Raw genomic sequence first — 70,265 nt, forward strand, 5'->3', positions numbered from 1 at the left:
GGCTGACTAAAATAAAAGATGTGAAAATATATGAAAAAATCTAAATTTCTACTTTTTCTTCTTCTTCTTCTTTTTCTTCTTCTACTTCAAGCCTTTATGCTTGCTCACACATTCACACAGTCTGTATAACAGAAAACATCCCTTTTTAAGACAAGCCTCATAAATCAAGAATTTCTACGTCTGTTTGTTTCCCTCATATGCGTTCCTCCCCTCCCCCTGAAACGTTATTCATCCAAGCGTGCAAACCTCTTGGTTGCATTAGATCTCCTTCCTTATGTATGATCATTTTTGCCATTTAGCAGGCACTTCTATGCAAAGCGACTTACAGTACAGTGAGTGCATACATTTGTTTATATATGCATATATAAGAGATTTTGGTCACAGTGGGACACCCTGTACTGTATAAATAAGGTTAATATTAAAAATAATAATATCTGACGCCAGCAGGAATTGAAGGCACAAGTGTTGTTAGGGCCATGCTTTACCAACTGAGCCACATAGGACCACTCTCCTCTGTTCTCTACCTCTCCCTACACCACTATCTATCTCTACCTTCTCTCTCTCTTTCTTTCTCTCTCTCTCTCTCTCTCTCTCTCTCTCTCTCTCTCTCACCCCTGTATGGATGAAAGTTTCCTGCCATTGTGTGAGGCTCACATCTGCATTGCAGTGCCGAGGGGAGAGCAGTGCCTGGAAGAGAGGAGACGTGCATAGCTCTGAGGGAGAGAGAGAGAGAGAGAGAGAGAGAGACAGAGAGGGAGAGGGAGAAAGTGAGAGAGAGGGAGAGAGAGAGACAGAGAGAGAGACAGACAGAGAGAGAGAGGGAGAGAGAGAGAGACAGAGAGGGAGAAAGTGAGAGAGAGGGAGAGGGAGAAAGTGAGAGAGAGAGAGAGAGAGAGAGACAGACAGACAGACAGACAGACAGACAGAGAGAGGGAGAGAGAGAGAGACAGAGAGAGAGACAGACAGAGAGAGAGAGGGAGAGAGAGAGAGACAGAGAGGGAGAAAGTGAGAGAGAGGGAGAGGGAGACAGAAAGTGAGAGAGAGGGAGACAGAAAGAGAGGGAGAGGGAGAGAGAGGGAGAGGGAGACAGAAAGAGAGGGAGAGGGAGACAGTAGAGAAACGCTAAGTGTGTTATTTAGTGAGACCATGGCGTTGTATGTGACAGCACAGGGTCAGCATCTTCCTCATGCTTCTACCTGGGTTGACACACATGTCGTACGGCCACCCATTTAAAAACACACAAACAAATTAGGGCACTTTTACCTGTCACACAAAAAACACTGATAGCCCCCCGCCCCTCCCCCATCTCCCCCAGAGCCTCACTGTTATTAATGTCATCATCATTTTTCCTGTGTTCACTCTATTTCCCTCCCTGATGACGGAGCCTTGCTTCGATGTGTTGTGCCATGTTTCTGTAATTGCTCCGACAGCCTGCCTTATGCTGAGCATGCATGTGTGTGTGTGCGTGTGGATGTGCGTGTGTGTGTGTGTGTGTGTGTGTGTGTATGTGTGTGTGCATGTGTGTGTGTGTATGTGCGCTTGTGCCTGTGTGCGTGCATGTGTGTGTATGCATGTGTGTGTGTGCTTGTGTGTCTGTGCTTGTGTGTGCGTGCGGATGCCTGTGCATGCCCGTATGTGCCTGTGTGTGTGTGTGTGTGTGTGTGTGTGGGTGTGTGTGTGTGTGTGTGTGTGTGTGTGTATGTGTGTGTGTGTGTGTGTGTCTGTGTCTGTGTCTCTGTGTGTGTGTGTGTGTGTGTGTGTGTGTGTGTCTGTGTCTGTGTGTGTGTGTGTGTGTGTGTATGTGTGTGTGTGTGTGTGTGTCTGTGTCTGTGTGTGTGTGTGTGTGTGTGTGTGTCTGTGTCTGTGTCTGTGTCTCTGTGTGTGTGTGTGTGTGTGTGTGTGTGTGTGTGTGTGTGTGTGTGTGTGTGTGTGTGTGTGTGTCTGCCCGAGAGCGCAGCCCTGTCCCCCCACTGAGGCAGGCTGGGAGTTTTGTGGGGCAGAACATCAGAGCCTCCGGCGAGCTCCTGCTCCGCCACACGGAGTGAAATGACAGCCTCCAGGCCAGCGCTGGTTGATGACCGTGAAACTCTCGTGGTTTAACGCAAAGACAACCACCGACTCAGGGCCGTGTGCACTTCTGCCAGCAGCGCGAGCCCCTCTCCAACTGCAACCCTGCAGTGCAGCAACACCAAAAAAAAACAGGGACTGCCTTGCACATCCACAACACCACTAGCTATGCCATCCAAGGTATGCATGGAGGAGCTAGACACAATAACAGCTACTATTTGTCACAGTCTTTAAGATTAAATGGTGTGGCTGTGGGTAAATGCGAGGATGCACAGGAGAGGGAGTGTCGGAGGAGACGGTGGAAGGCTACGTTGGCCAGAGAGCTGTGTCTGGGAGAGAGCCTGGCTGGCTGGCTGCTGTCAGGCAGGCGAGTGGAACCCAGATAAAGTGAGGAGTAAGTGTTTGGAGAGGCGTGGGAGCAGAGGCCAGCTGTGGAGGAGGAGTGAGAGGGTGAGTGACCAAGCAGGAGCTCCGCTGCCTCTGCCTCTGCCTCTATCGCTGCCTCTGCCTCTGTCTCTGCCTCTATCTCTGCCTCTGTCTCTATCTCTGCCTCTGTCTCTGTCTCTGCCTCTATCTCTGCCTCTGTCTCTATCTCTGCCTCTGCCTCTGTCTCTATCTCTGCCTCTGCCTCTGCCTCTGCCTCTATCTCTGCCTCTGCCTCTGTCTCTGCCTCTGCCTATCACTGAAACACCACACTGTCTAAAAGCTCCTCTCAAAATGAAGGTCAAAAATGTAACCTACTGGAGTTTTCTGGTATTATCACTCAGCGGGCTACTTTTCTTCTGTTCACATTTGACTTTAAAACAGAAAACCGACAAATGTATAGCTCCCTCACCGGCAGATATTTAAGGTCTAATTGAGGTGGTAAAAGCAGGTTGTGAAGTGTGGGTGATTACAGCCCTTTTATCGTCAGCTTTAAACTCTGAGCACTTAAAACACCCTCTGTTCCTTCTCACAGTGCTCCCATCTCTCCCTCTCTCCCCCTCTCTCCCCCCCTCTCTCCCCCCCTCTCTCCCCCCCTCTCTCTCCCCTTCTCTCTTTCTCCCTCAGTTTATTATGCAGTAACATCACCAGATCCCCTTAGGCAGCTGTGCATCTCCTTATGACTGATGAGGGTAATTTCTCCCAAACAGCAGAATGATCACTTTGGTGTGCCTCCCCTCCAAACCCCTCCTCCCCTCCTCCCCTCATCCCTCTCCCACCCTCCATCCCCTTCCCCCCCCATCTGAGGAGAAAGAGAACAGAGACATTTGTTGCTCTGTCTCCTGCAGTAGAAAGAATGGTTTGAGGAGATAAAATGCAGCTCCCCAGTTACGTGCCTTTGAACCAAACACACATAATAAACGTGTTAAAGTAAATACAAATGTGGAGAAGTGTGTGTGTGTGTGTGGGTGGGTGTGTGCGTGCATGCGTGAGTGCGTGCGTGTGTGTGTGTGTGTGCGCATGTGGTGTGTGTCACTTAACAATGTTGGCCTCATCTGGAGATGCCCAAAGAATTATTCATAGCAATAATAATAATAACATGATGATGGATGCCCAATCAGAGGGAGACGCCAATCCAGAAACACATTCTCATTGAAGACTTTTTGGAAAACAACACACTTGCTGTATTTTCTTTTATTACCTTAGGGACCCAAAATAATACACATGCCAGAGTGAATTACCTTCACAGTAAGGTCTAGTCAAAGATATGGTGGTTGGTTCTCATTTCCTGTGTTCTGGGTGCCCTTAGAGAGTGAGTGGAGAACTTCTTCAGAGTTCTCTGCCCCTCCTTCCTGGTCTCATAGGTTCTACCTCAGTGGGCTGTCTTTACCCATTTTCCCATCTGTCAGTCACCGACCAAAACAAATCCACCTGTCGGGCCAGGAGCCCGAGTCTGGGAGAGGCTGCTGCAGCTGTCTAGGCCCAGCACAGGCAGAGATGTGTGACAGCGCCCTCATCTGGTGATGGAGAGCCTATTACCTGCTTATTACCCCACCTATTACCACCTGTCACCCCCCTGCCATCTCACCTGCAGACATCCGCCACACACACACACACACACACACACGTATACACACACACACACACACACACACACACGTATACACACACATATACATACACACCACATGCGCGCATACACAGATACACACGCAGACACACGCACGCACACAGAGGCACACATGCGCACACACACACAAACACACACACACACACACACACACACACACACACACACCGACAAACTAATGAAGACAGCCATACCATTATAAGAAGACAGTACCTGGCCTCCTTGGAGTAATGGCTGTATGCTTTTGTGCTCTGTGTGTCCTTGATCATGAGCTGCTTCTCAACCTTGTAACAATGTAGAACAACTGAACCGTGTGAGACATGACGTTCTCACTGGGCCACTTGATTGCCCTCGACAATGACACCATTAACGCCACATTATGTAAAATGGTAATGGTCAAAAAAACATCTAATAGGATCAAGGCTTAAGTACAGTGTGATTTAATGGCCACTGACTTTCAGCAGGTCTTTGAAGGATGTTTTCAATTATAGCAGAGCTAATTTAATTCATTGTTTCGCAGCTGAAAATGCATTTTTAAAGCTTGACTGAGTCTCTATTTCAGAACTCAGGTTTAATCAGTCATGTACGTTGAACACATGCACTGGAATGTCCTCTAAAGAGATTGACAAAGTTGCCTGGGATCTGCGCTCGGGCTCTTAAAGGGATACGACCCCCCTCCCTGCAAAGGTACTGTTCCTATTGTGGAGGGAAAGTGTTCATCTGAGACATGAAAGGCCTGCGCCTTTAAGAGGGCTGTCTCCCCCTTCCCTCATGCTCCCCCTCAACCATGCAGACACTCCTCCTGCAAGCATTTGTGAGGCAGCTCCTGTCCCTTACGTCTCTTTGTAGGGGAACAGAGCAGACGACACAGAGAGGTCCAGGGAGGACACCCAGGGGCTCCCAACCAACCCACAGTCGCCTCTGTTCCTGTCCCAGCCAGAGAGGGAGAGAGAGGATGCCCCAAAGCACCTTGGCCAGGAGCTCCATGGAAAGAGTGGAGACACTTATCAACTGGACCGTCCCAGAGAGTGTGATGAGAGTTAAGTACTGTGTGATATGGATCAGGCTGATCAACGCAACGCTGAACCTCAATTCTGAAACGGATTCAGTCTATGATACTACAACCGTTTTCTTCTGAGAAGTTGGACAGAAAGATCAAAGAATTCACGTCGCAAGGATAAAGACAATTAGACATTCTCTCATTGAGAGAAAGCCGGAAAGGAGGAGACTTTTACGTTTTCATCTCCTACTCAACACTTTCAAGAATGTCGTTTGCCGGGGGAAATTGAGATGCTCTTTCAAAAAGAACGTCTTGAATTGTCCCATTTGTGTCCTTAGTTCACCACAAAGCGTTTATCTTATTTTTCCAGCACTGTCTGAAAGGCAGCATTAAAGACTCCACTGAAAGCACTCTGTAGGAGCGGGATAATATTTCTTGTCTGAAGCCTTGAAACTTTGCAGCCTTTGACAGGCAAAAAAACCAAACTGTTAGGTGAATTAGAAAATCATGCTACGCTGGTTCTCCCATGGGAAGAGCCTCTGACTGGACTTGCATGACTGGAGAGGATTGAAGCTAACATGTTCACAGCAGGCTGTGGGGTGGCCGGTATTGAGAGTCAGTACCAGGTCAGACCGCACACAGCACCTGAGGGGAACGGACTGGTCCACATGGAAATGGGTGTGACCTCCGATAGGTGCCCACCTTTTCAGGGTCTGGTTTACGGAGGGCAGCCCTCCATTGTAAACAGCGTGTCCGGCGGAACGCAGCCGACCCCCTTGTCTGAACCCCCCCCAGCTGCACTCAAACTGGGGCAGGGGGGGTTCAAGAAGGTGTGCCGAACAGAGGAAGACAGCCCCTGCCCCTTCCCGGGGCTGGCCTCGGGAGTGCTGGAGATGCGTGTCAAGGAGGGCAGCAAGATCCGTAACCTCATGGGGTTTGCCATGACGCGCATGCAGGGGGAGATAGGGGTCGTCAGTGGGGATGGTGGTGGTGGTGGTGGCGCTGGCGCTGGCACTGGGGCTGGCGCAGGCGTTGGTGGTGGTGGGCTGAGGCAGGTTGTGTTCTCCGGGTCAGGGCGCGCCGTCACAAAGACCATCACATGCGCGGAGATCATGAAGCGGAAAGTGGGGTGTCTGCACCAGCTCACCAAGCTGCGCTACAAGGGCGTCCAGGAGGTGTGGGAGAGTCACGAAGGGGGGGCTTCGGAGATGACCGTGCACAGGACCGTGCCCGCCATCAGCATCCTCCTGTCCAAAGACCCCCTGGACCCCCAGGAACCCGGCTATCAGCCCCCCGAGACCCTCAGCGCACTCTGGGAGGAGAGAGAGGGTGCGGACGCCCCGCCGACAGCGAGCAAGAGACCCCTGGGTCCGTCTCTTCACAGCAGTTTCCATGACTCTAAGAGAGTCTGCCTGGGGGTGGGGGTGGGGGTGGGGGTGGAGGTCTGTCCACCCCCCTCGCTGACTGACTGAACTGCTATCAAACAGTGAGGAGGAGTGGATCAGAGGGGTTCATTCTGCACTGCCCTCCACTAAAGCACAGTGCTGAGACAATCAGAACGTTCACTCAGACGGAACACTGCTTTCTGAGGGGAAGTGAGTAGCCGAGGCTCCAGAGGTCAGTCTGAATGGGACCTGAAAGCTTGTTTTCACAGCACAATGAAAAATTCTACGCTGTCGTGTCCAGGGAACATTAATGATAGCTTTTCACTCTTCAAGTGCTTGAACTGAATAGCCGCCGTTCCATTTCAAAAATAACAACAAAAACAAACGCTGAGATGTGCACTTACTAACGTCCTAGATGTGTGCTCTCAGTGCGCTGACGATATCTTCTATTTGCTGTTGTTGTTTTCATTTAGTTGTCCTCCTTTTGTCAAACTGTCAACTGTCATATATTCAAATGTACAAGCTAGGTCTGTATTGTAAACAGTCGTTTGTTCCAAACTGTTCTAAGCCATCCATCATCAAGACAAATGGAGCACACAACTGCAGTTTTGGTTTCGTTTTGCATAACAAATTAATCCAATTCAAATAAATCCTTCACAGAGAAAACATATTTTTATTTTTTTTATTGTATCTTTTTTTTTGCCCATATTTTTTCATAATACTGTACAACATTCTGATTGAAAAGGATATCACAGCATGCTGATTTTGATAAGAGAAACGGGAGTGAAATATGTCTACAGGAGCTGATTTAATGACATACCCACAGATAAGACACAGTTCCTTAACCATCCAGCCAGAGATGAAATGCCTGGGGCTGAACAGATAAAGATTATCATTAAGATTGTAACAGTACATCACAACATACTGCAGAAAAGGATTAAAAGTAGGGTTGATATAACTTCACAGAGTGTCCCTTCCAGAACAGGGAACCACAGCAGAAGACTAGAAAGCCGATTACTTTTCTCATCTCTATACCATGCCTAGTGCTATAGTGTTGTAAAGTGCTGTAAAATACGTTCATGTGTTATCCTCTGGGATTTGTACCTTTTAAGTTGTCGATTTGTTTTACCGAAAATAAAATCAATCAATCAATCAATATAGGGCCATTTATAAATATATTTTACACTTTACATCTGAGCCAAAAAGGGGCAGAGTGCTCTCACTCTGTTTTGATCCTCTCTTTAAAGTATTGAAATGAGTAAAGGAGGGTTACGATGGCCGTGTTATGGTCATACTGCCTATGAACACACACAGTGTCACAGTGTCAAGTGCTACTCCAGCTGAAGAGGAAACAACAGTAAACCTCATTCAATGATCCACCAGGGGCAGGTTAACATCTTAGCTGTAAAATCTAAACAATCACATGTTTGAAATCTAAATCTACTGAGCTCTCCGAGCCGGTACATTTTCCTTGATCAAAGACTATCAGAGCTTGTCCCAGGGAAAGTCCACAGTTCTTTGGGAGTATATAGACTGAATCAAGTCTGCTGGGTACGATAACCCTGTCAAATGGAACGAAGAGTCTTTTCCCTTGATCATAATGAAAATCTGCAAAGGCAAGACTTGGCCTCATACTATTAATTCATCAAAATGCCTTTAGGGCTTGGGGAAACAGATTTGTGAAATGGGAATATTGCCACATATGAAGAAGAGTCCCCTACCAAATATTTGGGTGAGATCACATCACCTAAGATAAAAAAAATAAAAAAAAGCAGTAAGTGCCACACAGTGCTTTTTTGAAGCGTTGGACAAACATTTGGTGGCTAGCCTGCACTTCTGTCTCCAGCAGACACAGCGATTAACCTTCTTCTCGAACCCATTAAATGAATCAGAGCAAAGCAAAGAACCCCAAGGTTGAATAAAATAAAATAAAAAATAGCTGTGACTGCAATAAACCCCATATGGAACAAACCGTGTGTCCTCAAGACTCCAGGAAGGTTATCGCTGCAGGTCGCTGTTATCACAGAGTTAACAGCTTTCACTGAGGAGCCTGTGAGACAGCCAGTCAGTGATGCAGGTCACATAGATAGCTGCCTCTATAAGTAAATCTCATATCGACCTGAGTCCGTTATCAAGCATTACGAATTCTGGGCCAAGTATAAAATGCAGAAGGGGTGATTAGGGATAACTCGATAGAGTAGCTGAGTGAGAGAACAGATAAAACACAGTGACAAAGGCATTAGCGTAGAGCCAAATTGTATGTGGCTTGTTGTGAGAAAAACAACGGCAGAGGAGCGAGAGAGTGTGAACAAGGTCATTCACATGCTGAGAGTCTATTTGGCCAGTGACATTTGTTTTCTCACAAGTAATCAAGGCTGATTTTGAGGAGAAATACCTTGCACAAATAGAAAACTCCTGACCCTGTAGAACAATAATAATGCTGATGACGTTGAAGATGACGATGACGACGATGATGATAATAATAACAATCATAATAATCATAATAATAATCGTAGTAGTTTACTTCTTAATGTTTTTATTATCAAGAAAAACCTCATGATGGCTGAAGCCTGCCACTAACAGGATGAGAATACAATCCATTTTGAACTTGATAAAAGTATGCACACTCCGTTCCTTCCCCTCTCCTCCTGCAGCAGATGAGAATGAGGTCTCTGGGTTGGCGTGGGAGTTCGCTATCTCCCTGCCTCCAGATGGTTCCGTCTTTTCTTATCTAGAAGAATGGGCGCTGCTTCCATTTATCAACACCTCTTATCTGGAAATCCTTTAAATTGAATATTTACCGGGCCTATGTTTTCTGCCCTGTGTTAGCCCACAGAACATACTATTCCTCTTGCTTGCTAAGACAGGCCAAAGGTTGTTTTTTCTCCCCTCACACACACACTCTCCGTCTGCCTTGTTGGGGACTAAGACAGTGATTGATTATGTGATTTCCAGTAAAGAGTAAAAGGTTAAGCTGGGAACAGCATAGAGATATAAATGAATGACCATCATGGGGAATATGTTCAACAATACAGTCAAGCATGTACTGAAAATGACAAGCGGCATACCTCCTCCATCTTGTGTCAAGAATAAGACAGACGGAATTAATCACTCTTCCTACGCGCTTTTGTTTCCCTTTTCCCACTCGACACTACGGGTTAAGAGTACACTCAAGCAGCTATTGAAAACATCTTATTGCAATGCAACTTGGCTGGGTTTATCTGCATAAACAAACCGTAGCCTGGCTCTTCCTTGGTGAGTGTCTGGAAATGTCTTTTCAAAACGTTTTTCTGAAATTCCTCCAAGTTGGATTAATCAGTGCAGCTGACGATGTAATTGCAGTGTTGGAGTCAAAGCTGTAAGAGCAGATAATGGAGACTCAATAAAGGACTGCCAGGATTCAGAGCAAAAAAAAATGATGAGAATTACAGAGACCAAATACGGCCTGGGTGTATGCTCCAGAATGGTTGGGGCTGGTACACAATGCAAAATGATGGATCATCATAAAAAAATAATATTGATGAAGTTGCAAGTGTGCACTCACAATATTGATGTAGAGCAAATAGCCTCAAGCTCCTTATTTGATGTGCAATGTGCAAAAAGAATGAATGATAAAAAAAAAGGGGGTTTAAATTTGACTTAATACAAAAAAGGGGTTTTAAATTTGACATTTCCAAAATAAGGAAATGCAGTTTAAAAAAAATGTTAAGATTAACTAAAACTATGTCGCCTATTCTTTAGGTTTTCTAATCCACCTAGTGTTTTACTCTGGTGTGTTAGTATTCATTCTAGTACAATTGTGAAGACTGCCTTACTGTAGTTTTAGGTAACTTGATCTGAACGTTGCTGCCATCTGGTGGACATGAGAGACTGTGCATGCCTGTACTTGAGAGGTCAGATGCTGCTGCAATGCTGCTTTCTTGATACAAACATGAGGGTTACAAGTAGAAGTTTGTTTTTTTCCGTACAGAATTGGTACATTTGATTGGTAAAGTCACCAGCTAGTCGATTAGGGCTCAAAATCAACTTGGTTCTCTGAAAACTCTGTGAATGATTACTATGAAATAGCTGGAGTAATTCTTCACCCTCATGTTCATGCATTTGAAGTACATATGTATTTCAAACGCACCATCAAGGGGCCACCATCAAGGGGCGGAGCCTGGGGGACCCGTCAAGTTTTGTCTTGTCTCCATAGGGCCACAAGCCAAGTGTGTTATCTTAAATTGTCAACCTTCTTGAACTATTTGACCTACATAAAGCTTGGTTGGGATGCAGGCTTTATGTAGGTTGATGGTTCAAGGTACCACTCTCTATCGTCTATGTGGCTATTACTGCATTTGGCCGTAGTCAGTGGTGAAAATTGAATAAATTCATTAGGGGGACCCTGGTGGGTTCCAGAGAGACAAATTTAATTCTGAAATTTAAAGTATTTTAACAACATCAAGTTCACTCCCGGAAGCCAGTTCCATGTCCACCACTGGCGGTAGCGGGTATCAGCACAGCCAGACATCACAGCCAGACATCCGCGCGGAACGGTTGCCAGGCACGTAGCTCCGCGCGTCAGTGTGTTTTTGCGCAGATGCAGTGACTTCCTCTTCAATGTCCCTCTCTGAATCGGTTCCTTAGCAGACGAGAGTGTTGTTAGCCACTGGTCCTCACCGATCGGCACAATGTTCAGCGCCGTTGTTCGACTGTCAACCTCTGGAGTACGGAGTTTAGCGCGGCAACGACCTTGTTACGTTGGTAAGATTAACATCGGGGTCTATTCTGATCTGTGTATTGAGAAAACAGTTTGGCTAACGTATTAGCTCGCTTGCTAACCGGCTGTCCTTAGCAAATAGGCACCAAGCTAACGGTAGCTAGCTAACCGAATGTAGCTATTTGTGCATCATCGTTTTTGCAACACTTGATCTATTGTCATGCACACAAAGCTAAGTTCTGTGACGATTCAGCATACCACCGGCATATTGATTAACAATATTGGGGTAATGTTAGTCAGCTTATCATAACGGTTTAGTTGGTCAGCTAAGTTAGCTAGCTGATAAGCTTAGTTTGTCTTGTCAGGATGACATTGATTTGCATATATGACTCTAAATTACATTTCGGGTGCTTCTGTACACTATTGATACCGTGTCCATGAATTGGTAACTCACCTCAGTGACTCACATCAAGGAGGCATCATGATCAGGCAGCATGTAAACTTTAGCAAATGTCCTTGTGATGACCCACGAGTCAGCTTGTTCGAGGACGTCAGTCCACAACAATGCGCAGCTCTTCAGACCTTGCTTGCGGTCATGTCAGTGTACTGTAACTGTAACTTGTTACTTGAAATTTGTTATACTGAGTGTACATTGTTTTCTAATGTGTGTTCATCTAAATTTACGCGCTGTTGAATTATACAGGGTCATGTTGGGTCATGTTGTTGTTGACCTGTCCTTGAGTGACCCCGTTAGAAAGCTGCACAGCTGTAAATAGACCACTGTGATGCAAAGGGGATAACGCAAATTATGTAGTGTCCAGGTATTTAACTAAGAAGGTCCCATATGTAGACCCACAAATCCTGGTCTGCCAATGTCAAGTGACAATTAAATGGTATGACACAGAAGTGTGTGTGTGTGTGTGTGTGTGTGTGTGTGTGTGTGTGTGTGTGTGTGTGTGTGTGTGTGTGTGTGTGTGTGTGTGTGCGTGTGTGTGCGTGTGTGTGCGTGTGTGTGAAGAATTCAAATTATTGCTTAATTATTTCATCACTTGCGTCCTCACTATCTCTGACTGGTTCGTTATCTACTTTGCAGCCCCCTTAGCCTCAAGATGCTACTCCCATGCCAAGGTGGAGACAGATGAGGAGTTTGATGCCCGTTGGGTCACTTATTTCAGCAAGCCAGATATTGACGCCTGGGAACTGAAGAAAGGTGACACGTGAAACTCTGCTGACGAATACCACTGCACCCATGTTACCTATCAAATAAGCTCTCATTAACATACTTTTTTTTTTATAGACCATGTTAGTCTGTATTCACATCAGTAGCTTTACTTCTACTAAGGCGCTAGCTGTCTCAGTGAATATCATTCTACAAATGCCTTGAATCATTTTATCTCATCTATGAAGGAGTTGTTATTAATATCAGAGGAATAATATTGCCATCATTGACTCTCCATGTCTTAGTCTAACTCATTAGGAGTCTAATGACTGACTTTCCAGCTCTTTGCATCTCCTCTTGAAGGCATGAACACACTGATTGGCTATGACCTGGTGCCTGAACCCAAGATCCTTGACTCAGCGCTCCGCGCCTGTCGGAGGTTGAATGACTTGGCCAGTGCCATCCGCATCCTAGAGGCAGTCAAGGTGAGTCATATGTCTGTCCCTCCAATTATCAGTGAATTCGTTAAAGTTTGTGTATTGGGTGTGTTGATTTGGGTTCAGACTTACATAGGTAGGTACACTGTAATTACATCTCACCTATTTATTTCACAACACTGGTTTTAGAACTCTTACTGTGACGCCGAACCTGTCGCTCCGTTCATTGACAGTTGTTTCAGATGGTAAAATGTGCCAATTGTAGGGATGACTTAGCCGAAGAGATTATTTAAATCACTTCCATTTCAAGTCAAATCCCCTAATAATGCAACACCAACTGTCTAGTAGCTTTGAAAGGGACCACACTTTTTTTAAGATGTATTCATCCTTTTTTTTTTTTTTTTTTTTGGATGGAAGCCAGTTTTAATCCTCACACACCTAAACGTCTTTAAAGAATAGCAGTTGAGCTCCTCTTAATTAGCAGGCATTCTAATCCTTTACTCTCAGTTTTTGAACATTTTCAGAATAGCCTGAAGGTTCGTAGCACACTAAATTTCCATAATTTGGTTTCTAATTTCCTTGCAGACCAAGCAGAGTTTCCGTACAGATATTTGTGGCATGCGTTGTAGAAATGTTTTCCCATATTAGACAAATATAACCCGGCCTTTGATTTTTTTTTTTAAATGTTTCATTCGTAGTCATGTTTTCTAAAGCTGTTTGTGTGTTTACCCTATATCATATTCCCAGCGGCAGACTTAATACAGCATCATCTTTCCTCTGTCAGGATAAATCAGGGCCACACAAAGACATCTACCCCTACCTGATTCAAGAACTCCAGCCCACTCTGGCAGAGCTGGGCATTTCCACCCCTGAGGAACTGGGCATGGACAAGTTATAGATTCATCCCTGCAGGGTGAATGTTTACCCATGTACAACACATTTATGCACTGGAAATCCATGCTGTTTTTGCCTAATTTCAAATCATTATGTTTGTGATCGAAATGTTATGAAGTTTTGTGGAAAATGTCAGTGGTCTGAACAATTTTACCAATGGGTACTTGTGTCGCGTAGCTCTCAACTAATTTGATCTTTCCTCCATTTCTCCTCAGGTTATCAAGGGATGAATCTTTGCTCCTCAAGTCTCTGCCCTGTCCCGATGTCTATGATGTTGTTTAAAGCCATGTTGTCCGGTTGTGTATAAAATTATGGACCTAATAAAGAAAGTAATGTCGTATGAATCTGTTTTTTCAGCGAACCTTTACACTGACTGCTCTCTCAAATTGCAAAATATGTACAACCCATTCTTGCAATGTTACTTATGTTACTTTTCAGGTATGACTGGTTCGCTGAATAGTTTGATCCAATCAATGCTGGCTTCTTTTTCCTCATGGTCTATTGACAAATGAACACACTTATAGGCATAACATACCTGTATGTTGACATGAACACTCATACTCATACTATGATTATGTACTTTGATGCATCGCACCACAAAACTGCATGAACCTCATGTTGTAAGACAGTGGCTCACCAGAGTTGTTAAGTAAGATGGACTTAAGGAACAAACCATAACATCACCCATCCATTATAACAGTCAGTGGCTTGCATGGCATTTGCATCCTTAATTCCTCCTATTAATAATTCACAGATCAGACACTGACAGAATTACATAGGTACACTGTCTTAGTTAAGTGTCCATGGTAGCCCATGGTCCTGTTTCGAAAACTTTAGAAACGCTTCCATCCTCCCTTTCTTGAAGTAATCACATCTAACAATAGTGGATTTGTCCGTGCAAGCTATTCATTGCATTATTTTCACCTATCGAGTCATGTCAGATCAGTGATTTCCTCAAAGATACGGATGTCTTTCTAAAGTGTTCTACCAGGGCCCTCCAGTCACCTGACTCCGTGTTGGGGGAGGAAGGACGGAGCGCGTGAAGTAATTAACCAAGGCAACTGTCAGACCGGAAACGGAAGTGGTGTTGTGGGCAGGGCCAGCGGCTGAGGATGGGGCTAGCAGCACACTAACACGACGTGTCTGGCTATGTGGATCGTTTTGAAAACAGAAAGTGTCAACATGCCTGTACTATGGTGTAAAGCGTGACAAATCACAACATGAACGACATTATAGAGGAACAAGAGAGGGGTTCTCTCCTCGCTGCACTGCCGGAGGAGTCCCACGTTTTGTCGGTTCGTAGCAAAGTTGGCTAGCTGGTTAACTTGCTAACTGCTAAGATGCTAGCCCCCAACAACAACAACCATAACAACATCACTAACAGTCAAATCTCCTTTGACAGCTGTTTTAAATCACAGCCAGGCTCTGTCTTGCTGTTATCCTATTTTGATTTGGTGGCTAGCTATCTATTAGCAAATGAAATAAATGTGCCATGAATTGTTGACTGTGTTAGCTGGCTAACAAAATAAAGCAATATTAAATATACAGGAGCTTGCTAGCTAGTACTGGTACATCGAATAGGAGGATTGCAAGGCCAACAAGGGACTGTTAAATGGTATCTTGTAGTGAGTGACACCGTTCAAGTGACCAGGCTAATCTGTGAGTGTGACAGACTGTGCCATTTCATTCCTGATTTTCACAACACTAGGGTCCTGGCAGCAGCACAAGGCCTACGGTTGCTGATGGGGGTATCAGACCTGTGGAGAAGAGAGGACCTTACATCATGTCTAAAGCTCCAGCCATTCACCTGAAACTGCGTAGGTGCATTTTTTTTAGACGGCACAGAATGGGCATGTTCCAGGTCGACTACATTGCGGTCTCCAGACAGATCTCACAACACCTGAATACACGTTTTATATATCAGCTAACCACATCATATGATATGGCAGCAATTTCATATCTGACCATTGGTTGCTGAGTCAAGGATCTTGCTAGTTGACTTGGAACGCGCCCCCATAAAGTGGTGTTACACAATGAATGCCTAGAGCACATGGCTAGAATCCATTGAGTAAGTAGCTAACTATGCAATTCAATATGCTTATATTGAATTGTTGCAAAATGTGTTGTTTACATTGAGTGTTGCTGTGCCACATGTGATGCAATTCATAGAAAAGCACAGGGAGATGGCCAGGAAAGCACTCAAGAAGAAAGGCTTTAATTCCGGGGGTCCAGTGATGCAACAGCCCAGACAAGGAACAAAGAGGTAAGAGGAGAGGGGAGGGGGGGAGGGGGAGGCATATCTGATGGAATGGCATATGATAACAAGTCGAGCAGTAACCAATCAAGTTTTTCTGGTTTCTCCTCCAGAAGCGTGAAGTTCAACAAGGGCTATGCTGCTCTGAGCCAGCACGCTGAAGACTCGACCCTGGTAGCATTGGAGTCAGACAGGTGAGGCAATACTGACTCTTATCTTGTTGACACGAAGATCCCTGGTGAGAGATGAGGCCAGAGCCCAGCTCAAGCCCGACATTAGATGATTTATTAGCGTGAGCCTGACAAAAAAAACTAAAACTAAAAAGACAAAGACAAAAAATTAAAAAGATATGAAAATAACAACAACAAAAACATGTACTTGAACAGTTGCTGCTGCTGTGCATCCCTCACTGACTAGCGCAGAGGGAAAGAGAGCTCTAGGCGCTCGAGTCAAGCCCTCCATTTGTCAAGGAAGAATTTGAGTAAATGACCCAGTTGTGTCTTGTCCCTGCAGTGATGATGAGCTAGATGTTGAACAGTACTCGTCAGGATACTCTTCAGCTGAGGTGAGTGAGCCCAGTGTAATATTGTGATTGGTGGAGGTAGAAAACGGAGGACAGGCTCATTGTAATGCATGGAATAAAATGAGGAATGGTATCGAACATGTGGAGGTGTTTGAGGTAATTTCTACCTAGACCAGCCTCCACTGATGGTGATATACTCAGATCATATTGCTACTAAGATTCATTCATCATACCACTATGAAGGACAGCAGTGCTCTGTGAAATGGCCAGTGTGCAGGATCCTAAAAGTAGCCTTTGGCTATTGTGGAATTATCATTTGTGTTAACCAACCCACTATTTCACCTACACCAGCTTCCCATTACTATTCAAGCTATTTGTGTTTACTACACAATACCTACCACGTATCCACACAGCTTTTGGATTCCCATCAATCCATCACTGACCTGTTCTCCTAACCTCTTTCTCCAGGTACACCCTGACTTAAGCAGACAGCTGTTACAAGATGGATACCGGCTGGATGAGATCCCAGATGACGAGGACCTGGACCTCATTCCCCCTAAAGCCATGGGCTCCTCCGTCTGCTGCTGCGCCGAAGCCCCGTCCTGCTCCATGCAGTGAGGGGAAGTTGGTGCCGTGACCTGTGACCTTTCACCCGACCCCTGACCCTGCAGCTCTGTGTTAACGACTGGACTTCTGTTACCCAGACCATAACTACTCTCTAAGCGAAGCTGCCTGTTACCCCAGACCCTACCACTGTCGTAAGCATGGACCCCTATCACTCTAAACCTTAGCCCCCCCCCCCACCGTTAATGCAGGGCTCTCTGCACTCTTTCACTCTAACCCAACACTTCAACGCATGGACATTCCAAGAGATTTCGAGGCTTAGTCACAGTCAAAGCAGGGCTCTCTCACCCCAAAGGTTGACCTTAGTCTTTTTTTGGGAACTAAATGCTGACCCTGAAACCTCCTTTGAATAGAGTGGCAGGGTGATTCATCTCTGGACATGCACTCATTCACCTGGGTCTGTATTCATGAAGCGTCTGACCTAGGATCAGTTTTGCCTTTTTTTGATTACAATGAATACGATTATATGGACAGGAGGGACCTGATCAGCGCTCACACCCTGAGGCGCTTTATGAATACGAACCCTGATGGAGTTGGTTTCTGTCATGTACCCTTTGGCCTACATACTCTGAGGTTGATTTAGACATTGAAAATGGATATGTAATGTGATATACATACATACATACATACAGACATACATACAGACAGACATACAGAATTACAAACAGAAATGTTTCCTAGCGTTGGAGTGCTGAAGCTCTGTGATGTGCTCGCCTTGCTGTTTACCTCCCTCTTTCACTTTGAAAACAGACCAGAACATTGAACATTCCCGAAAGCTAAACGGCTTTGCATTTTTATGAACATTCCAACACAATTCGTATTTCTGTTCCTAAGTCCCTGGTATCATTCAGGGATCTAACGTCAGACTTTGGCCCTGCCCAGAAACAACCCTCCTCCCTCGGCACGTGAGTGGATCTTAAGGTTATGACTCGTAAAAGCAAAAACTCCACCTAGCCTATCAGAGGGTAAGAGCTACGACCATCTTGTTAATTTCTGTCTCATCCTTTCAGACCTACATAAATGTCTCGAGGGCAGTGATACTGATTCCTGGTCCTTGAGAGACGCAGTGGGTTCAGGCCTTTGTCTCAGCCTGGTGCCATCACACCTGATTAGTTCAATCAACTGATCTTCAAAACCATGATTAGTGAACTCGGGTGTGTCAATACTGAGCTGGGACAAAAAGCTATGGTACTGTAGTTCTCCAGGACCAGGATTGAGGATCACTGGATACAGGGTTGCTTATGGATAGGGACTGGCTGTGATTATAGAACATTTACTTGTATGTGTGTGAATGCTTTAAATAATATGTATGGATTCTAGCACTTATGCCGGGCTATCTTTGAATGGGTTAGGCTAACCCTAACCCTATGTTCAAAAAAACGCTGATGTTCTTGATGTTAGTCACTCAATGGGAAGTGTTTATTGTGTTTCAGCAATGAAACTGTCGTCAGTTGTGTCCTGTCAGAGCAGATGTCACTGAGGTTAACCACTACATCACAATGACTCACGTGATCCTCCGACATCTACGCAGACACTGAAAGAGGGAAACATGTAGGGTTTCCTCTAATCAGAAGGGGATCTTAGCAGAGAAGCCACCACATCCCTGTTTCTACATTTTGATGTATTTTCTCCCCCTTCCACCTCCTTGTAATTCTGCAACTCTTACATTCCTCCCACGTCACAGTGCTTTTGTAGATTCTGGTTTTAAAGCGGTGCTTTATAAGTACACTAAACATTTTTGAATATATATTTTTTTTTTTATTTGACATCGGAGCGAGTGATTATCGTCACTTGTTCCAGGGCCTTTTTTCCTTTGTGGCTAAAGATGAAGAGTGTTTGGTAGTGCAGACCGTATGTGAAAGGTAGGTGTGTGTGTGTGTGTGTCAGTGTGTGTGTGTGTGTGTGTGTGTGTGTGTGTCTGTGTGTCTGTGTCTGTGTCTGTGTGTGTGTGTGTGTGTGTGTGTGTCAGTGTGTGTGACTAGATGTATATGGATATTGCACTCAACACCAGGTGTAAGCAGTACACTGCACTTGTCTGGACTATGCAACTAATGGGACAATCTGCTTCTTAACCTTCCATGATACTTAAGTGTTACTGAGTGCTCAATGCAATAACTTGAAATGTTATTATGTTATAGGAAACACTATATCTTTGTATTTGATTATAGGTATTGTTTTGCTATATTAAATCAAATTAAATAATATACACTTTATCCTGTGTCTGTTATGTGATTTACATGTGTCAGAATATGAGTTATTTTACGAGTTATCTTATCTTATGAAGAACAACTTTGATGTACAGTGTTAAAGAATTTAAATGGGGAGGAAGGATATGATACAAAGAAAATAATATATTGTTACCACCTGCTTCCTACACCCAATTGAGTGAACCATAGAATCATAGGCAACATGAACAACACTTTATATCCACACGGGGGCAGAATTGAGCTATATCAGATCGTGTTCTTATTTATAGTGTGTGAGAGGCATATTGTAACTTTAATGAGTATTTACTGCAGATAATTGTATACCTTACACATTTCAATTTTCATTAAATGACATTTTTGTACAATACAGCTGAATGTTGACTCCTCTATGAGCTTATAAAAGCCATTCCCACTAAAAGGAAAATTCTATACATTTCGTTTTCCTATACATTTTGCAATGTAATCATTCGTATCATAGATACGTCAGATACGTATCATCTCAGTTGCCCACATCTTATTTAATGCAATTCTATTATGGAAACTAATGTGAAAGACCGTCAGTGTAGTTGCCAGTATTGAGGTAGGTTGACTGCCACCGCACACGAGTCTTTCAAGTGTTGTTTAATAGGCCCTATTTTGCATTGATAAGAGATTAGGACTGTGACAGTCACAGTGGTGTATATCTGATTTGCATACGTGCTGTAACTACTCAGCAACGTAACGCTGGAACTCTAGAACTTGTTGCTGTCACTGGGCGGACCCTAATGATGTTGTGCGCCTAGGCGGGGGTGTAATTCAAGGGGAGGAAAATCGAGTCAAGGGAGTTACCTCAACGCTAAGCTTTTCGAGATATGAGATCGGGCCATTTTTCGTGTCCGTCCTCTAAATTAAAAAATAAGTAGATACAAAATACGTTTGAGTGGAAGAGTATACATTCGCCTATCTCCTGGTGGATCAATTAAACCCCCGTGCATGCACTATTTCCCTGTGTGTTTACAAGTGATTGAAAGCGTGCCAACGAAGAGGGAAAAGGATAACCTAGGACGGAGGGATGGTCGACAATTCCGGTAGCAGCAAGGCACAAATGGTGAGTTGTTCCCGTGTTTGGCGCTGTGCCCTGCCTGCCTGTCGCGGTTGTGTCATAGCTCAGAGGTCGGGGGAGCGAACATTATTTTTGCGGAGCGATTATAAAAACAGGAGACTGTCAAATACACTCAATCAAATGCAACATTTGATACATACACGTTTTTTTACTATTTTGTTGTTTTACTGAGTTAACACGTCATTACTATTTTATTTTTGGCTTCCCTATATTGTTTTTCTTTTTTTTTTTCTTTTTTTTGAAGATAAAACCAGAGATTATTTTATAAAACTACTTAAAGCAATACTACACCGTTCTTATTGACAATATTTGGCCAAAATGCAACGAAAATAATGCATGCATATGTACTGTTAACTGATTTGCCTGAGGGTTTGATCTCTCCCCCCCACCCCCCATGTGCTTACAAACTAGCTTTACTACTAACGTTTCTACTCTGCGTTTTTCTGGAGCCCTGCCATACGCTTACGGAAAGCACATTTTTTACTGACTGATCTACATAGTCTAAATAAAGAAAACGAAGGACAAAAGTGGTTTGATAGGTCGAAGTGCGAATATTGTGTTATCAGCTGGTTTTCAGTCTTCTCATGTGCGTATATGATACATTGTAACTAAGTGATGAAAAACATTGTTACTGTAGGCCTACTCGTTGGATTCACTCATGATTGTTTCAGAGTTGCATTCTGTCAGAATTGAACGCGCTTGAACGTAATGTGGCTAGGCAATGTTTATGCGTTTTGGAGAAGCTATCCTACAAATTAATTAATTTTGGAGTCAAGTATTAGTAGGATAAAAGCAAAAACTATCTCTTTTAACTCTGTTAAGGTGGACTTAACAATACATTATTTATTTCGACTTGGTGACAGAATATATTGTTCTATCCTGTGCTATCTATACTGTAAACTCTACTTCCTTTTAGAAAACAAAACAAGAGCATTCTACTTTTTACAACAAAGATCATGCAATTTTACCTTTGAATCAAATATTAGTTAGGCTCAATATCATACAGCCTCTTCTACTCATTGCTTTTTATTAGATGTTAGGTGATTGAGATTCTCTGTTTTCAACCTTTCCCTCATCTATTGTAAAGGTGTTGGATCATATGTGCCTACATGCTATCCACATCAGGGGAAGCTGGTGGATGTAGAAATCGGAGGATTGGTTCATTGTAATGAATGGAATAAGGAACATATTTGATACCATTCCACCATTTCTACTTCCACCAGTCTCCCCTGATCTACATGAGGTAGATGTTTTCTTTACCTTGTTTGGCTATAACTTCACTCAAATCATTCGACTGTTTTAGTCATGTATGCGTTTTAAACTGTCTAGTTTATGTTATGCCTGTCCTTATTTGAAGTTGTGAAAGCCAGACATTGGTAATTTGAGTTGTTGGTTTATGGTTGGCTATTGACGTCTTTCTCACTTCCTCTCACAGCCCAGCATGTCTCAGGATGGTGGTCTGGGGGGAGGCTACCCTCAGGGAGGTGCAGCAGGGGGGATGAAGCTGGAGGCCGTTATGGAGCAGCTGCAACGGCAGCAGCAGGCCAGGATCGAGATGGAGCGTAAGGAGAGGAGGCTCCGCGAGGCCCACATCATGTACACCCAGCAGGTAGCAGCACAGCAGGCCATCCTGGCTGCAGCCCGGGCCTCCGGAGCTGGCTTCATGGGCAAGGCCCTGGGCGCAGGGCTTCCCGGGGCCGGAGGTGGGCTTCTGTCCAGGGTCTCCAACCAGAGCAGCGTGGACTCGGAGAGAGAGGACGAGGAGGACAGAGGCCGGGACTCGGGGGAAGACGACGACGAGGAGGAGGAGATGATGGAGGGGGATGAGGGGAGCGAGGAGGATGAAGGCGCTAGTGGTCTCGAGTACCTCCGTAAGCAGACCCTGGCGCTACAGCAAAACGCTGCCCGTCTCCCAGCTCCTCGCCCATTTAGCAGTTACGCTACCTCTGTCCCCCAGCGGGCCCCATCGCCACCCGTCAGAGTGAAGCAGGAGCCCGAAGAGAGCCTCTCTCCAGTGGGACCCCACTCAGCTACCTCCCCCAACGGACAGGGCGACTGGGGCTTTGACGATCACCTCAAACAGGTTAGCCGGCCATCTTGGCGCACCGCCAACCCACCTTCTCCTCATTATGTCACGTCTTGTTTTAGTCTGTTTATATTTCCTACACCCTCCTAAGCCTTCCCCCAGATGTGTTTTCAATGTTTGGCCATATAGCATCTCATGAAAGAGTTGATTTGCCTTTATGTAAGACGTATTGGCACATGTCTATGAAAAGATTCCCATCAGTGGCTAATCCTGCCTCAAAGTGTTGCTATCTTTTCCTTAAACACAGCGAGTCGACAGAAAGCTGTCTTATCAAAACACAGATGTCCCTCGGTAAGTAAGCATCACGGATGGGGGGGAAAGCCTTTCACTATTTTCCACTCTCCTGTTGTGTGTTTTGTCTGATTGTTCAGCCTGCCCCTGCTGTGAGCGTTAGGGGCTTAATCTTGGCTGCAGCACACAAACCTCTAAGGCAGTATCCTTGTGTCACTTAGAATGTCTGGGGAGGGCTGAGCCGCCGATTGGCTTTTGTGGCCAAAAATCCTCGAAGTGTTCCCTGGCAAAGGGCCAGGCCCCAAACGCCGCATGCTCACACACACACACACACTCACACACACACTCACTCTGCGCTCTCACACTCTCAGCGCTTCGCTGTTGCGCTCTCCTGGCAGGACACGGAGCTGACTTGGCCCTGATCCAGCTAGCGGAGATACTGCAGAGTATTTGGCTTTGAGGTTGCGGGCGGGCGGGCGGGTTGGCTACGGAGTGGGGAGGGTAAAGAGGTACAGTAACAGCACAGTAGCGGTACTTTACCCCTCTGAAAGCTTTCGGCTCAGTGCCAAGTGTACTTTTTCATTGAAAGTAAATATTTCCTCAACGTTGTGTTACCGTGCGTTGGAATGCTGCCGACTGGATGCCAGGCTATCCTCCCTGCGTGGTAGAGCTGGCTAAGCTACATGTTAAAGGGCCCACAAGGGGTAGATTATAAAAAGCTTCACGTTGCATACGAGTTGACAGTGTTAGGAGCAGATCTGTGAACATTGCTTCGGGTGTGCAGTTGCACTATCATTTTCCAGGATTTTATTAAGGTCTATTTAAAGGGGAAATGGCCTGGGACTGTCACTCTCTGTGCATTTCCAAATTTAGATCAGACTCACCACAGGGGTGATGGTGTTGTACAAGGGGAGGTTTAAAAATGACACCGGAACAAGCCCTAGATTAGAGAGCTGGTCGCTGTAGCGCTGTAGAATAGCAGGCAGTAGTAGTAGTAGTAGTAGTAGTAGTAGTAGCACTGTGGTTAGAACCCAGCCTTGGAATCGCAGGGGACAGACTGACAGACAGACTGAGAGAGGGTGGAGTACTACTAGGCTACAGTCACACCACTGGATCACAGTGTGCAAAGTGAATGAAATGGAGTTTGACCACATTGTTTTGTCACTTTGAGCCGTGTCAGACAGGGTGGGACCAGGGTAGTATTGTCTGCTAATCGTCAGAGGTGACGGGGCTACGCGCGGGCCGGTGTCGGGCCGTGATCAGAGCAGGGACGGTGAAGCCGAGCCTGGCCCTATCTGTGGCCTGCTTCTTTTATTAGCCGAGGGGGCTGAGCCCGGGGGATGGGGGAGGCATTGTGAAACCAGAATTGGTCTGGCCTTTTTTTTTTGTTTCCTCTCTTTTATCTTTCCTGTCATTATGTCAGCTCTGCAGTATTTAATGACGGCTCATCTCTTGTGGCAGTTTCAGGTTGCACTGCCACACAGGGGGGGAGGGGTACAGTGAGTGGAGGCAGGGGGACTTTTTGATGGCATTGTCTTCCAAGGGGCTGGAGAGGAGCCTCGGCAGATGCCACAAATACCATTCTCAAATTATTGCCGGGGTGGGGGGTGTATTTATGATATTTTAAAAGCAATGACACGGTCTGTCAGAATATGTAATCGTAGCTACATATAGATTGCACCATGGCCAATTTAAAAGCAAACATCTATGACCATAGAACTAGATAGAATAACCCACTGCCAAATTGAATTCATCTGATTTATTCAATTTGCCTTTCAGGAATGTCCTCTACCGCACAGCAGTCTGTATGTCTGTGTATGTATGTGTGTCAAAGGAGCATGCTGGTAAAATGAGGGTGGGGGGGGGGGGGGGGTAGTGGTGGAGAGTGGCTGTGTATGTTTTGTCAGTGATGTATGTCTTGTGACCTCGCCCCTGCCCTAAACGACAGAGTAAATAATTATCAAACAAGGGGATACACAAAGGCGTCGCGTGGAGCGAGAGCCGGGGAGGGTCAGTGGCCCTGGGTAGGCCTCTCTCCAGCCTGCCTCGCAGTCCGTCAGCCTGGCCAGCTGACCCCTCTAATCTTCCCCTCCTCCCTTAGGAGCCACACACACACACACACACACACACACACACAAGCAGACACCCCTCCTCTTCGCCATGCTAATCCTCCCAGTGATGAATAGAATTTTAATTGTGTGTGTACACGTGTGAGCCCCCCTATGCTGGAAGTTATTCACTGTAGCAGTTGAGCCCTGTGCTGGAATACAGGTGGTGGTGGTACAGGTGGCTTTGGTTTCGCTGGTGTACCCGTTTCCTCATGTTTTCATGTGTTCCGTGTTCCTCAGTAATGGCGACAGCGTTTGTCAATTGAGAGCAACAAAATGGAGACCCGGGGCTTAATTTGCATGGTTGTGATCAGGGAGCAAGAGCCGGCCGGCTAGCAGGAAGGACGAGGCTTCCATCGCGTCGTTAAACCTAAGCGCTGCTGCTGCTGCTGCTGCTGCTGTCCAGACATCAAGACCTGTTCGTTGAATGAATGCTGTTGCATAATTTAGCTGTCGCCCCAGCAACGCATCAGTCAGGAAGTGGCGAGTGGCACAGCTGCAGCTGCGATCGATGGGGATTGTGTAAGCTTTTAGAGGGGGGAATGTTTGGCCTCATTTATGGCTCATGTATGATGAATGAGGAGGACATTGTATTTAGCGGACGTACTCAAGTATGCATTCGGACAATGGAATGTGGAACGAATGTTGCCTGATGCATCTGCGCACCAGAGTGCTAAGGAAGGCGTTTTGGAAATGTGTGAGGCATCTATTCCACCCTTGACATGTCTCCACCATTGTTGTGGTTGGTTGGTTTCATAGGGCCTCCCTGCCTTGACATGTCTCCACCATGGTTGTGATTGGTTGGCTATCCCTGCCTTGTGTGACACAGGTGTACTACTGCCTGGCCTGGTTTTGAAGCTTCAAAATGGCTGCTGGTAATTTATTTTCCCAAAGCCACCACAACCTGTTTTTTTATTCAAGATTGCTCTTCACCTTTTTAATATGGTTTTTATTTTCCTTTGTTCCTTTTTGTGTCGCTTGGCAATGGTGTTCAAACTGTAGACATTACAAGTATACGTAGATCTTGAATTCTTATCCTGTTGGTTGAACTCATTCGGTGGTATTTTTGTCTTCTTACCTGCCACAGAGGAGTTAGCACAGTGTCCTTTCCTCTCAGTCAACCCTATGTAATGGTCTAGAATCTAGATAATTCTTTGCGTCTATTTCTAGAACGTTTTGAGCAACCGTACATGTTGAATTGTTCAACACAAAAAAGGCTGTGACAAAACAGTAGTCATAGGTTACGCAGCTTTTGTTACGGTTACGCAAAAAAAAAAAAAAAAAAAAAAGGACAAAGAGGATGACATTCCTATTCATTCGTGAATTTAGAACCTGCACAAATGTTTTTGTCCAATCAAATGGATCTGCGATCTGATTGACTGACAACCACAAACACCGAGTCCTGAGAGTAAAAGAACATGCCCTGTGGTCTTGCTTGATTCTAATGTGATTGATTGGTTGATTGATAGGCTGAACACTAAGGGGGTTAAATCTGTTGCCAAGTTTAGCTTGTTAATTTCAGCGCTTGTCTCAATAAAGATTAGACGTACTCAAGCCATCTAATTCCAGCTTTATTTTTAGGTTGTGGTGGAAGAAGTCTACTCGGTAACATGCTGAACTTTTGATGACGTTTATTTGGTGTCGAAGTTGGGTGGCCTATTTTTAAATAAACACAACCAAAGTTTATTTTGCTGTTGGTTAACGGCAGATTTAACTTTAACAGTGGGTTTGAACCGTTTTTTTGGTGTTTTTTTATGTACATTTCCATGGCGATGGCAGAATGATGTATGTTTATATTTATCTAGTATGTATTTTGATCCAGAGTTGATCTGTGAGAAATCTTTATTTTCGTGACCTGGGTTTTGGTGGTGTAGCATTTATAAGTCTTTAAACAGACCCCTGCCCTGTGTTTATACGTTGGCTTCACATGGTGTGTTGCGCCTGTAGTGGGATTTTCTGTCTGTGTTTGTGGCTCAATGCTTTGTGTGCCTTCGTTTTGCCTCATTAACGGCAGTTCCTGGCTGGGTGGTTTGGGTGGAGGCAACTCTGCCATTAGCACTAGTCCTGACTTACTAATGGCATTCTTTCGCATAGAAACTAGTCTGTGGAGCAGTGTGGGACATGCTTAGTTTGTGTTGGTATGGAAACAAATACAGAGCCTATATTTACAGTGTTTTTGAGCCCCAGATACTCAAGAGATTTACAAAGGAGACTTCTGTTGGAGTAATCTGGAGAGATGATCTAACCATGTGGGCATAGGATCCTTTGTGGGAGTTTGCTTGTGCTATCCTGCCCCTAACAGTCAAGTGTGGAAGATTCCTCTAACCCAGAAATAGAGGTATTGAATTTAGTAGAGAGATGAAGGGGGAGGGGGAGGAGGAGATGTTGCAGGAAGGAGGAGCGGGGGTGTTGGTTGGTTGGTCTCAACCCTGTACTCACTGCCCCACCCAAAGGAAACATTCCAGACAGAATTAAAGAGTTAACTCTTCAAACAGTTAGCATTCCCAACGGGGCTCCTACAAGAGACTGGGGGGGCGGGGGGGTGGGGGGGAGCTTGTCCATGCTGTAGCCAGGGCCCTGATTGGTGATCTTTTTAATTCATTTCAGTCAGTGTCACAGGGGCTGTAAAAGGAAAAAAGCAAAAGGGTCTGAATGGGAGGAGCTGTAGGGGCGGGACGCTGGGGAAGGGAGAAACACTTCTTTTATTTGTCTGAGTCCCAAAGGGCACATCTGCTGCTGCTGGGACAGGGCCCTCCTGGTGGGTCTAGGGTCCCCATGCGGCCCGTCTCATAGACAATACTGGGCCCAAGATGTCTACCACCTGACCAGAGCCTTCCTGGCCATCTCTGTGAAAGGCCCACCAACGAGCCGGTGATTTGTCTGGAAGCTAGGCTTTCTGCTATTAAGCCATGCCCCATCTAATTACATATGAAATGGCATAGGTCACAAACCCTGCAGTTCAATATAACTCTTGGGATGGGTTGTAGTGATTGAATCTCAGTATCACTGTTGTTTCTTGCTAACAAAAACCATTTGAGAATGGAGTAACCCAAGTAGAGACCATTGGGACTTGTAGTTTCTGTGAGGTGTGAGGTTGCCACTCGGTCTGGCTTTATGAATGATATCTGGTGTTTTAAAAGTAAGGCAAGTAACTTCAACAGTGTATCAATTTAATCTGAATAGATTGTTGTGTTCCTGTGAAAAACAAGTTCAGCCATTCAGAGAGAAAGGGCTGCAATGCGGCTGAAATAATGGCTCCTAAAGCAGTTAATGCAAATTACTGTTTGGGTCAGCCCCCAACATGCGCATCGCCACTGAGTGACACTGCTCCTCTCAATCGAGTTGAATTGTAAGGCAAAAGTTGTCACATTTAAATGCAAATGGCACATGTCCATTAGGCTTGTCACACTTCTTCTTTTTTTTTTTTTCCTTTCTTTTTTTTTCAAATCGACCCTGGGGGATTGACTTCCACCTCCTAATGGAAACGGAGCTACTGATAGCCACCGTAATCTGATCAGTCAGCAGCAACCGCCCCCCCCCACCCCCCGCCTCAAATCATTGGTTTCATTCATCCTCCACGACCACTCCCCGTCGACATATCTCAACACCTGCTCTTTAATGAAGGCACACAGAGGAGAGGAAACGGCCAAGTGAAACAAAGACATCCGCCAGTGCTTCGGCCAGCTGCGGCGAGCGGAGCCGGCCTCTTATAGCAGCTGAGCTTCGTCTCCTCCTCTGAGTCAACGTAGAGTGAATTCTCAGTAAGATCACTGAAGATCACGACACAAGTCTGTAGGTTTTCAGGGAGTTGAGGGTGGTCGGACTTGGTGGTCTGCATTCAATCGTAACGGGTAGTGACCCCAGCGGTGCTCCCCGTTGAAAGCTCTGGGCCGCAGCGGTGTGGAGGTGAGGAGTGAAAGGTGTTTGGCTATTGTTAGTGGCTGTCTGGGCTGTCTCCTGCCGGTAGCTTGGCTCAGGTCCAGGCCAGTGGCAGGCCCTGAGGTGATAACTGACCAGCTGTGTCAGAGGCCCTGGGTAAACACAGCAGCTGACTGGAGCCTGGCACCCAGCCATACAAAGGAGAGGAACAGCCAAGAGGTGTGGGAGGCTTTCCTTTCACCGCTGCCTGCCTTCCTCGCTACCCCCGGGCCACAGCCTCTGTACACTAACAGCCTGCCAACCTCCTGTGTTGTGTACACCAGCGTGTGGCCAGGTTGTTCGTCTGCCAAGTGCTCACATGCAGGCCCTGTGTAATTTGTGCACTTGTCAGCAGCAGCTGCCTACAGAGGAGTGAGAAGTCGGTTGGCTGCTGATTCGCTCCTTGTGAGAAACGTCATCCCCGTACACCAATGCCTTTCCCGGTGTGGCGGCTGAAGCTTTCAGTCATATTGAAATGTGAGATCATTTTGATGACTACGCATCAACATGTCCTAACCCTGTTTCTGAAACGAAATGTTAAATGGATTACAAAAGGGTCTAAGTGCTGCCGTCAGTGGTGTTGTACAGCTGCCAGAAGTATATTTTTCTAGATATTTCACTTGCAAATCAGCACCAGGTAGATCGACCTTGCTGTGGGTAGGGTACTCCTTTAGGCTTGTCTATTGCTAGCTTATCTTACCCAACACTCAACCACGTTTGACTGATACCCATATCAGTCAATATGTATTTTTCTTCTAGAGATTCAGAGCTTAAATTAAATAAGAGACAAATGGTTGTACAAATGGGTGATAAAAGATTAGAATATCTCACTTGGGTAATAAAACTTGTGATTCTGTTCTGCTGATCTAGTTAATGGACAATCACACTCTCAATAGAACTATGAACTATGTCAACTGGAGCATGATAATTTCAAATGCTATGTTGGTAAATGATTTAAAGGGTGGCACACAAAATTGGAATTATTAACAGCAGTCCATTTGAGGAGTAAGGCTGGGGTAAGACTGCAATGTATGACACAGCTTATTCGTCTTTATTGACAAAATGGTCCAATACAATTAGGCAAGTCTTAATCCATCCCCCCCATCAGAATTAGCCTTGATTGGTCAGCCATCTGGTCAAACAAAAGTCCGATCTGCCAGCCGCAAATAAATGTTATACTAAAGCCTGAAAGAACCATTAAACCCCTTCAAATCCTTGCCCTTTAATTAAGAAAGAAGGGGTATGCTTAAAGTGCTCTTAGTAGTCTGAAGAGCTACAGAATCCAGAGAATTGATTCATAACCTTAAAATATAGTTAAAGTAGTAATTCATGTCAGACAAATTGGCAATTATGAGATTGCCTCCAGTAAAGTTAGATGTTTATATGCTTTGAAGATCTGTGACTGTCATAAACAGCTGATCTATTTGTAGATTGGAATGGTTGCATCAGACATTTGCTGACTCTCCATGTTACTAAAGTAGTTATGCAAATGAGTACTCACAGTCCTATCTCAACATAAGGACATAGATATTTAGTTATTTCATTGATCATGTTACTCAATATGTTACTCATGTTACTCATTTATTTGTATCTTAACCTTTGGAAACAAGTGTGATATGATGTAGAAAGATAGACTTGGGCAAAACATTCAACAAATTGATCATTGATCATGTTCAGGAAATGTTGTATCTTTGTTGGGAGGGTTTTATAGATTAAAGTAAGGCCCAAGTCAACATTTAGTTTGGGGATTCTCCAAGCTTTGTCTAAGACAAAGATTAATACAGACCAAGTCATGGTGTTTTTCACATAAGACATGAGTAATATTTGCATTTTAATGCCAATTTATTTTCATCAAATGATTGTTTTTTAATCAATTGATTTAGATTCATGTTAACAATTCCTCATTCAAACAATATTTCTTTGGTTAGTTGCAGGTTATATTTGTTTATTGTATTTTCTCATTGTATTTCGATACAAACAATATACATTTAACTTGTTAGTATGTTGTGCATTTGACTTGCATGATAAAGCTATTTATATTTAGTAACTCAGTTGTATGTATTTCAATTCTTAATATAGGAATTTGTAAAGATATTTAGGTAACGCATTTCAAGTTGAAAAAGTTTGTTACAATATCACATGGAATGGACTTTCAGTACAAACAATGGATAACACTTTACATTAAGGTAGCATTTTGGTGGTTTGTAAAGCGTTTAACTAGTTAATAAACAGTTTACTATACATTTATTGATAGTCTTCAGTCAGTTATAAACCATTTATTAAAAGTGTGTTCATTATTTTGGTACTGGGGGTGCCAAAAGGTGTCTTGCTCTTATCCTGTGTGTACTGAAATTGATGTATTGTATTATTGGTGCATGGAGGATTAGAGCAAGCCCCCTTTTAGTACCTCAAAGTACTAGTAGTAATAACAGCATTTCTTTTTTGTGATTAATGTTTTTTCTAATCTATTTCTCTTGGCTTTAAAGCATCGACACAGTAAATGTCAATGGCTTGTTTATATTTAATGCTTTCCTTGCTTTACAGTGTGTTGTTATTTCCTTATTTAGCAGAAACTCTATTCTTAAATCATGCAATGTTTCAGATTGGGCTTAAATAAATGTTCAGCGGTACGTTTTCACATGCCACATAATGACCCCTGTTTCTTAATGTGTTGTAATATTAAGACACAAGGATAACATGATGTTTCCGATGATGTATGGGGTCTGTTATTAAGGACTATTAGGAGAAGCTGTGGCTTGATAAAATACTTTGTCTTGGGACAGTGTACCGTGCCATATGAACTTTGTGGGAACTGCCAATGAAGCTGTAGCGGTCGGCGAGCTGTTCTCTGTTACTCTGTTCCTCTGTTCCTCTGCCTCGTCCCTGGAGATGGTCTCCAGATGCGTGGCGGGATGGGGTGGACCATCCAGGAGCAAGGGGTTGCAGCTCAACACCCTCAGTGGGAACCCAGCCCTTGTCCTCAGGGGAGGCGGCCCCGTCAGAGCTGGAATGCCCCCACACACTTAACGCTAGCTGAGAGGAAACAGATACTCCTGCCACTGAATAGGGGAATCGGTCTGTATCGATCAGTCCCACAAAAAGCTGTGAATTGCGAATATGAGTTGAACATTTGATACTTTCAGGTTTGGAAACATGCTTATGACTCTGTGACATAGTATTAGGGAGAACAGCCTTGCATAAGGCACTCTTGTTTTATTTCCACATACTAGACAAAGAGGTATTTTTCTCATTGAACTACAGGGTTTGTACCTAGGCCATTTCATACGTAATTAAATATGATGTGGCCTAATAGCAGAGAGGGCTTGTTTATTTCTCAATGTATTGAATTTCTTCGGCTTGCCTTCTAACGAAAATGTGTATAAAAGCTTATCGGGGCTGCGGAATGTCTACAGCTGCCATTAGCACAGGGGTGAAGTGGACGCTTGCTCTTTGAAAGACGTGAGATATGTAAGGTATTTTTAGCCAAAGCTTTTAATCCAAGAGAAAAGGCTAATAGTTCCTTTGACCTTAAAACGAACGAAATAGCATTTGCTTGAAGCAATCTAGATGCTCACGGGATCAAATAAAACATCTAAAACAATAATTTGCTTTGACTTTTGTCTGAAAGCCACACTCATTTCCTTCACTAGATTTGGAATTTGCCTTTGTTGTCTCTGTCTTTAGTAATTATTCCTCTGCTTTTCAGAGGGTCCTTCATTGTGTACACTTCAGAGAGCAATACTGATCGCTCCAGATGAAATTAAGAGGGGGCACTGGGCCCCATATATATTTTCACAGAGTTTGGTTGGAAAATCCAAACATTTGCTCTTGGGTTCTCATGGTTTCCCAAAGGTTGACTTTTGAGCCGCAGTCTTATGGTTCATATTGAACCACAGATGTGATTTGCTAAACTGTTTGCTCTGTCTCTGAAAGGGTCTTTGAACCAATGAGTGTGAACTTCTGGCCACACCAGCCCGTAAACGTTGCATTTGCGTGAGGCGGGGAAAGGGGCCAGCGAGCAGAGCTTGTGGGGGAGGGGGCCCTCAGACTGAGGAATGTGGTGTCTTGGTGAAAGGGCTCGAGAGCTGAACAAATGCTGCTAGTTTATTTGGAAAACCAGATTTGCCGGCAGACCAGTTTACCCAGGAGGTTTTATGACGATGATCCACACCTTTGTCTACCGCTGACTCAAACTTGATTCCCGTGACTCCTCACTGAGTCTGCGAGCGGGAAAAGGTGAACAAGTTAGTTGGTCAAGTCAGTGTGCGGTTTGTCCTCTTTCTCTCCCTCTGTGTATCTCTTTCTCTCTCCCTCTCTTCTTGCTCTGCTCTGTAATTGGAGTGATTAATGGAGGGGAGTGGTGGTCTGGCCTGGGGCCTGTCTTTTTCAGGCCTCTTTAGACTGCTCAGGACGGGCAGGTATCTACACGCCCTCCCCCTGGACGCTTGGCCCCACATCCCCGCCATTCTGTCTGCTCCCCATAGCAAGACATCTTCAACATGACTGGACATCCAAAGCCGGCCTGTCAATCTGGACCATGTTATTCTGTTTCCGTGTGATATATGAGCTTTTTTTTTTTTTTTTTTTTTTTTTTTTTTATAATGCATTGTTACTCTGTGTGTAGAGACAATCGGGGCGTGTGCGGAGTGGAGGAATTCCACCATATGTTCCCAGTAGCAGTGAGATTGACTTCCCCGGTGCGTATGGAATCCCGATTAGTAAGAGCCTTTGTGCGAGGATAGCGTATGGCCTCCTCACCATGAGATCCTTTACAGCAGTTGCAGGATAAAGACCCCTATCCGCTCAGCCCCCCCCCCCACACAGCGAGGGGCTCTATAAATGATACGATGCGTCCCGCAGCGGAATACAGCCCAATTATTTGGATTAAAGATTGTGGCCCCCTGCCATGTTTGTTTTCATAGGCGTGCTGAGAGGGCAGTTTCACGGTCAGAGAGAGAGAGAGAGGGAAGAGAGGGAAAGGGGCTCTGCCACTGTAGGAACACAAAAGGGAACCATAGCCACTGTTCAGTATCAGACCAGGAGCTTACTGTTAATGTAATCTTGTTTTAATCCAAGGTTACAGGTCCCCCTCACTAATTGGAAGTGATTGAAGTGTTTTTTTTTTTTAAGATCACATTATATATTAGTGTACAGGAGTTACACTTACAGTCTACCCAGAGGGGCAGACTTTGTTTGAATAGCTGTAATGTAATCCTTTTCAAGTGGTCAGGCTTTTTCCTTTTTTTTCTCTATTTTCTTTTATCCTAGTGTTTTTGAGCCAAAAAAGAAAGAACCAGAGATGTTTGCATAATTCTATAATGACGATGTGTCAAATGACTTAAGTACATTTGCAGAATTTGTCATTTATCACAACCGTTGGCTGGGATCCAGAACTTCCTTGGAAGTCCTGTGGCATGCTTAGCCCTGAGACAACCTTGAATATGATTAAATTACCACTCCCATGTCTGTTTTACAAATTTACCTCGGTCTACTGTTTTGACAGCCAGTAATTTGACTAAAAAAGATAAGTGAGGGCAGTGCGATCTAGGGAGTGGGAGTGTCTAGGTCCTGTCTGTGGGTGTCTGTGTGTGTCTGTGTCTCTGTGTGGGTGTGTGTGCGTGTGTAGATGTACAGTCCACATTCCACTAAGTATTTTAGTAAAGTCAACCAGTCCTGCCATTGTGGAGCAGGTCATGCTGGGAGTACAATGGCATTTCACCACACATGATTTACAGCCTGCGGTCCCCATAGTTATATTGTGTCTGTGTGTGTGTGTGTGTGTGTGTGTGTCTGTGTGTGTGTTTAGTGGAGGATGGGTGCGGTCTTTTGCTCAAGCTAGCCTGTAAACTCAATGTTTACGTATGTGATCGTGTTGTTTCTTCTGAATGCAAATCAGGGTCAGGAATGTCCAATGACGATCCACGCTAGAGGCCCAAAGTTGGGGGTTCCTGCTCAAGGTGAGAGGGGGGTGAGGTCACGCTCACAACTGCCATTATTGTCCCCTCTCAGTTTCCCTAGCTGTAGCAGTAGATGCCGGAGGATGATGAGTATTGACGTGAGCTGTGAGATTGCGTCCGGAGGGGGTTGGGGAGTTCCCCATGTTTGCACATCCCGAGCTATTGATCGGGCCTCTGTTCGATAGCTGCCCAGCCCCCCAGGGACAGAGCCTATAGCTTGAGGCTGTAGGAAGGACTGTGGGAGCGCTGGCAGTAGCCCTGGCAGTAGCCCTGGCAGTAGCCCTGGCAGTAGCCCTGGCAGTAGCCCTGGCAGTAGCGCTGGCAGTAGCGCTGGCAGTAGCAGCTAGTGGAGTGGTGGTGTTGGGGGCTGCAGCTCCAGCTCCAGCCCTGGCTGTCGCTCTGGAACACAGCTTCGACATGTCAGGGACACGTGCCAACGTTGATTAACCCGGGGGGTCAGGAGATCATACTGTAACTCTGCAAACAACTGTTACCTGCCGCGCTGCTAGCCTCCTGACAGTAGTCTGCTGACCCCTTTTTCAAAACCGGCCAATCAGCGATGGGATTGTCTCTCCGTCCCACCAACATGTTTAGTGGTATCAGTTCTGAACTTGCGTGACAATGACCTAGTTCTGTAGGAAGTAGCCTATGTGCTAGGCTAGCCGCAGGTTGGCCTTTAAGCGTGCCTGTGTGGTTTTACCCTGGAGCCTTATTTCCCCAAAATTTCTCATTCATTGTCTGAAGTAATTACCTCCTTGCCAGTCTCGCCCTCAGAAACCTCTTGGCCACACAACACAAACTGCTCTTGTCTTGGAGCCCCCCCCCCCCCCCCCCCCCCCCTGGAAGAATGAGGGAAAGTCACATGATGCTTTTATTACGAACAAGCTTCTTCATCTAATCATGGCTGCTTATCAAATTGGAGGACTGCTGTCAACATCCTGAGCAATCAATTCCACCTCCCCCCCACCCCTTCTCGAGCTGCCGCCATTAACCCTTCCTGTTCCAGCTTGCCTGAATCCACTAAAATGGCGGAGTGAGTATTCAGAGCATTTGTTTTAATGGCAATGTTGAATTAGCCCCTCAGGTCTGTTGACATGTTGAGGCTTCAGGAATATGGTTTGTATGTATGCTTGATGGAAGCATATGCAAAGAATGTAAACAAAACACACTTGCCGTACACAGCTATTATTTCACAAAGATTGATCAATCCTGAGCCAATTCTGTTTTGTCAAGCTTCTTACTGTACTCACAATGTCTTGAGTACTATTTAAATGCATCAGCAACTGATTGCCTCTCAAGCATGTTAAGTGGGGTCCTCTGAGCTGCTTTCCCAGGGCTCTTACAAAGGCTTGCATAATATTCTCCAGGCTTAAAGAGATGCTACAGGATTTGTGTATATTTTCTGCCACTAGTTGTAAAATGAGCGCTCACATGCCAAAAATGGGTCCCCGGAATAGAAAAAAAAAAAAAAATGGTCAAGAATTTACCTCAACACTTTTAATGGAAAGGATTAGCAACAAAAATCCGGTTGCATCTCTCTAATCCTGATGGGGAGTGCTCTTTTGTCTTTAGGCCAGGTTTACATTTCTAGGAGTAAGAAACCAGTTTGTTTCCTCCTAGTGACTCACCAACACATGGATGATTACCCCCCCCTCATCCCTCATCCCTCATTTGGCAATGCGCCAGTCAGTCACGTATGTTCATAATGTGATTAGCCCCCCCACCGCCTAGCCAGTAAACCTGCTAACAGCATTAGAGAGAGAGGGATTCAAAAGCCCGTCTCTAAAGGACATTGTTTTCAGAGACTAGCCCTCCATACGTCCCTGCTCCCTGAGGGAGGAGGACAGGAGAGCCAGCTGTGGAAAGACTGGACAGACACACACACACACACACACACCCTCACAAGCCCCCCTCAGTAGCACCCTGTCATATGGCCTTAGGGTGTGGGTGCACCAGGGTTTATTTTGGACTTGGGGTGGAGTGTGCACTCTGATGGAGGAGAGGTGGGCGATCAAGAAAAAGCCTATGATTCACACTACAACCCAGCCATATAGTTTTTAACATTCCTCAGCTGATCGAGGTTCTCTTACAAGAGCCAACATGTCTGCCCAAGAGTAGGAGTTGTCTCTATATGGTCATGGTTGATGACTTTGGTCAAAGCCTAGTACGTCAGGCCAGGATGAAGTTTCGCACTGTGATTCAGTCTTATAATTATTTTTTGCCCAATCTGCGCAGGTAACTATGGGCAATTTTGCAAGTTGCTCCTACAGTACATTTTTATCAGCATTTTGGATGTTTAAACTTGATGGGTGATGTGGTTGGGATGACATAAGTGTTTTCAGACCGGAGTGGATGTGTTTCTTCAAGCAATGACAATGTACGTGTTCGAAGCAGCTAGCTTGGATTTGTCTGTGATTTTAACACCTCTTGAGTTTATCTGGGTTAGTTATGAGTTCCGGCCTCACTTTTCTATGAACCTTGAGCGATCGGCAGTAAGCGTAATGAGAGGGGTTTGTCTGGCTCCCAGCCTCCCGGCAAACAGGCAGCATACAGGGGTGTGGTTTAGTGGGCAGGTGGGCTGACCTCAGCCCTGGAGTCTGTCATCTTGCAGTGACATTCTGTCACACAGACCTTTGTTCGCTGTGATGTCAGGCACACCTTGACCCCCCGCTCTCACAGTGCAGCACATAGTGTCCCTCAGGGAGGTGTGTGGGGTGGCGGGGGGGGGGGGGGGGGGAGGGGAGGAGAGAGATGTGTGTACAAATAGAGGCCAATAACCCAAAAGTCACTGCCCATTGTCAATATCCATCATGTCCACCTTCAACAGGAGAGAGGGGCGGAGAGCTGGTTAGACAAGTGTTAATAGCCACACACACACACACTTCTTAAGGCTTGGGGTTTGGCACCTGTACATACAAGCTTGATAGTTATTAATGTCTTAAGTGGGGGTAAAAGTGTCGAGAGTAGTTTCCTGCTGTGTTAGGAGATTCTCAAGGCAAAGTCTTTTGGGTTGATTACTAGTCAAATGATGGATTGTGGCTGATATAGGTTTATGGCTTTTTATTTGGTTGCTGTCAGCTAGATTACTTCATACCGACCCTTGGGCCACGAAAAAGAGAACAGCAGTGTTGTTTATGAGGTAGAGATTGCAACGTTTTGAATGCAGAAAAAGGTAAAGCATGGGAGTGAATTTGAATTATCTTCTGTAATAATCATTTGTAATGGTTAAACTTTAACAAAAGCAACCAAATAGTGTGCAAGGGTCAATTAGAGTTCGAAATATGCTATATTGCATATGTCTTGATGAGTCTGTTGTAATATGTAACTCTAGATAGTGTAAAATACATACCTAGATGTGTTTTTGATAAGGAGAAAAGAGATATTGAATTAAAGAGACTTTATTTCATCATTTATGGAAATGGAAAGTTCTAGAATGGAAACATTCTCGTGATAGGTGGATCAAAACTACATTGAACTAGACGCGTCTGGAGTTGGGTGTCTATTGCTAACCAGTAATACATTTGTACCTCCACAAGCAATGACTGCACTCCCAGGCCTTTGCAACCTTTGCCCCTTCTAGCTCTCATTTTCAGGGTCTTTGTTCCTACTGACCAATGGGCTCCCTGCTGAAACCAGACCCTGTGCTGTAGCTATTAACAACCCCTCTCTCTCCCCAAACGGATCTTGTTTTGATTCCTGATGCTTTATAGGTTTTGTCTTTAGGACAGAAATTCCTGTTCCGCACATACCAAGTACCTCTGCCCCTATTTTCCCTTCCTTTCCATCCTGTGGGGCCATTGACCACCCCACCCCCACCCCCAACCCCCTTCCCTTCCTCCTATGATCGGCCCCTGTGCTGTTTCTGTGGGGGGCTACGGACCAGGCCCCTGTCTATCTGTCAGTCTGCTACACCCCATGAACTTGGCCGCTTGCTGCAGCTGCGTTTGGGTTGAAGGATGGGGGGCCCAGGTATCCAGCTGGGTTGGAGGGTGGGGGTGGGGGCAGGGGGCTGAGCCCAGATGCAGATGGTTTAGGTCAAATGGAGATGTTTGTTAGTGGGGGGGGGGAAGGGCACAGGAGCTGAGCGACACAATAACTACCATAGAGGCCCTCACTCCCAGAGTCCCCCCAAAAAAGCTTTCTTTTAAGTGTGTATGTTTGTGTATGTGTATGTAGTTGTGTGTGAGTGTGTGGGTGCTGAATCTATCTATCTGTCTTGTCTCTAGAATGGAAATGCAGCCTGGGCAGATGAGGCTGATGGTAGCCGTGGAGGAAGAGGGGAGGCCTCCAGAGACTTTGCCAAGGTGAGTGTCTGGAGCACATTATGGCTGAACCAGGCTTCTAGCACTGACAAGAAAGGCCATCAAACACCCTGCAGGAAAGATAGAGTAGATCTGGTATTCTTCTTTTTTCAGATGGGCAGATTAATACAATACACAAGCTCTGCTAGGAGGTTTCAGACTGGTCCATAACTGGTTTCTTGCTAACGCTGCTGTCACTGCTTTCACTAAAGTTACTGAATGTTGGAATTTTTTTCATCCTTATTTTGTCACTCTACAAATGTACCAACCATCTTCAAAGAGTTGTGTTTTTTTTTAATTTATTTTTTTGTTTTTTTTATGAAAAGTAATCCAGTAGAATCTTGACTGAAACCCCATGTCTCTCTTGTCCTCAGCTGTATGAGCTAAGCAGTGACCCCAACAGAAAGGAGTTCCTAGATGACCTGTTTACCTTCATGCAGAAGAGAGGTAAGACAGGAATGCAGAACACTACTCTTCCCTACTACTCCCCATGTAGTCTGTCATTTTCTTGTCTGGCTGATACAATAACTGTCACTTGGCGAGATTCTGATCCTAAATCCTGCAAAGACCATTTGTTTTCCCCATACAGACCCTAATCATAGTACTTAGTGATTTCAGAGTGGACTATCCCTTTAACAACAGAGTTTCTCTTCTGCTTAGCAATTTCTGATTCTCACAGACATAAACACACCCCTCCTCTAGGGACGTGGCTAAACTTAAACACTCTTGAAGGCGGTTAAGGCCTGTTTCTCCATTGTTGAGGTCTACAACGTGTGGCAGGTGAGATCCATCTTTTCACATCCCCCATGACCTCACCTCTCCACAGTATCAGACCTGAGAGGACCCGTTTAGGCCGTGACTAATTCACCAAGCAAACAATCTGGAAGGCCCAGTCAGTAATCAGTCCCCTCGCATGGAATGCACCACTGGCTCCATGGCCCACTGATGCACACACACCTGGCTGTTTGACCTGTCTATTGTAGGCTAAGCTCCTGTAAGTTCATACTTCAGGTGATTCACTGTAGCATGTGATGAATCGTTGTGTTGCAATGAGAGAGCTACAGGTATACTCTTGCATGTCAGCCGTGATTTCACCATTCATTTGATACGCTTATTAAGACATTACAGACATGTTTCGTCAACGGGTGAGGCTGTCATGGGTTGCCATGATAACGTACATATTAGTAATAACATATTTAGATGTGTTTCTGATGGAACTTTGGTGGTCTCTGTTTGATATAAAGACAAGAGAAATCTGTTGACTTGTTCAGGTTATCGCAGACGTGTGTTTGTGAGTCTGTGTGTCTGTGTGTCTGCGTTTGCCAAGCATTCTCTGCTGAGACCCAGACCCCCCTTGAAGTGGTGTGTGTGTGTCCTCACCAGCCCCAGTGAAAGCAGTAGCTGCTGAGCAGAGCACCCTCCCTGGCCTGGGATGTGTGTTTAGAAGTCTTGTTGGGGGGGATGATGTATTAGCTGGGTAGACAGAGGATCTGTCAACCCCCCTGTTAACCCCTCACTCCCCAGGCAGACCTCAGGCGTGGTAGTAGGCTGACCCTTTCTCATGCTGGTCAGATGGGAATATTCATCAAGAAGACTTCAACAATGGCCGCCAAGTTGACCAAGTCCTGTTCTTTTCTGTGACGTTCTTTGTTTGCCCTCTCAAATCGTGTTGTGTTGAGCAAGCCAGGTTGAGTGTGGTTTCATTCATGCAGGTGACTCGGGTGCCATGACATTCAAGCTTTAATCTGAGAGATGGAAGGGTCTGTAGAATTACAGCCGTAGCTGTTCTGTGTTTATAAATAGGGATGTGGCCTGGACTCCTTCCGCGCTTCTTTATCGACAATATTGCAGGTTCATTCCAGAAGGTCAATGCTTTTAGCTGGAGGGATGCACCCGTTACCATGGTGCAGCGGAGGATTTCATCCTACCTGCCGGCCGGCCGTGGCCCTGTTAATATCTCTGAGAAAAGACCCTCCACACACGCGCGCACACACACACACACACTTGGCTGACCTCCGCTGTCTCCTAAATTGGGGCCTTAATCATGGAGAACAAATTGCTTGGCTGGCTTCCCACTCTGCTCTTACCGCTGAGCGCATTCCCCAGGACTTCAGAGAGAGACAGCGCTACGCTAGCAGCAGCTCACAACGCTCTTTGTTTTGCCTTTGTTTTGTTTACATGCTTATTCCTTTGGGGTCGCTCAAGTAATGTGTTTTTCTGTAAAAAAATAAAGCTTTTTTGGGGGGTGGGGGGGTATGGGCTTATTTGTCAAGTTTAATGGCTTGAGTTGTATTTGAATTTTGTGAAAAATGTTCCCTTCACGTGTTGTTTTGAAGTATAACACTCAACCCTGTTCCCTGATATTGTAAGATGTCGTTGAGATTGGGACAGCTGTTAGTGTTAGGCAGCTCCTGTTGCCGTCTTGGTTAGAGACTGAGGTTGTGGAGAAGGAGCTATCTGAGGGCAGAGGGAGACTAATGAAGAAGCCATCTCCTACTACTGGGCCTCTAGTCCTTGGGAAGCAGGAAACAGCGAAAGGAAGCTTACCAGGGAATCCTATTTCCGCTCTGTGTGCTTAAAAACCAGGCGTGTGTGTTTGTGTGAGTGTGTGTGTTCACCACTGAGGAATTTCACCAGCTGTCCTAAACACAGTCGGTCTGTGTGGAGGCACATTGGTGGGCCCCATGTTTGAGAAGCAGTAATGGTCGCCTGCCTTACAGTGTAGGGGGAGGATTTAACCGATGTGTTTTGTTATTGCATCATTGTTTATGATATCCATTTCCGTTACTTGCTTGTTCACCCCCATTGGGAATAGGGGAGCAATGCTTTCACACTGTTGTGTTGCTATTAACCGCCTCAAAGGTTTTGATTAAGCAGATGGGTGATTGTTTGTTTTGGTTTGACACCCCTCCCTCACCTCCTGCTCTGGCACTGTGGGGGGGGTGGGGGGGGTGGCAGGCAGAGGGGGAGGTAGGGTAAGGGCAGAGGGGGCAGTAAGTGAGACTGCAGTAGCTACGGGTGCTTTATAAAAAAAAAAAAAAGTTTAAAAAAACCTGCAAAGCGGCAAAATGCCTGTCAGCGCTGTCCACTTGAGATGATTAATGGCTGCCTCTCTGATGGACAGAGCGAGTGTGAGACTTCTGTTTAGGGAATCATGGGCCGAGAGAGAGGGGGGTTAAGACAAGTGTTTAATGCCCCCCGCCCCTCCCCCCCCCCCCCCTCCCCCAAAAAAAAAAAAGCGGAAGGAAAAACCACACAAGAAGTAGTAGTCAGCGGTGTGATCCATCCCAGTTCTCTAGCCTGAGAGCGAAGCTCTGTAGGTGTGGTGCCAAAGTAGAACTGGTGGGGGTGTTATTACCACCTCTTGAATAAGCACTGTGTTATTTTAAGGAAATCCTCCGTACTAGATTGAGGTCTGCTCTGTTCTAATGCTGTAAGCCGGCCTTGTCTGTGCCGTTTAATCAGAGCAGTCTGGGACGGAACTGGAAAGAGGGAGCGGGAGAGCGGGGATAGAAAGAGAGAGGGGGGGGGGATAGAGAGAGAGAGAGCCCATGGTTGTAATGACAGTCTTTGAACTGCAAGCTCCGCCGGGCCTGGCGCCGTTTCACGAGGCCCCTCGCTCTCCTCTGCTCGGCGCTCCGTCCTAAACACCTCAGCATTCCCAGGCTGTCAGCGGCGTTCGCTAAGGGACGTCTGGAGAGAGGAAGAGGGCAGACATTGGGCTTGACCAAGGTGGCTTGGCGGCGTGGGAACAGTGGCCCCCCCAGCAGGACACCATGAGGAAGTCCCCCTAACTGTAACCTTAACACTAGGAGCTCTGTCCACACCAATTACACTATGAATGGACTCCAGAGAATCCATGTATGCATTATATTACCCCCACCCACACACACACACACACACACACACACTGTAGAGCACTCACTCTCTCATACAGGGCAGGCTCTCTGTGCGCACAGCCGGTCACAATGGGAACATTCTACACACCGCCGTCGATGGGGGCTTTTTTTTCATTCAACACTCACACAATTTCTGGAAATGGCCACGCTCAAGTGTTTAAAAAGCACGTATGGCGTATATGAACACGTGTGTGTGTGTGTGTGTGTGCCCATAGTGCTGCTGTTTGAATGCTAGGCTATGGCCTCATGCTAAATGGTGTCCGGCAGGGTTGTAACCTGTTGACGCTAAGCTAAACCTCCCCCCACTGGGCTGAAGGTGTTAAACCCCCCCCCAGGCTATTCATTTGCTTCCCTCTCGTCCTCCATCTTGGGTTACTTTTATTTGCAATCCGTCTCTCCCAGCACACCACCCAACATCCTAAGAAGCACACTTTATTTTTGACAAGTAGCTCAACAGATTAAATTCCTTGTAAGAGCATGTTTCCCTAAAGATTATGAACTGAAATGAGATGTAGAGGGGGGGGAAATGTAATCGCTCCTCTCTGTCCTCTGGTCTCTGGTCTTTAGTCTCTGTCCTCCTCCTCCTCCTCCTCCCCCGTTCTCTCTCTACCTCCACCCCCCCTGGTTCCCTCCCCTCTGTTTATTGTGCTACAGTTACAGCCACTGAAACTTGATAACACCGTGGGGGATAGGGGCAGAGGGTAGGTGGGGGGAGGGGTTGGATTAAGGGGGCCTCCTGTCCTACCAAGGATGATTAATGAGCCCCCTAAAAGTGGAGGCTGGCCTTTGATAGGGGGGAACGCTGACGGACAGCAGACAAGAGAGAGAGACCGCCGCGTGTCTGGAGCGGGGAGAGGGAGGGCACGGAGGGAGGGCACGGGGGGAGGGGGGTGAAGAGACCAGATAGGAGAGAGAGAGAGAGAGAGAGGGTGGCATGGTGGAGTGAAGGGCGGCATCAGGCCTGCATGTGTGGAAAGTTTGGAACAAACAGTCGTCGGTTTCCCTCTGGAAGCAGGCGATCCATCACTGGAGCAGAGGTTGGGCCAGACAGACAGGCAGGCAGACAGCCAGGGCGGCCAGGGGCTGGGAGACAGGGCCCCAGGGCCGAGGAAAGGGTGGGGAACCCCTTACTAGTTCAAACCTAGAACAGATAGGACCAGCACTTTTTAATCAATGCCCTCCAGACAGACGCCAAAAGAGGAAACTATTGCGAGGCTAGAATTTATTTTTTTCCTTTTTTTTTATGATCAAAGATGCGGTCACAGTGTTGATATGTTTCTAGGTCTGAGATTATCTTGGGCATTTTGTAAACCCCACCCGCCACTTGTGAAATTACAACCCGGCGTTTTAGGAGCCCGGCTCATCGACGAAGGAATTCTCTCTTCCTCCCAAAGCAAAAGGACATAGCGGTTTTCCTGACACATGGGATGTTAGATTGGAATCTACTCGAGGTTATTTGTATAGTAGGTTGGTTACCATCGAGGTCCAGCTCTTTTGTCTTTGTGTCTTCCATCCCCCCCCTCTCTCTTTCTCTCTCCCCACCCCCTCCCTGTCATTTCCTCAATCAGTCTACCAGAAGTTTCCTTGGTCGTGGATTGCCAGTGTGCCTTCCCCCTTTAATTATGGCCATGCTGTACAGGGATTTGAATCTCTAAGCCGCAGAGCTGCTGGGAGAATCTTAATCACTGGCCTCATAAGTGTGTAATGAGCAGAGGATGAGGGAGGCTTGATCAGACTGTTTTCTATCCTCCTCTCCCTCCTTCTGTCATTTTTCGTGTGTGTGTGTGTGTGTGTGTGTGTGTGTGTGTGTGTACGCTTGAGCTGGGATTCCTGGGCCTCCCTCCACACACCGGTGATGAATGGAATTAAATACGTTATGGCCCCCGAAGGAGAGCTTTCCCAGCACAATAGCCCAGTGCTGACATGCAGTACCGTCTAAAGGTAGCATGACGTAACCAACAGTACTTGGGGAGCTTTTAGTGAGAACCATGAAATGACCGTTGGGGAAGAAGACTCAAACACAGTCCTAGTGCGTGTCTTACTCATTGTGCTACTCAATGGTATCAGTTCTTCTCACTCTTCCAGTGTCAAGTGTCAAAACGACACACTATACATAATAGACATTGGCCTACTCTCTGTTCCGCTTCTCAAGGCCCAAAACCTTGCACGAGAACCAGGTTAGCATTTGGGGTGTAATGTATTGAGTTGTGAGGGGTACCTACCCTCCTAGCAGTCCCTCTCCCCAACCCCAGCCCACAGCAGCTGACCCCTGGGTTATTGATTAGCACTGCTGGGCTCCAAATGGAGCTCGTCAGCTGATGGCTTTATCCGTGGCTCAATCGGAGCGTCCATTGATTGGAGCAGTTAGCTGTGTTATAAAGATAGAGGGGGGTGTGTAGATGGGTGTGGGGGGGTGGTCCACTGAGACCCCCGTCAACAGTGCACCTGCCAGAAGAGAGGTCCTTGTCCAGTGTCCCCTGGTTGCCCTCTAAAGCCCCTCTTTTTGACCACCTCTCTGGTCACCGCTGCCCTTATCATTGTTATTGGAGGAGCAGGTCCAGTGTCAGCGCCCCCACCCTCCCTCTGTTCCGCCGTAAGGAATCGCTGTGTTTACCTCTGTCACAAATCATCATGGCACATTCTATCTCTTTTTTTTTGTGGAAGATAATAGCATAACCTGTTAAAGCACAGTGAAGTAGATATTACATGTCCAAATAAACACGTCTCTCGTGTTTGGACACGGTAAAGCAGCTGTCAAATGAACCTTCTGGCACACGATACGAGGATAAATGAGACCTGGGTAAATAGTGAAATGCAGAAGCAAAACCACCAAGCTTCTGAATGGGCTAACAAGTTCCTCTTAGCAGATGAGGGGTGTAGATGGCAGGTCTTGGGGTGTAGATGGCAGGTCTTGGGGTGTAGATGGCAGGTCTTGGGGTGTAGATGGCAGGTCTTGGGGTGTAGATGGCAGGTCTTGGGGTGTAGATAGCCGGTCTTGGGGTGTAGATGGCAGGTCTTGGGGTGTAGATGGCAGGTCTTGGGGTGTAGATGGCAGGTCTTGGGGTGTAGATAGCAGGTCTTGGGGGTAAGGGGTGGGCCTAGGTCTACCTGCGGGGCCGGTGGGTCTGTACCTCTCCTCTCTCTCTCTCTCTCTCTCTCTGAGTGTTGTTTCGTGTCCAGTCAGTCCCAGTCGGTTCAAGCCTCTAGGGACTGCGGGGACTTGGGTTGCAGTTGAAGTGGCCGTCTCACTTTTCACGCCATCCACCCTTTTCAATCCCTCGCCCCCTCCCCCGCTCTATTTCACCAGGTGACCCATCTTCATGACCCGAGAGGAGGGAGTCATGTTTCTCTCTCTCCCTCTCGATCTCTCTTCCTCTCCTTTGCTCTCTCTTTCTCTCTACGGGTTTAATTTGGTTATTACAATCTGGTAAACATCAAGAACAATTTGTTGAGTTTAATGCTGTGCCAGGGGCGTCTTCTTAAGATGTGATTGAGTCGTGTTGATTTTATTGTAAGGTTGGTGCCCATAAAGTTTTTTTTAAAATTTTAATTATCTCTTTCTCTACCTTACTTTCTCTGTCTCGCTCTCTCTCCTTTTCTCCCTCTCCCTCTGTGTGTGTGTGTGTGTGTGTGTGTGTGTGAGAGAGAGAGAAAGAGCATGTGCTCCTATATATTTCTTACCACTTGATATGAATTGCTCAGTCATGTGATGTGAGCAGAGCTAAATATAGCATATTCCATACCATCATTGAGCTTTACCTTTTAAGTCCCTGCACCGCCGGCATTAAAAATAAAACAAACCTGCTCCAGCCTGGCAGCCCACCTGACAATGCCTGTTCTAACGTACAACGAACATGTAAACCAAATGGCCGGGGTAGAGTAAACACAGGGGCCTAGTGTGAACAGAGCAGTCAGGCTGGTTGGAGGTGTGTGTGTGTGTGTGTGTGTGTGTGTGTGTGTGTGTGTGTGTAGACTGCCGTCTGGGGTTAGGGTTGAGGCTGACGGGCAGAACAGTGCAGAAGAGCAGGCCCTTGTTTGGGCTAATCTGGGGTTGGGGTGGGGTGGGGAAGGGGGGGAATGGTGCTACAGAGTGTGTGTGTGGGAGAGGGGGGGGGGGGGCTTCTGAAAGGACTCAGACATTGACATGAGGTGGGGGGGGGGGGGGGGGGGGGTGCAGTTTGTGTTGGCTGACACCTTTCTTATAGGAGTAATCCAGTCTTTCTCCAGCTGGCCCTCCTGTCCTACCTCCCCCAGAGAGAGCAGGGATGTATAGAGGGCTCGTCTCTGAAAACCATGTCTTTTAGAGATGGGATTTTGAGTGTATGTTCATCTCTCTCTCTCCCCCACTTTTTCCTCCCTCCTTTCCTTCCTTCCTTCCTTTCTTCCTCTCCTTCCCTCCCTCGCCCAGAGGAGGTGGAGCAGGATGGGTTGTGAAACCCCACACCCCGAGCCACGACATTCGGTGAAAAATTAATTTCCTGCCTTGTGTCCTCTGGAAGGCTGTCACTCTGTCTCTTAATTATTTAAAGAATGCCAGAAATGTGAAATCAGTGATACTTAATTTAGAGGTCTGGCGTCGGGGCCCGGCCATTGATTTATTCTAGAACCCTCTTTAATGCGGACAGCTGTTTTACTCTAAAAATAGGTCAGGGGTCAGATGTAACAACCTTGTTTTTCTCCCCCCATTGAGATGGAACGCGTCCTTGGTTCGAACCGTAGTGGAGTGTGGCAGGGGTGGAAAGGGTTAAACCATCATGTGAGAGAAGGGGGCTGTCTACGCACTCCAGTCTGTCAGAGTGTCTTAACTTGTTTTTTTCCTCTCCCCTTGGAAGTGTGGCAAGATGGCTGTACCCTCCACGCCTGCCAGACACACTTCCTCTCTCTCTCTTTCTCTCTCTCTTTTTCTCTTTCCGCGCCCCTGCCCAATGTGGCCCTGCCCCATGCAGTGATTAGGGGTGTTCTTGTAGTCAGGGGCTCCTACTGTACTGGAAGGCTGCTCCCCCGCTGGGGGTGAGAGGTGGCTCGCTCCTCTGGCCCCTCTGGGCCTCTTGAGGCTGGGGCGCTGGCGAGGGGAACAGAGCCAGAGCTCTGGGAGTAGGAGGAAGGACTTAGGGAGTGGTTCAGGGGGGCCTCTACCACAGCACTTCCCACCAGGGTGACCTCTGACCCCCATGGCCATTAATCACTGGCCTCCTGATGGCCCTGTCCCAGGGGGGAAATCAGTCCGGGGCAAAGGATGATGGGAGGTGAAGCCTGTAGCCAATTACAGATCGTTTCAGTGCTGCCGAAACGATCCCTGCCGCCCTTCGAGGGGAAACAGCCAATCGCGGCCTACATTAACGTTGCATGAGCTAATGCCTCAGCAGTTCAATTATATGTGGCCTGATATAATGACGATACTAGCGCTTCGAGTTGCTACCCAGTTCTACACTGAAACTGGGTTTGTGTGGCCCAGAACTACTTTGTCATCTTGTGCTTATGAATTTAAAGGTCTAGAGGTACAGCTAGGGCAGATGTTTTATTCACCAAACTCATGTTGTTGCTTTCTAATTCTCCCAAAATGCCCTCCATGTATGCAGTGCGGCTAAAAAGCCATTGGTCAATAACCTATAACCTTTGTCGCCATATTACTGCTTCAATGTAAAACGTGTTGTTTTGAAATCATGTTAAAAAAGATTCTACCAAACCAAATTCGATATCTGTTGTTGATTGTGGGCCCACTTTGATATGGGTGAGCTTGGAACAGCGGCATGGGAGTGAGTGATACCCCTCTGTTCTGGGTCGCCACGGCAGGACAACTCTATTGTCCCTCATCTGTTGTGTCCTCATTGTCCCTGGGGACGGCGGCTCCATGTATGAAAACATGGCTTCCTGCTGACCGGCACTTTAATTCACACATCAATAAACCCTGGCCGACCCCTGACCCTGGCAGTTGTACTAATTGTTTGATGCAGGATTGATGTCCAGCGCTGCATTAAATAACTGCGGCTCGGGGGTCTGAGTTTTTTTCTCTTTTTTTTGGGCGCTCCGCATTCCTAGTTTCTTTGATCCACAGCATGTTCTGGAAGCGCTCCCCTGCGCCCAGCGCTGAGCTCGCCCGGTTGATATTTTAGCTGTGGGGTGGTGGAGGTAGCAGTAGTGGTGGTGGTGGTGGTATTGGTAGTAGTAGTAGTAGTGGTGGTGGAGGTGGTATGTAGTAGTGGTAGTGGTAGTAGTAGTGGTATTGGTGGGGGTGGTAGTAGTGGTGGTGGTATTGGTAGTAGTGGTGGTATTGGTAGTAATAGTGGTACTGGTGGTAGTAGTGGTGTTAGTATTGGTGGGGGTGGTAGTAGTAGTGGTACTGGTGGTAGTAGTGGTGGGAGTGGTAGTAGTGGTGGTATTGGTAGTAATAGTGGTACTGGTGGTAGTAGTGGTGTTAGTATTGGTGGGGGTGGTAGTAATAGTGGTACTGGTGGTAGTAGTGGTGGGAGTGGTAGTAGTGGTGGGAGTGGTAGTAGTGGTGGGAGTGGTAGTAGTGGTGGGAGTGGTAGTAGTGGTGGGAGTGGTAGTAGTGGTGGGAGTGGTAGTAGTGGTGGGAGTGGTAGTAGTGGTGGGAGTGGTAGTAGTGGTGGGAGTGGTAGTAGTGGTGGGAGTGGTAGTAGTGGTGGTGAGGGTGGTATTGGTAGTAATAGTGGTGGGAGTGGTAGTAGTATTAGTAGATGGTGGTGGTGATGGTAATAGTGGAGGTAGTAGTGGTGGTATTGGTAGTAATAGTGGTAGTGGTGGTATTGGTGGTAGTGGTAGTAATAGTGGTACTGGTGGTGGTATTGGTAGTAGTGGTGAGGGTGGTATTGGTAGTGGTGGTGAGGGTGGTATTGGTAGTAGTGGTGGTATTGGTAGTAATAGTGGTAGTAGTGGTGGTGAGGGTGGTATTGGTAGTAATAGTGGTGGGGGTGGTGGGAGTGGTAGTAGTATTAGTAGATGGTGGTGGTGATGGTAATAGTGGAGGTAGTAGTGGAGGTTGGGGGTGGTGGTGGGGGGGGGTGGTGGTGGTGGCGGCGGTGGTGTTGTGGGGGGGGGTATTGGTGGTGGCGGCGGTGGTGTTGGGCGTGACACCACTGTAGCATAGGGTCTGCACTCATCAAACATGCTGTGTGTCTCACTGGCCTGGTCATGGTCACTTCACTGATGTCATCAATGAGGAGAGGGGGAGATGAAAGGAGAGGACACAAGATGAGAGGGAAGGACAGGCTTTGAGAGTTCCCCATTTTCCGGGGGGCAGATCCGCCCCTCTGTGTTGAAGGCTGTTCATAGTCATGTGCCAGGAAAAGCTTAAGGATCAATTCTGACTGTCTTGTGGGATGGCGGAGTGTGCTTAATTGCCTAGCTGTTTTCTTTATTGCTTTTATGGCCGTATTGATAAGTTATACTGTATGTAATAGGCTTCAAAGCCAGGGTCTGCTGAGCGAGCTGTGTACACACCCCCCTCCACCCCCAACGTGACACACTCATCCCACTGCAGCCACGAGGCCCCTGCCCCGCCCACACTTACGCAAGGCCATGTGTCACCGTCCGAGCCCCGATGCTCATGGCTTAATGAAAGACTAACCTGTCCCTGAAACTGGAGCTAACTTAAGACACTGAATCAGGGCTAATCTGCCTGCCTGATCACAGTTAGCGATTCGCTAAAAAACCATTGGTAATGGGTCATACTCTGGGTCAAGAGCAGAAGGATTGGGCTGGCATTAGCCGACGCGCAAAGCTGCTAGCCTCCCCACTCCGCTCCCTCCTCCCCCCCCCCTCCCACCTCCACCCTCCCCAGCAGCAGCAACAAGGGCTAGCAGCCAAGGAGTGTGGATTTACTCAATCCCCCTAAATGAGCTTCATTATACCGGGCTATCCATGCGCCCCCCGCTGCCTCAGGATTAGCCTCCCGGCCCTGTTCACAATCCCCCCCCCCCCGCGTCCTGCCGGCCCCCAGAGAGTGGCACGTTACACTTTTTTGATTCTGGTGAGCACACATTAACCCTCCCTCCCTCCTTCCCTACACACTCTCTACACGCTTTGCTGCAGATAAGCCGTTGAGGCGAGATTATTGCATCTGTATCAAAAGTCTACTTTGTGTTGTTGGTGTGAATCCCTGCTTTGCAGGTCAAGCTGGTTTGCCTTGACTAGGCTAATAGGTTTTTATCCTTTTTTTTTTTTTTGTCTTGTGTGTTGACATTCCCAAGTCAAGCTACTAGAATAACCGCACACCAAGGCAGGCAGGCTAGTTTACACTCCAAGACTTAGCCACACAATACTTTGCTACAGCCTCTCCCTCTGTAATGTTAATTCAAGATGACTCCTAGTTTCTGATCTGTGCGTGTTCGTTCGTTCGTTCGTTCGTGCGTGTGTGTGTGCAAAAAACACAAAGTTTAATGAATCGCATCTTGTCCTCCCCCCCCCAGGGACCCCAGTCAACCGCATCCCCATCATGGCCAAGCAGGTGCTGGACCTCTACATGCTCTACAAGCTGGTGACGGAGAAGGGGGGCCTGGTGGAGGTCATCAACAAGAAGATCTGGAGAGAGATCACTAAAGGACTCAACCTGCCCACCTCCATCACCAGTGCAGCCTTCACTCTCCGCACACAGTAAGACTCTGGCCCTATCCAGAGACAGTCCCCAGCCCCTTCCCCCTCCACACTGGAACAGATCTAAAAGGATTGGGAAGGTATGAGCAGGATGGCAGTGGCCATTTTGCTTCTACCTGTCCAATCCTCTCAGATCTACACAAGTGTCCAGGGAGGAGGGGCTGGGGGTTGTTTCTGGATAGAGCCTCACTCTATCCGTGTGTGTGTGTGTGTGTGCATGCGTGTGTGTGTGTGTGTATATATGTACGTGTACGTGTACGTGTGTGTATATATATGTACGTGTACGTGTGTGTGTATATATGTACGTGTATGTGGGTGTGTGTGCATGCATGTGTGTGCACACACTCATGCGTGTGTGTATGTCCTTGCATTAGTGTGCATCCCCCTTTCTGTCCTCGTCACCGTCCCCTCAGTATTCTATCCTCCTCCCGTTACATCACACGTGTGAGGGGCCCATTGATCCGGATAGATTTATTGATGTGATTAGGGGACAGAGGTCAGGTGGGCTGTGAGTGACGAGCATGCTCAGTTGTGCCCTCCCTCCCTCCCTCCCTGCCTCCCTCCCTGTGCTGTGCTGTGCTGTGCTGTGCTGTGCTGTCTTCATCCACATTCTGATAGCGGGGCTCCTCTACCTACTCTCTCTCTATGCGGTGGACTACCAGGGAGCCCTAATGAACCTTTATGTATTTTTAATGCTAGCACACCGTCCTCCAGCGATGCTCCACTGCCCTGGTCTAATGGACCGTGCTCTTTGCACCGTATTGATCCTTCCACAATCCTCTCTCTCTTTCTCTCTCTCTCTCTCTCTCTCTCTCTCTCTCTCTCTTTCTCTCTCTCTCTCTCTCTCTCTCTCTCTCTCCCTCTCTCTCTTTCTCTCTCTCTCTCTCTCTCTCTCTCTCTCTCTCTTTCTCTCTCTCTCTCTCTCTCTCTCTCTCTCTCTCTCTTTCTCTCTCTCTCTCTCTCTCTCTCTCTCTCTCTTTCTCTCTCTCTCTCTCCCTCTCTCTCTCTCTCTCTCTCTCTGTCTCCATTATGCGCCTTTGCGTTTATATGTTTTTATGAGTTGGAGAGGGGGAAAAAAAGCTGTCTGTCACGCGGTGTGTGTACTCCATGACATACTGCCCACTGCTTCGCTGCGTCCCATTTATCCACCCTTCTCCTGACGTACGCGCACTTGTGCATGTTTTCACGCATTCATAAGCATAGGATGGGTCTAAGCGTGGGTACTTCCACCAATCCGTTCCCGTTTAAATGAACATTGTGGGGAAGGTGCAGGAGTGCGTACCTCAGGGTGGATAAGTAAATAGGACGCGGCGAAAAAGACCTCATTCTCCCAATGCTATGTATTCTCCTGAGGTTGCATGAAGTACGTTTACCGACTTTGTTGTGGAGCTCTGACGGCTTTGTGTGTGTGTGTGTGTGTGCGTCTCTCTCTCATCCAGGTACATGAAGTACCTCTACCCCTACGAGTGCGAGAGGAAAGGTCTGAGTTCCCCCGGCGAGCTCCAGGCGGCCATCGACAGCAACCGGCGGGAGGGCCGGCGCCCCAGCTACAGCAGCAGCCTCTTCCGCTTCTCGCCGTCGCCCAGCACCGCGCCGCACATCCTCAGCCCGCCCAAGATGCACCTCTCGGTGCCCACGGGGGCCGGGGTGTCGGTGGCCATGAACGGCCTGCAGGGGTCACCCATTGGCCTCTCCCTCAAGAAAGGTGGGCACTTCAACAACTGACTAGCGACTCGAGGAAAAAGACTGAATACACAAAGGGTTAAATAGTTACCGGAAAGAAGTTCTAGCCCACAACTGTCAGGTGTCAAGTCAGGTGTTGGATGTTTGTCGAGAGTTGCGCTCTGAGCTTCAGACAGAGCGCCGAAGAGCGCGACTCTCGACAAGATGTTTACATGGTGCAATAGCGCCCTCTGGCGACAGGTTTGTGTGTGTGTGTGTGTGACTATCACTATTATTAGGAACACTATACTAATACTGGGTTGGGCCTCCCTTTGCTCTCAAAATAGCCTCAATTCTTCGTGGCATTGATTCCACAAGATGTTGGAAACATTCCATTGAGATTCTGGTACATGATGGCATGATTACGTCACGCAATTCCTGACGATTTTCCAGGTGCATTTTCAAGCTGTGAATCTCCCACATCCCAAAGGTGTTCTATTGGATTCTGATCCGGTGACTGGGAAGGTCACTGAAGAACACTGAACTCATTGTTCATGAAACCAGTTTGAGACTTTTGCTTTGTGACATGGTGCATTATCATGCTGGAAGTAGCCATTAGAAGATGGGTGAATTGTGACCATGAAGGGACGCACATGGTCAGCAACAATACTCAAATAGGCTGTGGCATTCGAGCGATGATTGATTTGGTATTAACAGGCCCAAATTGTGCGAAGAAAACACTCCTCACACCATTACACCACCTCCACCATGAGAAGGTGTACAGGTGTTCCTAATAAAGTGTTACGTGAGTGTATCTCACACCCTTCACTGAATAATAATAACAGTGTTCTCGTGCCAAATATGTGTTAATAACATTCTGTCAACACTTATGTTGACAGAATGTTATTAACACATATTTGGTACGAGAACACTGTTATTATTCAGTGAAGGGTGTGAGATACATTTGACAACTCAAATTACCAGTTTTTTGTTTTGTTTTCGAATCTTCCTTTGACGTTGTTGGAATGTTGATCCGTTGATGACTCAGGTAGTTGCTATGTTGTGAGCTGTTCCTTTTATTGGAATTAGAATCTCCCTTATCGCAACGTTATTTGAATATCGTCCAGTAAAGCAGCTGCAACTTTGGCGTACAGTGATGAAATCATTTCCGCTGTGAATCCAGTTGAAGTAACGTCATCTCCTTTCTCTCCTCTCTTTTGTTCTCTCTCTCTCTTTCTTTCTTTCTTTCTTTCTTTCTTTCCTTCTTTCACTCTGTCTCTCTGTCTCTCTCTCTCTCTTTTTTCTCTTTCTCTCTTTCTTTCTCTCTCTCCCCCCCCCTCCAGAGGAGATGAACCACTCCATGCCGGGGGGACGCCACTCCATGGCAGTGTTGGCGCTGGGGCAGCAGCAGGTGGCGGGGCTGGCGCGGGCGGCCACCCTGGAGCAGCTGAGGGAGAAGCTGGAGACGAGCGTGGGGGGGGAGGGGCCAGAGAGGAAGATGGCGCGCCTGGCAGAGGAGCAGCAGCGTCTGATGCAGCAGGCCTTCCAGCACAACCTGCTGGCCATGGCCTCCCAGGTCCCCATGAACATGCGCCTGGGCATCCCCAGAGGTCAGTGAACACCCTCTGTACGCACACACACACACACACAATAATATCACTAGCTATACATACACACACAATAATAATTGATACTCAATGATGCTACCTGGGTCCAACAGTGTTTGAAATACTTAACGCTTAAATGGCGTTTGCCTGAGCCTGCGTGGAGTAGAAGATAGCCCTGTTCCATTTCAATACTAAATACTATTTGAACCCATTGCACTCTAACTGATTCAGTGACCTATGCCTTTACTTCTGAGACCCTAGCTACAGTTGGTGCATGTATATACAATAACAATGTGCTTTGTTTGGTGCCTAAATGTTATCTCATGCTGGTGTTCTCGCTTCCCTGCCACACATACAGTGTGTGTGTGTGTGTGTGTGTGTGTGTGTGTGTGCGTGCGCGAGCTTATCACAAGGTGACTCTTTCATATGCAATGCATTGAGTGGGAAGGGCAGTGTGTCATGATGTCTGCTTGTCTTTCCCCAGTGGATCATGCAGATGACTGCTACAAGACGTCCACAAAGACATGTGCGTTCTACCATTCTATCTTCCTGCATGTTGTATTGTACATTCTCAGTGCTGAACCCTTACTAAGCTTTAGTTCCCATGGCTGAGGCTGCTGACCCCTTCCTGTTTTGTGTGTTTGTAGACATGAGATCAAGACGTTCACGGTGTCTCACCACTTCCTCCTTTGTGTTCACAGATGAGAAGCAGCAGGACATGGCACTGAGCATCTCCACCAATGGGAGCGCGAGCATCAGCGTGTCCGTGGATGTCAACGGCACGCTCTATTCCGGTGAGCGTTGTACCTTGGTCATTGTTGAAGGGTTTTACTGACGATGACTGATTACTTAGACAAATGTACTTATTGTAAGTGCGTCTGCTAAATGACTAAAATGGAAGAATGTAAATGTCCCTCAGTCACAGACCTGAGCCGAGCTGTTACATATCCACCGTGGTTGGGGAGACAGTGGTGGAGAGGAAAATATAATACAACACAATATATAATTACAATATGTAACATATAATATTTTCGAGCCTGTAAAGTGTGGTTCGGGTCGACCCTGTCGTGTTGGGGTGTAAATCCTCACCCTAGTTCCAACTGGTCTGAACTGATTCTATAATAACGTTCTCCATCGTTTCTTCTTATTCTCTCCTTCAGGAACCCTGTTTGCCCAGAAGTCTGGAGCCTCAGCGACGGGCGTGTCGGCACCCACTGCAGCGCCCCCTGCTGGCCCAGCTGCAGTCTTCGGGTTTGGCTCCTCCGGCCAGAGCCACAGTCCCACCTCCTCATCCTCCTCCAAGGGCCCCGGCTCGGCCGAGCCATCCACCAGTGGCTCACCCTAGCTCAGGGCAGCCGCCACCCGTAACCCAGGCTTCTCAACAACGCCCCGGCCCAGCATGAATACAGTACATAGAGTACAATCGATAAGAAAGAAAAAAAACTGTTGCACAACAAATACCTCATCGCTCCTGTCGACCTTGGCTGTCCGATAATGAACACAAAAACCCATGTGCAACTCATGATAACATGGGCCCATAATACACACACAGACACCTATGCATTTTATCCAACACACACACACACATATGTGCACATCACATACATGCACTACACATCGCACACTACACACACACACACACACACACACACATCCCCAAAATACATGCTAAACACAATCAAAGCGCTCAGCCAAAACCCACTGACAGGTGTTTCACAACTGAACTTGAAGAGTTTTTATTTAGGATTTCGTTTGTTTGTTGCCATTTTGTAGGATCTGTAGTGTTCTTAACCTGAATTAACTTTATTTTTGTATTCCTTTTTTCTTTTTTTTTCTTCTTTTTTTTGGGGGGGGGATCTTGTTGAAATCAGGGGAATTTAAGAATCTCACCAATAGAACCTCACTCAGCACATCCTCCTATGCATCAACCCCCTCCGCTCAAGTTGCCATGACGATGGGCCGTAGCCTTCTCTAACGAGAGCACCATGTTCAGAATGGTTATTGATCGCAATAGATCGCCACGTAATACCTCATATAGTCACTCCTGTAGTCTGTACCCTCAGTCTACTGGCCATGAATTACTCAAACCTCAATTTTATGAACACAACAAAAGTGACCCTTTAGCTCAAAGGGCTTTGTGGATCCGTTAGCTTTGGACAGGTGTCGCACACAGTGGGATGTTGGAAGACAAACCAAACTGATTCTCCAATCAGTATAGGACTAGCAAGCCCCAAGGTCAGCCCAGCGGGGCGCCCCGCTCCTATCTACTAATCAGAAAGGTAGTGTTTGAGGTGTTCTCGTCTCTGCTATAGGATTGTATGTCAACTCCCCGTTTCTGTGTGTGTCTGTGTGTGTCTGTGTGTGTCTGTGTGTGTCTGTGTGTGTCTGTGTGTGTCTGTGTGTCTGTGTGTGTGTGTGTGTGTGTGTGGTTCCACATAAACCGGGAGTGACATCACAAATCAAAGGGTTTTCTCACTAACACTGGCAGACCTGATGTGTTTTTTTTTACTACATAAAAACCTTCTCAAACCTCATATTTGCCTCTCTCCGCTTGGGAAGGCGCCTTTTCTCAGGAAACATTGTGACGTCCCCGTCTCGGGGACTCGCTTTGTCGTTTAAAAAAAAAAAAAAAAAAAAAAAAGGATCATACCGAAAGAATGCACGCACGTCTGCGAGACCTGTTTCAAAGAATGAATTACCTCAGACTCTCTTTATGGAGAACTACACTACATACCTCATTTGCTGCAAAAGCCAACGTGACTTGACCTCGCGGTTTGAGCTCCCTCTGCGGCAGTCACCAGGCAGGAGTGGACCCCCCCGGGATGCCGGACAACACAACGACGTACTGACTGCTGGGGGTTTATTGGGACACATTACCAAGCTGAACCCCCCCCCCCCTCTCCGCTTTAATCTTCTGGTCCGTGTTAGCCTCTGGTTATTGCACGGCTGAGTATACCAAAGACTAACCACAGGCCTTTCTATACCGCGGTCCTGCCACCCCCTGCCCACGCTGCTCGTCGTGCCAGTAGGTGGCGATGTAGGAGTAGAGTGGGATTGAGAATGCAGCAGCAGCAGCACAAGTAGGGTTCCCCCCAGTAGCCTGACCTCAATAGTACCTAATAGTACTCCTCATAATGTCGTCCACGGTGATAGAGTTGCCCTGAGCTGCCCTAATCTGGATCACAGCCCTATCCATATGGGTATTTAGTCTTTGGCCTGGCATGGTTCAGCCTAGAATGGCCCCCTATTACCTGAGATAGGGCCCTCCCACACACATACACATCAGGCCGTCTGCATCAACCTCCACATTGAAGAAACCAGAGAAGGGGTACTAGATTTGATTTGCCAACTGGTTCTCTCTGCCTCAGTTCAAAGTTCAGGCTCTCCCAGATTCCCTTAATGCGTCCGCTGTTACAGTATTGTGTGTTTCTCGAAAACCGTTGAGGTTATTTCTCCCTGCATTTTGAATAGAACACGATTTGAAAAAATGGATTTTCTAGTTTTATCCGTGTTGAATGTGTGAGGCATTTTACTGTTTCGAAAAAACCTTTTAGCCCAGATCTTGTGTAATCTAATTCGAGGTGGGGCAGCCTTGTTGCTTTTAGGATATATCTATACTGTGTTTTTAGCTGTTTTGTGTTGGGTTTTGTGGACCTTTTGCAGTGCAGATCACAGTTCAAAGGTTAGAGGACCTCCTTGATACACCCCATGACTAGTGTTCTCCTTCAGGACAGCCACCCCTTCAAGACAACATGATGTCCACATTGTATAACGGTGAAAGCTGTAGTTGCTGCCTTAAAATCATCGGCTGGTTAAGATGCCAGCGGACGTTTCAGGAGCTCTCCACTTGGAATGACCTGTTTCTCTTCAAGCTTAATCCTTTGGAGAATGAACTGTATTTTCCGATATCTTTTTGAATTCAATCAGACATTTAGACATGCATCATTCATGTTATTTGGTTTCAAAACCAAGGTTTGCTATTTATTTGTGTTGATTTTTTTCTGATGGACCTTTGTAATTATGAGTTAGCTTGATCACTTAGGTGGTGTTACTAAAACACTTATTGTTTTTCTCCTTGTTTGACATTTCTGTTGTTATCCAATCAGTCTAGGCAATGACTGTCGGACAGTGTAGCCTTACAGCGTGAGCGTGTGTGTGTGTGTGTGTGTGTGTGTGTGTGTGTGTGCGTGTGTGTGTGTGCGTGTGTGTGCGTGCGTGTGTGTGTGTGTGTGTGTGTGTGTCAGAGAGTGCGTTGTATGCTAGTGCATGGTGAGGGAGGGGGGGTGGGGGGTGTTCTCTTTTATTGCGATTTCCTGGGAACTGTAATGCCATGTAGAATACTGCAGGCGGTGCTCTCTTGTAAGACCACCACAGACCACATCACAACAAGAACGGGCAAAAGGTGAACCAGATCCACTGTGAATTCAGTTTACAGAATTAGGCTTAAAGCGGGTTTCCATAGTTGATGTGTAGACTCGCTGTGTGTGTGTGTGTGTGTATATCTGTGCTCTCTTGAAGACCCCCCTACCTCCAACCACCACCATCATACCTCAGGGCATTGGGCTGCAGTCATTGTTGCATATTGTTGCATATGATATTTGAAGTTATGACATTGGTATGTATTATGAGGGACCCATACCAATGCAATGCTGTAGTGACTCGCTAAAATGCTATTTTAGACTGATTTGGTTTTCTGTCGCTTTTTTTTTTTCTTTTTTCTTTTTTTTTTTGGATTTTTGTCTTCAGTTACAGACAAGGTCACATCACTCAGGAAACTGTGAAGTTGAACGTCTGCAGAACCTTGTCTCTGGATGGTTTGGATTTTATTAGATTTTTAATTGTTTTAAATCTAACCTGATCTGTGTAATACAGGTGCATATGCAAGTGGTTATTGAATACCTCATTTATCAATTTTATGTTGTTTTTGGCTTGTACAATGCTCCGTATATAAATTGATCTGTGGGGTTTGTGCATATTTTTGTATTGTTGTTATTATTATGGACATGATAATAATGATATTACTGATATTATAGTTTTCTCTTTTGATTAAAACAAAATTAGGACAAAACATGTGAATGCTTGTAAAACTGGTTTGTGCTGATTGTATTTAAAAGAGGAGCACTTTTCCAAAGTGATTTTGACACATTCAGTTTTGTTCAAATTAGTAATATAAAGATATGGTTCTCAGGGCTTTAAACTTGTATGTCATGATAAAGTTTTACTTTATATCTTAGCTCTGTGTGTGTCGTTTGTTTGTGGGGTGAGTTGTCAATGAGTACTTCACTCTGGAATGTGGCGTTACCACGTTTGAATTTTGAATCGGCACAGAAGATAACAAAAACAACGAGGAGAGACTGCGTCCTAACCCTAACCCTTCCCCTCCCCATCCTCCTTCCTAGCTTCCTTCTCAAACCGCATTGGAGGAGAACACCCAAGGTTCCTCCCCTTAGAGAGTCTCCTCCAATGCTTGTTGAAGAAGAAGGCGAGGAGGGAGGATGCGAGGAATAGTAGAGAGACTGTTGGGACAAGCCCCTTGGACCGACGATTTCACAGCTGCACCAAGGAGATTAGAGCAGTTAGCGACGCATTGAGCTAAGAATGAGGCCTGGCGTGAGAACCTGAACACTTGCATATGCCCCCCCCCAAAAGCAACATCCTGAACAACATTCTCCAATGAGGTGTGCCAAGAAAACATTCCCCACACCATTGCACCACCTCCACCATGAGAGGTGTACAGGTGTTCCTAATAAAGTGGTAGGTAAGCATATATATATATCCCTAACCCTAGTTATGGCTTGATTATGCCTAACATTGAAAATACTCCTTGATTATGATTAATATGACTACTAAATACCGATGAGTAGAACACATTAATGTAAAGCTATGTTTTGAAAAAGTAATGCTTTGTTATATGCAAACACATACTTTCTCTGTTATTTCTCAGAATCCTCAGACAGAGAAGTTGTTCCAGTAACTCAATCAATACTGTGAAACATGACATTTATGTTATGCATAATCAACCTGTTACAGCTCAGAGATGTAGTCGGCCCTGTCTCCTCCCCTGATTGTGAGGAAAGCAGCTTGGTTTCCGAACCCTAACTTGAAACCAACACTTTTTGTTTCATCTTACAACTTTAGAACAAAATATGCATATTAACATGAGAAGTGCAAGGTTCCACCAGCAATAAATGAACAGGGGAAAAACAGTACGCTGTTATCAATAAAGGACACACAAAGTGAGTAAAAATAAAAAATAAACTATTTCTTAAATTGTAACATAAAATCTCAAATATTTAAACATAACATATATATATATATATAACAACTTAACATAAAATATATATATATTTTCAAACATTCAAATGGTCATAAAACATAGAATTTAGAGCAGAAAATAGAGCAGAATAACAAAACGTTAAAATGCATTTCTCCAGAATTCTATGTTTGGTACACTTGCTTTATCTTTTACAACATTCTGGTTTGGTGATTAACGTGAAAATAACGAAACAGGAAATGGCTCAGCGAAGCTGTGGGCGTGAGGTCACTAGAGTGTATTGATAGGTGTGAGGTAGCAGGTCTGCAGAGAAGGCTAGCATTAGGGTGCAGACACTCTAGTGTAGCAGATTCTACTGCAATGAGTAGCCTTGCATGAGAACCTGAACACTTGCATATGCCCCCCCCCCAAAAAAGGCTTATGCCTAGGCTTCAGCTAAGCAGGTTAAGGCGGGTGTTTGGTGAGGAGCGCAGTCCCAAGTTCAATCCCAGTCAGGTTGCACTGCAGACGCTGATCCCCCCCCCCCCTCCCATCTAATGGTTAGGGTTAGCATTTAGCTAAGCTAACTCTGGACCTGTATTCAACTCCATCGCAGTCCCAGACATGTCCAAGGCAAGCCAGACCACGGCCTGCCCCACATCTAAGTGAACAGGGCCTGGGTCACTGTGAGTAGCAATAGACCCACCCAGGCCTGGGAGCAGGAGGCCAGGCCTGTAGTCCCACTCTCCAGCTTGTATTGTGCCAGTGTCCTGTGGTAGCCTCTCTCCTCAGACAGACAGCTGTAGATGCCCTCCTGCTCAAGGCTCATACTGTCTATCAACATCAGGCACTGGGGATCGTAGGAGTCACAGGGGGTAGAGGTGCCGTGGTGTTCCCAGCTGTACCCAGCATGGTTGGACAGGGTGGGACAACTGAGGAAGTACTTTGAAGATAGAGGAACTTGGATTCTATCCGCAGCTGGTGCACCTCTGTGAACTGACACAATGAGATGGCATTTTATTCTTTGTGCATAGGAACATAGGAACTAGAGGTGTGTTTGTACGCTAAATCTTACGCTAAATCTCGGTGGGGAGCTCAGACTTTCAGAGGAGCACCTGAATGCAACATTAGTGCAGTCTGTATACCAAGTGGTGTCACGCATTCAAGGAGGGCTGTAATACACAAACACTACATACCTTTCATTGTCACATGCTCTTTTGATGTGGACATGCACTCACGATGATTCCCATTGTCAACATCCTGACGAATTGTGAGACTGTGAGATGACAAGCACATGTTTCATTATTTGCATTTTTTTTCATGTCAGTTTTTTATAACTGAACCTTTTTAGTGTGTACTTGGTTTGAGGTGAAACTACTGCGTAGTGGAACTTGGTTCTTTCAACCACATGACGTGTGTGTGTGTGTGTGTGTGTGTGTGTGTGTGTGTGTCGGGCGGGTGGGTATGGGTGGGGGGTCGGAGGAAGTGAAGCAAGAGGAAGTCGGTGCAGAACTGAAATATTAAACTTTTCCACTAACACACAACAGACAGCTCTGTTCACTGATCATACGTCACATTGATCAGGTAGACAGATCAATCATGCTTGTTTCTATGGCACCACATGTTCCTCCTGTCATTAGAACATGTCATCATATTAAACCAGAAAAACTTGCTCAGACCTAATAGACTAAGCTTACAAAAAATAATCTCATAGTAACCAATAATAATAATAATATTAATAATGCACCATGCTGCATTTACAGTATACGTCTCTGTGGGTATGCAATTCAACGCTCTTTAAATTCTCACTATTTCTACATTGTTTTCATGGCCACAAAGTGTCTGTGCATTTGCATGGTCTTGCGGAAACTACATCGATAGAGGAAACCAAATATGTTCAAAAATACTGACCTATTATTTGTTATCACCAGTGAGATTACACAGCCGATACCTAGGGCTGAAACAGACACACAATGTTGTGTTTGGTCTTACCCTGTAGCTGGGGAGCAGTGGGTGCCGTTCCAGCCGCAGTACGGGTCTCTGGCCAGGACACAGTCCTCACACTGACCCCCGTGCTGCCCACAGTTGCCCAGGTCAATCTGAACCACTTCACTGCTGGAACTTACATACAGCTTCCTCTGGAATTTTAGGAGAAACCCATCATGAGACGACATCATTGACTATTACCTGGAAAGTTACTTTAGGTATACAATGACATGTGTACTTCCTCTCTACAATTTCAATCTAGAATATAATAGGTTAGAATAGAATAGCAATAGTTATTGTCCATCAAGGACTGAGATGTGCTGTTGACATACCTATGCAAAAATCTGTTTGAGCACAGGGTCAAGTAGCAGAGCTGCGCCCCCGTAAGCATGTGTATGGTTGGAATGTGTCCAATTGTTAAAGTAGTTTGAGTGCGCTCTCTTGTAGGGGCATCCTTTGAATAACGCTTTTGGGTTCTAATCTACATGGAACCCAAAAGGGTGTCCCCATAGCTACAGGGGAAAATGAAAAACAGTTTCCTCTAAGAGTATGGTACTGTACTTCCCCAGTTGTGTGGTAGTGGGTAGGTAGGTCTGTGGTCTTTGACTCACCGTGCTAGAGTTCAACATCATACTGAGTGGGCGTGTTCCGTGGGTGAAAGGTTGAAACTCAGCTATGATGAATGCCTCATCATCTGTTTCCAGAACCTTATGAATACCTCCACTCTCTAGTGGACAGACACAGACAGAGGCAGGGTCAGCCAGCTGGCATCTTATCAACTACACAGGATATGAGTAGGACAGTCCAACATACTGTAATCCAACATACTGTAAAGTCATTCATTCATAAACCACACACAGGCACACACACACAGAGACAGGATGTGTGAAGCATTGCAAAACCATCCAGTCATCTCACCCCACTCTCACTCACCAACTGCACGTTTTTATGGTGAATAAAATCACCCTTGACACAAAATGAGTTAAAGTATGAGTAGTACTACTACTCGTATTACTTTACGACTTAAGTATTACTCGTGCTATTCGTAATTCTGTTACTCACAATGATCATTCAACACCAAGCTGAGGTGAATAAGTCTGAACCTGTGTTTTTCTTCTCATACAGGTTATAAGCATAGCTGAAGCACTTCTAATATCATTGCTCTGACAGGGCCTGAGGAATTTATGTACAGATATCAATCTTGAAATCGGCCCAATGATGATGAAATACTGTGCGGGTGTGTATGTGTGTATGGGTGAGACAAAACATGCCTTTCACTTGTAACTCTGAGATGAAGCTTCTTTCAAACAAGTGCAACTGTGTCTGAGTGCCAGCTAGCTACAGTAACCGTATCACTACAGCTACAATAATGTTACTCATAATGACCGTTCGGCAATTCCTGGGCTGCAGTGAATTAGTCTGAACTAATGTGGTTCTTCTCATCAGGCAGTCAGCATCACCGGCCACTTTATTAGGTACACCTTGCTAGTACCGAGTTGGACCCCCCTTTGCCTTCAGAACTGCCTTAATTCTTTGTGGCATAGATTCAACAAGGTGCTGGAAACATTCCTCAGAGATTTTGGTCCATATTGACATGATAGCGTCACGCAGTTGCTGCAGATTTGTCGGCTGCACATTCATGATGCGAATCTCCCGTTCCACCACATCCCAAAGGTGCTCTATTGGATTGAGATCTGGTGACTGTGGAGGCCATTGGAGTACAGTGTCACTCATTGTCATGTTCAAGAAACCAGTTTGAGATGATTTGAGCTTTGTGACATGGCACGTTGTCCTGCTGGAAATAGCCATCAGAAGATGCTGCTAATGTTGTATGTTGTATGTGTATGTTATGTGTGATACCCCCTATGTCTGTATGCTACTTGGAACCTGAATTTCCCCCTGGGATAAATAAAGTTTCTATCTATCTATCTATCTATCTACACTGTGGTCATAAAGGGATGGACATGGTCAGCAACGATACTCAGGTAGGCTGTGGCATTTAAACGATGCTCAATTGGTACTAAGGGGCCCAAAGTGTGCCAAGAAAATATCCCCCACATCATTACACCACCACCACCAGCCTGAACCGTTGATACAAGGCAGGATGGATCCATGCTTTCATGTTGTTTACGCCAAATTCTGACCCTACCATCTGAATGTCGCAGCAGAAATCGAGACTCATCAGACCAGGCAACGTTTTTCCAATCTTCTATTGTCCAATTTTGGTGAGCCTGTGTGAATTGTAGGCTCAGTTTCCTGTTCTTAGCTGACAGGAGTGGCACCCAGTGTGGTCTTCTGCTGCTGTAGCCCATCTGATTCAAGGTGCGTTCAGAGATGGTCTTCTGCATACCTTGGTTGTTACGAGTGGTTATTTGAGTTACTGTTGCTTTTCTATCATCTCGAACCAGTCTGGCCATTCTCCTCTGACCTCTGGCATCAACAAGGCATTTTCGCCCAAGAACTGCCACTCACGGGATATTTTCTCTTTTTCGGCCATTCTCTGTAAACCCTAGAGATGGTTGTAGTGAAAATCCCAGTAGATCAGCAGAAATACTCAGACCAGCCCGTCTGGCACCAACAACCATGCCACGTTCAAAGTCACTTAAATCACCTTCCTTCCCCATTCTGATACTCGGTTTGAACTTCAGCAGGTCGTCTTGACTATGTCTACATGCCTAAATGCATTGAGTTGCTGCCATGTGATTGGCTGATTAGATATTTGCGTTAACGAGCAGTTGAACAGGTCCGGTGAGTGTAGATATAGCTGAGGCATTTCAGACAGCACCAAACCCTAACTTGAGATTCCCACACATTACTCAAGACTCTCTCCCGCGAGTCAGTTGGTGATTTGCGTGAAATTTGCCATCACATAGATTTCAAGTTAGGAATCGGTCCACAACGAGCAGTTTGATTGTTTGATTATTAACTTTGTTTGATTATTAACTTTTTATTAACTATTTTTATTAATCTTAATAAAACTAATCTGATTATTAACTTTGTTAAACCACATTTTGCATACAGTACATTGGAAAGGAGAAGTAATACTTCGCCTGAGAGTTCAAATATCAAAAATAGTGCTGTTTCTGTGTGATGGTGATATTTTATAATGAATCAACCTCTTTACAGGACGTGAACTTTATCCACCGTTTCTCAGAACACCGGAACAGCGTTTATGTTAGTGACTTCTCCTTTTACTATTTGAAGAGACTTGCTATACAGCTTTCTGTCACAGCAGTTGAGGTGTTACATTACAACCATGTTAGGACAACATGAATCCAGCAAGATAGACTGTCTCACCTCAAACCACATTTGTGTACTTAATACTCTCTGCCTTATCTTGCTGCAGGGTTCATAAGGGGATGTGTAACCAAAGAGACAATGCATCTCCAAAAAGCTAAGGTTTCAGCGAATTCCTCTCAAACAGATCATTAGGCATTTCCTTTGTCATACATTTCTCATGCAGAAACTGTATTATTTCTCACCTAGGGACAGGAACAGAACTGTATATTGGACATTCCCTTTGCCTCGGACCCTGTCCACACGGATGTGTCTGTAGTGGCGGTGACTGACCAGCAGGGGGCCAGTGTTGTTGTTAATAGGTTTGACCCAGTCCTTCATTTTGGAGTGCTGGGCCACCACCTTCAGAGCATCAAGGCCCAGTTTCCTACTGTCCTCAACACACTGACAGAAGAGAGGCAAGTCAAATGTGAACTTAAACATAGGGGAGGCTTGTGGAAGTCGAGAACAAAGGACGGGCTCGTTGTAATGAATGGAATGAGAAATGGTAACAAATACGTGCATTACAATGAGCCCATCCTCAGATTTCTACCTCCACCAGCCTCCCCTGACTTGAACATAGTGAGGAGCTCACAGTCCATGTAATAGAGACCTATGAGTAAATAAAATTAAAACATAGAATAAAACAAAAAATAATAGAATGGATTGTTGAAGAGCATACCTTTCCAGGTCGTTGTTTTGTAATTGGCCCTGTATATCCCTCGAAGTCGGAAGTTGTAAAGGTGTGGTCAATATCGCCCATGGTGTAGACACATACAGCACTCATTCCCCTATAGAAAGACATAGAGATCAGCTGGTTTCGACTACCCCCCTTCCTATTGACCAACAGTGTCTCTTTCACAATGTCTTATAACATCTGCTTTCAGGGAAGGCTGACAGCTGATAGCTGACAGCTGACAGCTACCAACAAGGATTAAAAAAGGAAGAAACTCAGCCAAACAATTACTAAAAAGAGATGTGATGACAAATGTCAAAGATAGAAGAAGAAGACATCACTTTTTTCATAATGATAACAGCTGTTGTTCCTCTCATGCTAATAATAATTATTTCCATGGAGAAAAAAAACTATGAATCCATTCTGCCAATGCACTAGCTGTGAATACTGCTGGTTCACGTGTCACTGAGAGGCATCATGAGTAATGAAGTCCTACCAGCCATTGGTGAAGAGTGCGTAGAGCCTGGTTTCCTGCCACCGATCTCCCTCTACAGTGGTCACGTCCAGCAGCTGGGTAAAGTACTGCTTGCTGATGTGGTTTCCACAGGAGAGCCGGGCACTCAGCATGGACGTCCACATGAACTGGAGGAAGGTCTTGGGCCCACCACGGTCTGCCTAAATTAGAACACACAACCAGTAGGTTAGTGGATCAGCCAATCACAGCAGGGTGAGAGTGTATGATTCAGGTTCTGTTTGGTTCTCTTACCATGCAGACCTGGGCGACTCGGGAAACCCAGAGATCACTGTCCGGGCTCTGATCTGGGTTCTTCTCTATGTAGAAGGCATATATTTTGTCTTGCAGTGGTTCCTCTCTCTGTCCGCTTAATACCAAGCCCAGATATCTCTGCTCTAAGCAAAAGAACAATGGAGACATGGAAACATTCACAATCTCATAGTTTGATCAAATATACAGTATACGACCCTACAAAGGCAACGCAGTTACGGACAAAATGATAAAACTGAGAAAGAGAGAGACTTGCAGCTCAGGGTTGATATGAATAAGGATTATAACCACATAGTTAGACAACATACTACCACATCTCCAATAATCTGTCAACAATTTATTTGGTTGGACAATTGAAAATTTGAGGGGGGTTTTTGTCCATTGTTTTTAGTTTAAAATATGTGGCAGTTACTACACTTTGGCATGGTAGGGCAGTATAGATATATACCCCATAGATATACCGATATAGATATACCGTATAGATATGTAGATATACCGTACAGTGTATCTTCATTCAGAGCTGAATGTTTTGGCGCGCCTTGCTCTCTCTCTACCTCTCTCTCCCTTTCTCTGTCTCTACCACTCTCTCTCTCTCTCTCTCTAACACATAACGAAGTCGGGCCTCTTCTCTTGATGTCATTGTTAATATAAACATCATAGTCTGTGACTGAGACGATGAGGGCCACTTGGTACCAAAACATTGAAATTACTGCAATAAAGGTTTGCATCAGTTGTACAGAGTGTGAGAACACAACCTTACGCATATGCTTGTGCAGTGCATCCCACGCTGACTGACAAAGATCAATTACTGATTTCTGTTTAACCATGCCACACTTCTGCACATTTTCCCCCCACTTGTCAAAGTCTGCATATTTCCCTCCCACTCGTATTTCTCATTCAGTAGGGTCGAATCCTCCTTAAAGTTTACTATGGTTCATTCTCCTCCCTCCTTACCGGTTCCAGTGTTACCCTGCTTGGTTATGTACTCGCCAAACTTGTGGATCCCCACTGGGCCCTCAGTACCTGAGTGAGTGGTATAAAACTCGCCTCCGGAAGTCCCTGGGAACACAAAACCCTAGCCTTTAATGGTGTGACATGGTTGTTAGACAGAGACTACAGCCAGAACATTAAGGAATATCACGGAGTAGATGTTCCAACAGTTGAACTCACCAATGAGGAGAGATGGTTCTCCTGCTTTTATTTGAAATGGGATAGAATACTTGAACGGTTTGCAGTCAGAGTTGTGGTTTGATGAGTTCTGTAATGGAATAGTTATGTGTTGAATCCAAAAACAGAAAGGTGCATAACCTTTTATTTTATTTTATTTGTACATCCACTACATGGCCAAAAGCGCTACGCGGTTCAGCACTCAGCGGTCCTGTTCTGTGGGCTTGTGTGACCTACTGCTTCGCGGCTGAGCTGTTACTCCTAGACGTTTCTACTTCACGATAACTTACAGTTGACCGGGGAAGCTCTAGCAGGGCAGACATTTGGCAAACTGACTTGTTGGAAAGGTGGCATCTTATGACAGTGCCACGTTGAAAGTCACTGAGCTCTTCCGTATGACCCATTCTACTGCCAATGTTTGTCTATGTTTGAGATTGCATGGCTGTATGCTTGCTTTTATGCACCTGTTAGCAATGGGTGTGGCTGAAATAGCCGAACCCACTAATTAGAAGGGGTGTCCACATACTTTTCGCCATGTAGTGTATTTATGTATGAGTATTAAAATGAAAAGTATATATTTACCATGTAACAGCACAATGTCTGTCGTCTATTGATCCCACACAGAAATAGCTGGTTTTCAACGTTACTCTCAAGTAACACAGTGATGTTATATTGACAGTCCTAAAAAGGAAAAGAAACAGAAACATTATATTACTATAATAACTGCATAGACGTGATTTCATATGCGGATCCAATTATGATATCAAGTCAACGTCCTGTCAGATACTCACTGGTGATTTGGGATCATTACTGCTGCATCCTCCCCCAGACACAGGATTCTGTAAAGCCAGTCAATAAAACTCACATGAAACATTATCAATCGCCCCTGCTCTGAAGGGAGCATAATCAATACATACCGTATTATACATTATAGGTTATGTTATATATTATTCTATATCAATATTGAGGAGTCAACCACACATACTGTACACATGAGGTTAGCACTGAAAGTATGTAACTCAAACATACCCTGACTACAGACTGGTAGACTGGAGACCTTTGAAAGTCAATGGTGAACAGGTCGCTTTGACCCACAGCATAAACCACACTGTCCTGAGGGCCCTGCAGAAGCTCTATTTGTGTGTTATTCCCAATCAGTTGGAACGCGTTGAGCCTAACATCTGAGGAACAAGACATGTAAATCATAAGTAAACACACAATGCAAAACTGTTCTTGTAAATATAATTTACTCTTAGTTATGTTTAGACACACACTCATGTTCTTTCACAATTATTGTACTTCCGGCAATGATAAAATTCCACAGGAGTTTCACAATT

At 45.9% G+C, this 70,265-nt stretch overlaps 5 protein-coding genes across 6 annotated transcripts in view; 4 read left to right on the forward strand and 1 right to left on the reverse strand.

The window, feature by feature from the left end:
- Nucleotides 1–5,911: 5,911 nt before the first annotated feature.
- Nucleotides 5,912–6,592, forward strand: rpp25b (ribonuclease P/MRP subunit p25, b; the record flags this gene model as incomplete). Its single annotated transcript, XM_083690843.1, has 1 exon — nt 5,912–6,592. The coding sequence occupies exon 1, from the start codon at nt 6,014–6,016 to the stop codon at nt 6,590–6,592; it is 579 nt and encodes a 192-aa protein (XP_083546969.1). The 5' UTR covers nt 5,912–6,013.
- A 4,459-nt stretch (nt 6,593–11,051) lies between these two features.
- On the forward strand, nt 11,052–14,032 carry cox5ab (cytochrome c oxidase subunit 5Ab). The gene is made up of 5 exons (XM_083690751.1): nt 11,052–11,248; nt 12,298–12,414; nt 12,727–12,848; nt 13,585–13,713; nt 13,910–14,032. Exons 1-4 carry the CDS (start codon nt 11,176–11,178, stop codon nt 13,696–13,698), a joined length of 426 nt encoding a protein of 141 aa, XP_083546877.1. The 5' UTR covers nt 11,052–11,175; the 3' UTR covers nt 13,699–13,713; nt 13,910–14,032.
- Nucleotides 14,033–14,806: 774 nt separating this feature from the next.
- fam219b (family with sequence similarity 219 member B) lies at nt 14,807–19,306 on the forward strand. 2 transcript variants are annotated; one of them, XR_014554778.1, is made up of 7 exons: nt 14,807–14,989; nt 15,403–15,511; nt 15,864–15,957; nt 16,062–16,142; nt 16,462–16,513; nt 16,940–18,651; nt 18,685–19,306. XR_014554778.1 is itself a non-coding variant. In XM_083691125.1 (6 exons), the coding sequence occupies exons 1-6, from the start codon at nt 14,915–14,917 to the stop codon at nt 17,087–17,089; spliced, it is 561 nt and encodes a 186-aa protein (XP_083547251.1). In that variant the 5' UTR covers nt 14,807–14,914; the 3' UTR covers nt 17,090–19,306. The 2 variants fall into 2 exon arrangements, 1 of the variants encoding a protein (XP_083547251.1); XM_083691125.1 differs by having other exon boundaries at nt 16,940–19,306.
- An 868-nt stretch (nt 19,307–20,174) lies between these two features.
- LOC310819438 (AT-rich interactive domain-containing protein 3B) lies at nt 20,175–56,367 on the forward strand. The gene is made up of 10 exons (XM_083690731.1): nt 20,175–20,389; nt 21,840–22,487; nt 38,931–39,008; nt 39,380–39,452; nt 51,334–51,517; nt 52,957–53,222; nt 54,523–54,789; nt 55,271–55,312; nt 55,488–55,580; nt 55,947–56,367. Exons 1-10 carry the CDS (start codon nt 20,354–20,356, stop codon nt 56,129–56,131), a joined length of 1,872 nt encoding a protein of 623 aa, XP_083546857.1. The 5' UTR covers nt 20,175–20,353; the 3' UTR covers nt 56,132–56,367.
- Nucleotides 56,368–61,609: 5,242 nt separating this feature from the next.
- The window catches only part of LOC310819727 (semaphorin-7A), a 9,860-nt gene continuing 1,204 nt past the window's right edge, over nt 61,610–70,265 (reverse strand). Inside the window, exons 2-14 of the mRNA XM_083691078.1 lie at nt 69,958–70,109; nt 69,720–69,767; nt 69,511–69,609; nt 68,932–69,019; nt 68,716–68,820; nt 67,744–67,886; nt 67,474–67,652; nt 66,984–67,092; nt 66,508–66,706; nt 63,637–63,752; nt 63,032–63,177; nt 62,236–62,315; nt 61,610–62,035 (exon numbers count right to left, since the gene is read on the reverse strand). Coding sequence (XP_083547204.1) covers nt 61,701–62,035; nt 62,236–62,315; nt 63,032–63,177; nt 63,637–63,752; nt 66,508–66,706; nt 66,984–67,092; nt 67,474–67,652; nt 67,744–67,886; nt 68,716–68,820; nt 68,932–69,019; nt 69,511–69,609; nt 69,720–69,767; nt 69,958–70,109 — 1,799 coding nt within the window. The 3' untranslated portion in view covers nt 61,610–61,700. The remainder of the gene's footprint in view (nt 62,036–62,235; nt 62,316–63,031; nt 63,178–63,636; nt 63,753–66,507; nt 66,707–66,983; nt 67,093–67,473; nt 67,653–67,743; nt 67,887–68,715; nt 68,821–68,931; nt 69,020–69,510; nt 69,610–69,719; nt 69,768–69,957; nt 70,110–70,265) is intronic.

Source organism: Argentina silus (genome assembly GCF_951799395.1).
Source record: "Argentina silus genome assembly, chromosome: 19".
Taxonomy (NCBI): Eukaryota; Metazoa; Chordata; class Actinopteri; order Argentiniformes; family Argentinidae; genus Argentina; species Argentina silus.

Coding starts and splice junctions, on each gene's coding strand:
- cox5ab (XM_083690751.1), top strand. CDS start 11,176: ATGTTCAGCGCCGTTGTTCGACTGTCAACCTCTGGAGTACGGAGTTTA. Junction 12,415..12,726: donor CGCCTGGGAACTGAAGAAAG/GTGACACGTGAA, acceptor CTCCTCTTGAAG/GCATGAACACACTGATTGGC. Junction 12,849..13,584: donor GCATCCTAGAGGCAGTCAAG/GTGAGTCATATG, acceptor TTCCTCTGTCAG/GATAAATCAGGGCCACACAA.
- fam219b (XM_083691125.1), top strand. CDS start 14,915: ATGAACGACATTATAGAGGAACAAGAGAGGGGTTCTCTCCTCGCTGCA. Junction 15,958..16,061: donor CCCAGACAAGGAACAAAGAG/GTAAGAGGAGAG, acceptor TTTCTCCTCCAG/AAGCGTGAAGTTCAACAAGG. Junction 16,514..16,939: donor CAGGATACTCTTCAGCTGAG/GTGAGTGAGCCC, acceptor CTCTTTCTCCAG/GTACACCCTGACTTAAGCAG.
- LOC310819438 (XM_083690731.1), top strand. CDS start 20,354: ATGGTCGACAATTCCGGTAGCAGCAAGGCACAAATG. Junction 54,790..55,270: donor GCGCCTGGGCATCCCCAGAG/GTCAGTGAACAC, acceptor GTCTTTCCCCAG/TGGATCATGCAGATGACTGC. Junction 55,581..55,946: donor CAACGGCACGCTCTATTCCG/GTGAGCGTTGTA, acceptor TCTCTCCTTCAG/GAACCCTGTTTGCCCAGAAG.